At 41.9% G+C, this 69,299-nt stretch overlaps 1 protein-coding gene across 2 annotated transcripts; it reads left to right on the top strand.

The window, feature by feature from the left end:
- Positions 1 to 10,981: 10,981 nt before the first annotated feature.
- On the top strand, positions 10,982 to 44,036 carry LAMP2 (lysosomal associated membrane protein 2). Of its 2 annotated transcripts, none has more exons than XM_007116063.3 (9): positions 10,982 to 11,186; positions 22,084 to 22,202; positions 22,890 to 23,103; positions 27,156 to 27,314; positions 28,232 to 28,419; positions 29,219 to 29,341; positions 32,617 to 32,680; positions 33,097 to 33,261; positions 42,628 to 44,036. In XM_007116063.3, the coding sequence occupies exons 1-9, from the start codon at positions 11,123 to 11,125 to the stop codon at positions 42,765 to 42,767; spliced, it is 1,236 nt and encodes a 411-aa protein (XP_007116125.2). In that variant the 5' UTR covers positions 10,982 to 11,122; the 3' UTR covers positions 42,768 to 44,036. The 2 variants fall into 2 exon arrangements, with proteins under 2 accessions (XP_007116125.2, XP_007116126.2); XM_007116064.4 differs by lacking the exon at positions 42,628 to 44,036 and adding an exon at positions 35,636 to 35,829 and having other exon boundaries at positions 10,995 to 11,186.
- Positions 44,037 to 69,299: the final 25,263 nt, after the last annotated feature.

The raw sequence follows: 69,299 nt of genomic DNA, 5'->3' as shown, positions 1-69,299 counted from the left end.
GCACAGAGGTGATCTCCCTGTGCTATGCGGCAGCTTCCCACTAGCTATCTAATTTACATTTGGTAGTATCACAGGATATTGACTATAGTTTTGTGCTATACAGTAGGACCTTGTTGTTTATCCATCCTATATATACTAGTTTGCATCAGCTAATCCCAAACTCCCCATCCATCCCTCCCCCACACCCCTCTCCCTTGGCAGCCACGAGTCTGTTCTCTATGTCTATGAGTCTGTTTCGTTCCACAGTATAGATTTCGGGGTTAAATAATATTTAACAACTTGTCAAATCTCAAAAGAACCTTTTGAGCTTGTAAAATGTCACCTGCTTACTTTGGACTTTGAATTATTTGTGCTGGAGTAAAAAAATAACTTATTTCGAGGAGAGACACAAGGTGCCTCTTATTCAGCACTAAACATTCCAATAGTTTACAGACACAATTATTATTCAGACAAGGAAGGTTGATGACTGAAGCACCATGTTAAGCACTGCTGGCAGCGCTGGGGAAAAATATGCTAGTAGAAGGCATGCTCCTCAAGGAACTTAGTCTAGTTGGAAAGTCAAAATGAACCTTGGAGAAGCTAGAGTGAAAAGCTATACAAAACCTCATCGTAATGAAGTACCGAACTGTAGGACACATGTTAAATGCTAGTTTAGAAGCTCAGCAGAAAAGGAGAGTTTGAACTGCATCTTGAAAGCATTTCAGGATTTGAATTGTTGGTGGAACAAATGGACAGCTTCATGGATGAAGGATATTAGTTCTGATGACTTCAAGTGCAAGCAACAAAGTTCCCCAACTAACAGTGACTTAATTTAAGTTTATACGGACTTTTATTATCCCACTTAACAAGAAGTTGCAAGGTGGGCAGTCCCAGGGTTTGTGTAGCAACTCAACCATATCATCGACATTTTTGTCTTTTTGCTCTGGCATCCTCGGTGCAACAATGATGTCTCCCCTCATGGTTCCAAGATAGCTGCCACAGCACCAAACATCACATCCTAATTCTAGTACCTCAAGCAAGAGGTTGATGTAGTGTTTTTCCAATTCATCTCATTTTGTGAGAGGAAAAATCTCTCCCAGAAGCTCCTACAGAGTCCTCCTCATGTCTCATTAGCCAGAACTAGGTCACTTGGTCATTCCTATATCCATCACTAGCAAAGGCTTGCATGAGTGGTTTAGAGCAATTGTGACTCATCTCTTGGAGCTGTGCACATTTTCACCTGTAACATAATCAAGGTTCTGTCACTAAGGAAGTAGGGGGAATGACTCTTTGGTAAGCAACAAGTCATGTCTGCCACAGATGTAATGTCAACGAAAACTTATGCAGCAATAAGGAGACCAACAAAGCTAGAGCAGAGAATGCATAATGTGAAGATAAGATTGGCTTGGTAGAGAGGAACTAGATTGTGGAGGCCTTAAAAGCCAAGCAGAAAAATCTAGAGTTAATATAGTCAGAAAGAGAGAGCTAGTGAAGGGTTTTGAGTAGTAAGAGGATGTGGTAAGAGCAATATCTGAGAGAGATCAATGTGACATTGGTGTGTAAGAAGGATTAGAGTCAAGGAGAGCAGCTAGACAATGACGGCCTGGTCTAGGGTGGGAATAGAGTGCTAAGGATAGATTCAAGAGAAATAGTAAAAGAAACATCAACAGAATTTGGTGAGTGGCTAGTTTGGGGTATGGAGGAGCTGGATTAAAGATAATGTCAAGACATTAAAAACAAAGTCTAGAAATCTTTATGAGGACAAAGGAAATGGGAAGGGTCACCTGGCTTGGGGAACAAGAGAAATGATGAGTTTGGTTTAGGAGAAATTAAGTTTGAGGTGACAATGAGCTGTTTGAGTAGGTATGTCCAATGAGCAGGTAGATTTTCAGAGATTAGAAACAGCACCTGGTGCTAGAGACTTTGTACAACCAGGGTAATGGTTAGGAACATGGACACTGGAGCTAGACTGCCAGGGTTTGCACTTAATAGACATGTGACTATGGGCAGTGCTATGATTAAACGTTTGTGTCCCCCCTAAATTCATATGTTGAAGCCCTAATGCCCAATGTAATGATGTTTGGAGGTGGGGCCTATGGAAGGTAATTAGGTCATGAGGGTGGATTAGTGCCCTTATGAGAAGAAACATGAGAGAGATGATGTCTCCACTATGTGGGGACACAGAAAGAAGGTAGCTGTCTGTCAACCAGCTCTGGCTCTCACCAGACACTGAATCTGCCAGCACCTTGATCTTGGACTTCCCAGCCTCCAGAATTATGAGAAATAAATATTTGTTGCTTACGCCACCCAGTCTACGGTAATTTGTTATAGCAGCCCGAGCTGACAAAGACAGGCAGGTTATTTAACCTTTCTGTGCTTCTGTTTCCTCATCTGTAAAACAAGAGAGACAATAATACCTACTTTATAGAGTTGTTGTGAGAATTACATGTGAAGGGCTTACAACAATCCCTGGCATATAGGACACGTGTAGCTATTACTATTTTTTTGGTGTCACCAGCTTAGAGGTGGCCCTAGAGGCCTGCCATGGATGTGCTCTTCAAGTCTTCTCATTTTAGCTGCTCTTTTTAGAACAAAAGAAACCAGAATCCTTCATTATCAGACAGGCCTATCTTGGAAACCCAGAAAGAAGCTAGGATTTTAGACTGTTACAGCTGAAAGTGACCATGGGGATTTTCTAGTCCAAAGTTTCTTGTAGTTTTTTAGCCACAGAGCCCTTTGTTCAAGCAAAATTTCCCACAAAACCCCACGATCTAAAACAGAGAAAACTGGGGACTTCCCTGGTGGCGTGGTGGTTAAGAATCCACCTGCCAATGCAGGGGACACGGGTTCGAGCCCTGGTCCGGGAAGATCCCACACGCCAGAGCAACTAAGCCCGTGCGCCACAACTACTGAGCCCACGTGCCACAACTACTGAAGCCTGCATGCCTAGAGCCCGTGCTCCGCAACAAGAAAAGCCACCTCAATGAGAAGCCCGCGTACCACAACGAAGAGCGGCACCCGCTCACCTCAACTAGAGAAAGCCTGCCTGCAGCAACGAAGACCCAACGCAGCCAAAAATAAAAATAAATAAATAAGTAAAGATCTAGCAGTTATTAAAAAAAAATACATAAAAGAGAGAAAACTGGAGCCATTCTTGTTGGTGTGGAGTGAAAGTCAGGACGTCCTGCCCACCTGCTCTGAGATACCTCCTCTGAGCCCATGGACTCCCTGAAACACTGCTGTTGTCCAAACCCTTAGACAGTAGAGGAAATTGTGATTAAGTGGCTAAAGAGATTAAGTGACCTGAACAGGCCACGGAGCGAGTAGTGGCCAAACTGGGCTCAGAAACCAGCTTTCCTGGGTTTTATGCTGAGGAGCGTGAGCGAGTGTTAGGTGTGAGCCCTGTGCTGGATGCGGCAGCAAGGTTGGTGTCTGAATCCTGGTTTCACAGGTCTTCAGGTGGCTGTGTCTACCCTGGAAGCCACCCTGGCTCTCAGAAATCACTGTGTCTGGGGAGAAAGGGTGGGGAAATATGGATGCAAGGAAAGGGATGGAATCAAGTGAAGTGTACTTATTGTTCGTGCCTCCTATTATATCCCTAATGAAGGAGTTGGCCAGATGGACTGTCTTCCTCAAAGCTCATTGTAAAGCCAACAAGGACTTCCATGAACAGTCAGCCAGAAAAGTGAATAAATAACATCTGGAAGAGTGAAGTTGCTAGGAAACTTACACATTTCAATTCATAAGAGTGCTAAGGTCTCCATGTAATAAATTCCGGAACTGAACAGGGCCCTCAGTGTTTTCCTGGCCTTTCTCAATGACATGAAACTTTAATGAAGGGGGCCTTTTAGAGCACAGGGTCTGAGATAACTGAGAATAGAGCACTAGGCAAGAAATACAGAGGTAAGAGTTCTATTCCCAGCTCTGCTGCCTACTTGGCCAAGTAACTTGACCTCCCTGGGCAAAATGAAGGGGTTGAAGCAGACAAGAGCTCTTCTGATTTTAAATGTCTATCATTCCCTATCAGGAGCCTGCAGTAAGTGGCTGCCATCTTACTCCAAAGAGCTGGCAGCAGCCTTCTCAGTTACACTTGAAGCCTCAGGTTATTGTCACCATCAACAGTATCATAAAGGGGTGAGGTAAGAATCTCTGATTCTGAACCCTCTCCTCCAAACCCCAACTGCAAAGGAAGGGAATGATATGACATTATTGCCTAAGCAACACACAGTCTCACAGTTTTGTGGGTCCTAATGTCCTGGGATCCCTCTCCTTCATAATCTATTCAGTTGAAAGAGAATGTGGAGATTCCAGTGAAGAGCTAACGGAGGGGTGTGTGTGTGTGTGTGTGTGTGTGTGTGTGTGTGTTTGTCACCATCAACAGTATCATAAAGGGGTGAGGTAAGAATCTCTGATTCTGAACCCTCTCCTCCAAACCCCAACTGCAAAGGAAGGGAATGATATGACATTATTGCCTAAGCAACACACAGTCTCACAGTTTTGTGGGTCCTAATGTCCTGGGATCCCTCTCCTTCATAATCTATTCAGTTGAAAGAGAATGTGGAGATTCCAGTGAAGAGCTAACGGAGGGGTGTGTGTGTGTGTGTGTGTGTGTGTGTGTGTGTGTGTGTGAGAGAGAGAGAGAGAGAGAGAGAAAGAAAGAAAGTGCGACAAAGAGAGACATATAGACGAAGAGAAAGTTGTAGAAGCGGAAGTTAGCAGTTTGTCCTTGGTCAGCTGGCTGGTCTAGTGGAAAGAAGGCATGTATCTTGCCACTTTCCCTGATGTGACACAGATGGAAAAAACTTGGGAAGTATTCTGCTGGGGAGACCATTCCGCCAGCTCAGCACTTAGGCCATATGATCTCCAAAAGCGAGAACCTATTCTTAGACCTGCCATTCATTCGTGAATTTGATAAGCATTTACTGAGCGCTTACTATGAGCATAGATCGGTGAAAAAAATGGCCATGTCCCACTTGCTGTACAGCAGAAGTTATTGCAACATTGTAAATCAACTATATTTCAATAAAAAAAATTAATTAAACAAAAAATGGCCATGTCCTCTGCCCTAAAGAAGCTCACAGGCTCCGGTGGCGTCTGGGCCAGTGAACAGACAATTACAGTGTGCTGAACGCCATGATAAGGGAAGTCCAGAGCTTTAGGGGAGCACGTTGGTGAAACCCCCTTAACTCAGCCTTGACTGGTTAAAGAAGATTTCTTGGGAGAGCGTCATGTCACCTGAAGGAGAAGCAGAAGCCAGCCTGGTGTTGGAGGAGGTGGGAGGAGAAGGAATGTTCTAGGCAGAAGTAGGACCACAGGTTATTTTAATCTTCCTCTTGGTGTTTAGCAGTGTTTTATAAGCGTTCTTCATTGGACATGTATGCACTTATATAGAAAAAAATTAAAATATGAAGGATAGCAATTGCCCTTCCTTAATCAGTGAGCACCAGTGAGAAGTCATTAGTTCCATGACACACTGGCAGACAGAAGGGAACACTACAATTACTACGACTAATAACAGTAACAGGAATGTTTGTCAAGTGCTTACTACTTGTCAGCGTTTTTCATGTACCTCATTCAATCCTTGCCATAATCCTACGTCATAGGTTACTACTATTATTATCTCCATTTTATGGATGAGGAAACTGAGGCCCAGAGGTCACACAATTAGTAAGTAGTAGAGGCAGAAGTCAAACTGAGGCAGGACAATGCCAGAGCCCCGCTCTCAACTACTGCACTATACCACCCCTCTTTAAATGATTAAAGTGAAACACACACACACACACACACACACACACACACACACACACACACGAGACCAACTAGTGTTTAAAGTTGTCCCTCTTCTAAGAAGTAACTTCCTTCCATCAGCTGAGTATGTCCCTTCTCCTCCAAGTCGGGAGGGGGCGGTGTGGCGAGGAATAGCAGATGCACACAGAGCATGGAATGACCTTCCTAATGTTGCATGATAATTGGATGGTTGAATGGGTTCCAAAAATCCACTTCAGCATCACAACGGCTGGACCTCACTCTGCTTCGGCCACACCAGCGGTGCTTACCTTGTGGCAAGTTTCCACTTTTCAAAACAGTGACATAAGTCTAAGTAATTTATTAAAATTCCCTTATTATTAATGGTGTTGTTATGTGATGCAATTCCTATGTTAACCACAGGGTGATGCTGCAGACAGATCTAGGGATTTGTTTGGGGAAGAGGGGTTTAAGAATATTTGCGTTTTATAAATTATGGTACAGGGACTTCCCTGGTGGCACTGTGGTTAAGAATACGCCTGCCAATGCAGGGGACATGGGTTCGAGCCCCGGTCCGGGAAGATCCCACGTGCCGCGGAGCAACTAAGCCCGTGCGCCATAACTACTGAGTCTGCGCTCTAGAGCCCGCAAGCCACAACTACTGAGCCCGCGTGCCACAACTACTGAAGCCTAAGCACGTAGAGCCCGTGCACCACAACAAAGAGAAGCCACCGCAATGAGAAGCCCGCGCACCGCAATGAAGTGTAGCCCCCGCTCGCCGCAACTAGAGAAAGCCCGCGTGCAGCAACAAAAACCCAACACAGCCAAAATTAAATAAATAAATATAAATTATGGTACAGCTACACAATGAAAGCTATTTAGAAGAATGAGGCAAAGCTATACGACTTTTAAAGACCATCTTCAAGATATGCTACTAAGTGAGAAAAGCAAGTCACTAAACAATATGTAGAGCATGCTCGTATTTATCTAATTTAAAAAATGAAACTATATATGCAGGTACATGCATAATTTTTTCCCGAGAGTTGAGAAAAAGAGACTGTTACCAGTTATTACTTTGAGGAGTGGGACTGGAGTCCAGGAGCTAGCGGGAAGCAGCCGCCTAGCACAGGGAGATCGGCCCGGTGCTTTGTGACCACCTAGAGGGCTGGGAGAGGGAGGGTGGGAGGGAGACACAAGAGGGAGGAGATATGGGGATGTATATATATGTATAGCTGATTCGCTTTGTTATACAGCGGAAACTAACACACCATTGTAAAGCAATTATACTCCAATGAAGATGTTAAAAAAGTTTTTTTAGAAAGCGTGTTTCCTTTAGATCTCATACTTTAAAAAATTATTTGATTTTTTAAAATGATTTGCACTCACTAATTTAAAAACCATGATTACAAAAAAAATCTTATTGCTGTAAAAATTGAAATACTGTAGAAGTTAATGAAGGTGTCTTCTCCCCCACCTCTTAACCCCATTCCCCAGAGGACAGGTGACCTCGGTTTGGGGCCTCTTTACTCAGAGTGTGGTTTCCAGAATGGTAACATCAGGATCACCTGGGAAGTTGCCAGAAATGCAGATTTTCGTGCCCCACCCCAGACTGGCTCAAACTCCACAGCAGGGCCCAGTAATCTGTGTTTTCAGAAGCCTTTCTGGTGATTGTGATGCATGCTGCTAGTTGAGAATCATTAGCAGGTTAGACCAGATCTTCGGGGGACAGGTCGAGAAGAATCCTGCTGGGGGAAACAAATAACTCCAATGGCCTGTTTCCACTCACCCAGCGCACTCTAGCTCGAGGCTGGCAGCCCTTTGAGCCCACTGTGACCTTTCTGTTGGGGCTGAGTGATGAGTGTATAGTCACAGTTTGGAGGCTTACCCAGAAAAGGGGGCCATGCCAGAGGGGAAAGGAAAAAGGAGTGTAGGAGAAACTAAAAAAAAAAAGATGAGTAGGGAAAGGAAAAATGGCAGAGAAAGAATGCAAATAGAATAATTGCATGATGTGGGGAGAAAAAAATGTCGCCTGCCATTTCAGTAAACAAAGAACGTCGCCGGCCACCAAGCCAGCAGCCAGCCGCGGCAGCCACCCCCGACAGTGCGCCCCAGGGGCATGCAGGATGGAGGAAAACAGGATAGTGGCCCTAGATAGGGAAGATGCATATCTAAGGAATAATTGCAGTGAGCCCAGATTCTTGCATCTTCCCATACTGAGAAAAGCACTAAAATCATTAACTTGAGATGTCTGTTTCTTTTGTGATTAGCAGTAATTTTTGATGTCCGACAACATTTTTTTTTTTTCCCAGCAAAAAACTCCTCTATATCGCGGCTCCTCCCTTGCCTCTTCGGAACAGTTCCTCAGAGCTCTCTGAGAGGCTGTCTCGGGTGCGGGCTATAGTGCTCAGTAAACTCCCCGAATAAAACAGAACTCCCAACTTTTAGACAGTAGGTTTTTCTTCATTCAACAGATGGCACAAGTACCTCAGGGTCGCTCATTTATTGAACGAGCATTTGTCGTTTTTTCCATTCTAAATCTGTATCTTTTTGCTCATTTCCTCCCTCGGACCCACACATCTCATTGTTTTGTCATTTACCAACTCTGAGAGGGTCATTATTTCTGCCACCATTCACTGTGTTCACATTTAGGGCAGTGTTTGCCAGTGATTCCCTGCTCCCTGGCTAAAAAGTCATGTGCTCTCAGAGCTGCTCCAAAGAGTCAGAATCTACCTATGGTGGTGGGGGACTGAGGAGTTTTGCCCTGGGGGGAGGTACGAGGTCTGGTAGGAGAGGAAGTGCACGTAAAAGCGCTCTGTTTACAGCAGTATCAATAATCAAGTCCACAGATGTGAAGCTCAGATCCCAGGGGATCTCACAAAGTTCCTCAAACCATGGACCCTAGTCCCACATACGGATCTGCCTCTCCTGCAGAAGAGCTCCGGTCAAGTTCCTTCAACTGGGTGGGGGTGATGGGAGACAGTGCACAAAAAAGGGAGTAGTTCTCACAGTGTTGGAGGAGGGGACATTAAACAACTGCAAGTATGGACACTCAGACCAAACAAAGGTTTGAGAAATTTTTGGCTTGTTTCTTCGGACAAAATAACCCAACCTTTACTCACCACCTCCAAAACATTGTTCTGTCTCCTGAAGGAGGCTGTCCCAGTCAAGGAACCAGCATTTGTTTTTGTCAGGGGAAAAGGTGGTGATGGTGGTGGATTTAGCTTGTAAGGCCGCTGATATCTCTCTGTGTTCTATGTTTTCATTTGATGACATCTGCAAGAAGTTCAGGACAACGATTTGTTAAATGGGATGTTTGACTCATTGGGACACTTTGTTTTCTTATATTTTAAACAAGTGAGCATTTACTCTCATAGAATCCTAGAATTGTAAAGCTGGGGCTACCTTAGAGAGATCATGTCTGGCCCATTAATATTGCCTTGGGGAGTTTTGAGAAAAACACAATGCCCATGCCCCACTCCATATCAACTGAATCAGAATCTCAAGGGGTGGGACCAAGGGGCATCGCTAGTTTTTAAGCCCTACAAGTGATCCCAATGTGCAGCCAGGATTGAGAAACAGCTCTAGTCACACTATGTTATTTTTGGATAAAGATATAGAAGCTCAAAGAGATGAAGTGACTCGCCCAAGGTCATGCTGCCAGTAAGTGGTATCTCATACCCAACTCTTCTGACTGCCCATCCAGTGTTCTTTCCACCATGCTCTTTTGTCTCTTCTTCTGGAACTTAGAGTTTCACCGAACATTAAAGTTAGGCAGTTTACAGCTGAGGGAGAGGGGAGAGAGTCGCTTCATTAAGAATTGAGGGGGGGCAACTTCTGAGTGCTCAACTCAATTGTGGGTTCTTCAGGACATAGCTGCTGCCTAGCCTTATTGATGGTGGGGCAGTCAAATGACCTTGTTTTGCTAAAAGCAGTGCCTAATACTGTAGTGTATGCCAGTCCCTCTTAGAGGAAGTCACTTGCTCATGACTCAGTTTCACCCATGACAGAACACATTCATTGCTAAGCGTTCTCACTTTCAGGAATTAATCACATTAAAGCAAAGGACAGTGGCGGGTGGATCTTAATATTTGAGCAGGGGCGGGTGTTAGGGTGAGGACTCACAGGTCCCACTTAAGAACCAGTAAAAGCTATAAACTTCCCCAGAAAAATACACATACAGAAATCTTGCATGTAATTTTTGGGGATTCACAGACACCCCCCAACCCCAAGTTCATCCACTGGAACCAGATTAAGATCTCCTGGACTAGGTGATTTTGAAGGTCTATTTTAGTGTTGCTCAAAATGTAGTCTGGGGACCATAGGAATCAGAATTACTTGGGGTTCCTGTTAAAAAAATAAAAACAGATTCCTAGGACTGCCAAAGATCTACTGTTTCACAATCTCTGGGGAATGAGGTTGAGGAGTCAATATGTTATTAAAAATCCCCAGATAATTCTTTTGGAAACTAATATTTGAGAATCAGTGCTTTATCCCAACTTGAGATTTTTATAGTTTTTGAATGCTTTCGTTTGTTGAATATTTTAGGTTTCATCCGTCCAACTGTCAACTATACCAAATAGTATGTTTGGTATGAATTCTAATTAAAGAATATTTACATGTGTAGAGGCAGAGGAAAAACAACCTGAAGGATGGACAGATAGATAGATAATAGTGTCTCTCTGTGTAGTAGGAATATGGATGATCTTTGTTTTTTTCCCTTTGTCCTTCTATTTTATTTCTCTCTTCCTCATTTTCTTTCTTTCTATATTTAAATAAGACTCTTCCTCTTTCTGAGTTCAGTTTCCCAATCTGAAAAACAGGGTGTTGTAACTAGGTGAACTTCAAGGCCAAGCCCTGCTCTGGCGTTCAGTGACTGTATCACCCTCTAGCTCCCTTGTCCTTTTAATGACATGAAGTGCATGGGCAACAGTGTTTGGAGAATAATCATGTATTATTTTTGTAGGTATTACGTTGCGATGCCTAGCAACCATTTTTACTCCAGCAAAAGTATTCTCTCCTTCCTCAAGGAGTCGGAACTGAAATAATCTCTACTATCTAGCCCCCCCCCAAAAAAAAAGTTCGTTTCTCTTTAGCCTTAGAAAGGGCCGTCCGCGCCCATCTCCTAGGAGCGTAAGAATGAGTGTGAACCAAAAAGCCAGGGCGTGGTCACCCCGCCCACCGGGCTCTGCATCACCACCCCTCTGGCCGCCTTCAAACGCGGTGATTGGCTGAAGGCAAGAAAGAGTCCCGCCCCTGGTCTTATGACCGGCGCTGAAGCGCCGAGTCCTGGGTTTTGCAGCGTTGTGGTCGGTGGTCAGCGGCGCTCTTGCCCCGGTTCCGCGAGGCTTTTCTCTGCTGTCGCTGCACTTGTCGCCGCAGCAGCCTGCTCTGCGGGATCATGGTGTGCTTCCGCCTCGCCCCGGTTCCAGGCTCCGGGCTCCTTCTGCTCTGCCTCGTCCTGGGTGAGTTGTCGGGCCCTCCTGCTTAGTCCCTGAGCCTGGGCCCGGGGCGCCCAGTTCAGAGGCCACAACCTGAAAGACTGGTCCGGGGAGAGGGGGTTGAGAAGCTGAACGACTGACACTGGGCCTCGGCGCTTGGCCCGAGGTGACGAGCGATGACCTAGAGAAGGCCCGACCGAGGAATGGCAGGGGAGAAGGGCCCATAACGGGGCAAGTAACGGGGGGTGGACGCCGAGGGAGTAGGTAGGGAAGAGAGAGGAGTGGAGCACATCGGGTTAGAAAGAGTAACTTGGGGGAGATTCTAAGGAGTGATGAGCATAGGAGGGGCGGTACGTGCAGATTCTGGGGTGGCATAGACGTTTAGAGTCCTGGTCCTAGTATCAGGCAAGAGTTTTGAAGATGGTGGAAAACTGTGGGGCGGGAGAGAAAACTGAGGGAAGAGACTGCCTGCGTGGAGAAAAGCTTGGGGTAAGTGGGGGGAACAGATACAAGTAGATTCTGAGGGGCAGTGAGAGGCTTGGGTGGCGGGGGGTAGGAATTTGACGCTGTGGAGGAAGGGTGATTAAAGAGGTGAAGAATGATGATGGATTGGAGTTTGGTACTTGGAGTTTTGATGGGGAAGGGATCTGAGGTGGCTGGGGCAGTTTCCAGGGGAGAAAACTTGGACCCAACCTCTGGAGACTAAAAGGGATGAGTAGGAACTTTGGTGGGGAGTGAATATCTGACTTGGAGGTGCTGAGGACATCGTGGGGTTTTTTTTCTTCTTCTTTTTTTTTTTAACCAGTTTTGTTACTTCCTCCCAGCTAGACCCTGACAAAAATGTCCCCAGATGTTGAGGTTTTAGAGGGGTGGTATATCTGAGTCTTGTATACTGCCTCTTTGCCTTCAGAAGCTCCATTTCTTCTTCCCTCTCACACAACTGGCCTATTACCTCGTTTTCGGAGGAGGAGAGTAGGTAATTTCCTAAGGATTGGGTTGTTACCGGGTCGTAAGAATGACTGGCTGAATGTTGGCTGATGGTGCTATGTGCACCCCACCCCCAAGCATTGGGTCCCTGAGGCCTTTTAATGTCTGAAAAGTGAACTTTGACCAGAATATCTCTTCCTGAACTGATAAATCCTGTGCTTGTTGCTACCTCTGACTCTTGCTGTTTGTGACCTAATAAAAGAACAGAAGGAACGATCCAGATGGGAGTAGAGAGGAAGTAGATATATTAGGGGCCTGAGAAGGTAGTGAGAGGTGCACATTTTGTAATTCACATTTCAGTAGAATAAAATCAACACCCTGGAATGGTGGATTCTCAACGAGGGGACATTTGGCAATATCTGGAGACATTTTTGGTTGTCACAATTGGGGATTGCTTTTGGCATCTAGTGGGAAGAGGCCAGGGGTGCTTCTAAACATCCCACAATGCACAGGACAGCACTCCCCCACCCCCAACAAAGGATTATCCACCTCAAAACGTCAGTAGTGCCAAAAGATGAGAAATCTCGCTCCAGAGCCGTGGCGTTGGAAGGGGTCTTGATGATCTAATCTAGTGATTCTCAAGGATCTTTCCGGGGGAGGGGGTTCTGTCAGATCAAAACTATTTCTAGAATAATATTAAAGACATTTGTCTTTTTCACTTTCATCCTCTCATCAGTACAGTGGAGTTTTCCAGAGGCTATAGAATGAAGGTGTGATGACATCATCATTTTCATGGATCTGATGTGTTTTATTCACTTCTTAGTTTTAGTTTCTAGTACAGCAAATACCAATAGATGTAACTCACATAAACCAAAGCTCTTTGAGTTCTTCAGTGGATAGAGTAAAGGGGTCCTGATGCCAAAAGAGAGTCCAGCTGTGCACACAGTGCAGGAAACTCTTCTGTAGCCCTTCTTGAAAGTGGGCCACAGAGGCTTTGCTCAAACACAGTTCGAAGCCTTAACTCCCCTGTGAAGTACTCACTGAGGCCCAAGCGACCCTAAGAGAGGATTGTTTACAACGAAAAGCACCTTATCAGTGACTAGAACACATCTGACCAAGGCATCTGGTAATCAGTAGTTCACTGCCAATTGGATCTGCACAAACAACACTGTTATTGTTTAGAGAAAGTGAAAAAAAATAATCATTGTCTTGTTGGCTTTCATGTCATTAAATTTTTGTTTTTAATGAAAGCTTTTTTTGTTTTGTTTTTACAAAAGCAGTGCTTGCTCATTGCAGAAAATAAACAGGCAAAAAGAAGCACATAAAAGAACCCATCAGCTCATCTGCTAGTTTGCCATTTATTGATTGGGACTAACTAGATTCATTCTCTTGGAAGATTTCCAAGATTGATCCCCCCACTTTCAAGCTCAGAACAGGGTTTGGAGAAGTGAACGTTAATAATGTAGGCAGGTCAGATTTCTCAGAGGGGCCAGGATGAAATGGAAACTCCCTTTTCTCTACAGATGCTTGTGCACCCAGCTATTGGTTCACTGTGGAGCTCAAACTCCTTCCATGTGTTTTTTTTTTTTCCTTAAGAATTTAGCAATTCTTCAGTTGCTTGGTGGGTTTTGCATGTTACTTTTATATATCAAAATGGGTACCAAGAATAGTTTTTTGAAAAGTCAAGAAATATTTGTAAAGTACCTGCTATGAATTTCATGCTGTTCCTGACTACTGCAGAGGGTACCAACGAAGGAGGATCTGTTCCTGAATTTATGGTCTCATTAGCTTCCAGCTGGGCCGTTTTCACTTTGTAACTTTATAACACTATCCCAGCTGCAGCAGGTAGCTTTTAAAAATAGTTGCTCTGGAGTAAATATAGAAAAGAACTCTCAGAGCCTATGTATTGGTCTTTTTCACAGAGATTAAGTTATGCTGGTATTTATTTGAATGAATTATAACTGACTAGAGAACTTTATGAAGAAAAGCTGTATAGAGGCATTACAAAGAGAGTAGTAGGTGAAAAACTTTTCCTAGCATCACTGCTTATGTTCCCTTTGTGACATAGATTTCAGATTTCTGTGGTTATTGATTCCTGTAACTAGTCTGACATCTGGTTTTTATAGGGTTGAGGCTTTTCTGGGTGGGAAAAAACCTGATATAAGTGTCCTGAGTGTGTACTTCACTGGTAGGAGTCCCTCCTTTCCACAGTTGTTTAAGGAATGACTTTTGTGTACCACCTACTAGGTGAAAGGGATAGATAGAGCAATGGAGAAGACAGATCAGGTTCCTGCTCTCACGGAGCTTACATTTTAGTGGGGGAAGACAGCCCAACAGGTAAGTAATAGAATTTCAGTGCTAAGCACTGTGAAGAAAATGAGGCAGGTAATGAGGAAGAAGAGCAGGCGATAGGGAGTGGGTGGTGGGGTTGTGACCCTCCTTGACATTTTGTGGTCAGGAGGCCTTCACTGTTGGGTGACATTTGAGCAGAGACCTGAGTGTTGGAAGGAGGCCAGCCAGGTGACTTATTTGGAGGAATAGGAGTAAATCTCGTCTTTCCCAAACTCTTAGGTTATTAGGCTAGCCTATTTCCCACTCTTTTTTGCCCCAGTAATAGTGAAGTGTCTCCCCTGTGGTCGTAGTCCCTGAGAGTGGAGACTGTCTTCTGTACTGTTACTTCCCATTGCCTCCCTAGCACAGGGCCAGGTGGCACATGGTTACCTCTCAGTAAATTTTTGTTGAGGGTCTTTATTGGTGGGCACTGGGGATATGACGGTGAACTAGACCAACTCGGTCTCCTTTTTCTTCTGTGAACCTTAAATTAGGTCTTGCAAGATATTTTGTGTGTGTTTTCCGTTGGAGAACTTCAAGATCAGTGCTAAGCAGTACAGATAGCAACTTATTAAACTATAATCCCATACAATAAGGCTAGTATCTTACCTGTACCCCTTCACATACACCTACATAGTAGTGGAGGTTCACCTGGGGAGCTAGGAAGTCCTAGGTGAAAAGGAGAATAAGGTTTCCATAAAGAACCAATCTCTCTCTTTTGGAGGTGATCAAAAAGCAAGAAAGTAAGCACTGAAGATTTTTCTGTAGCCTTACCACTGATAACTTTGATTTCAATATTCTGCTGAAATTATTCTAGCTTTAATAAAGATACTTGGGGCTTCCCTGGTGGCGCAGTGGTTGAGAGCCCGCCTGCCGATGCAGGGGATACGGGTTCGTGCCCCGGTCCGGGAGGATCCCACATGCCGCGGAGCGGCTGGGCCCGTGAGTCATGGCCGCTGAGCCTGCGCGTCCGGAGCCTGTGCTCCGCAACAGGAGAGGCCACGGCAGTGAGAGGCCCGCGAAAAGATACTTGAAAGGACAGGCTTATTATTCATCCATTAGTCGTTGGTTAGCACATCTGATAGGATTTATAGATATTCACATATTCCCCATGAGTGCAGCTTTCTTCCCCTATATCATTGAGTGCAATTTGTGATCAAGGATTTTTTCACAGCATTATCGCTGACTTCAGTGCTCCATGGTGCAGGAAGACTGCTCTTCCTCCTGTAGTGACAAAAGCATTCCAATCATAATTTCAGATTAAAATGATCAGAGATCCCATCAGATCCAAAAGTGTACTTTATAAGTACTTGTTGGTATCCTGCTGTGCATTGCAAAAGAATTCTGGAGGTCTGCCAAACAGCACTCAGCAATAAGCCCTTTCCATTAGTTGAATGGTGTTGAGTCTTATTTCCTTACCCACTCTCTGACCTTAAAAAAAATTATTTCATAGCTTAAAATCTATTATTACTTTTATTTTTTAAGAGATCTATCAGAAATCCAGAGTATCAGAAACCGAAGCAGTTATTGTACTTATATTAGGAATTGAGGAACAGTCAATTTGACTTAACAGACCTATGAGTTGAAAAGAAAGAGTAAATAGATATTGTTGCCTATGTCCTGATTTTTTTTGGCTTGTTTTATTTTTTTGTTTTTAAGACCCTTTGCTCAACCTCATTCTGAATTGATGAGTTTGAGGACAAGAGTCCATAACTAAGTATGATGAAAGTAGACATACCTAAAATTTGAGAAGGATCCCTTTAGGTGCTGTGTTTACTAGAAGGGAAACTTTTAAGCTGGAATCTCTAACTTGCTTGGCAAAGTTCTCTTAGCTCTGAAGGGCTTTCATGCTTTCGAAGAATGTATTGGAGAAGTACACACTACAATTCTTAGCAAGGTTAACTTGCCCAGAGTTTCACAGCTAGTAAATTGGACTGCCTGATTTGAATTCTAGCTCTTCAATGCCAGTGATGGGACTCTTAACTGTCCCATTATATTGCCTCTTAGATCATTGTTTGTTTTTTATTGGTTTTGTTTTACCACTAGTATTATGTTCCCACCCCACCCCCATATTGTTTACAAATGTATATTTTTCAACTACACTTTGGGTCAAATAGACTTATAAAAACCTAGCCACTTTTTGCAGTGTGCCATGCTTGGAGAACAGAGTCTGTTCTGAGTTCTAAAAGAACCTATAAATGATCTCTTTGGAAACAAGATTAAGAGGATATTTGAATTTGAGAAAGTTGATTTTGCCTTTTTCGTCTCTTTGGAGAATAAACTGTCAGCTCTATAATTACACACCCTAGAATATATTCAGCTGTGGTTTTTTAATGTCAAAGCCTTTTAGGCAAAAATGGTTTGGCTATTCGAAAATCAAACACTTCAATAAGGATGGAAATGGCTTGCTGAAGATTTTTTTACCAAAGTGTAAATGTTTCAACTATAAACTTAACTTCTGGGAAAAGGATTATTCCTAGCTTGAAATCCACATCAAAATTTATTGCGAAAAATGGACATGGGGGTTGAGGGAGTATCCAGAAGCCTGATAGGTTGGGTTCATGATTTGGAAGAGCTAAAGGCTCTTCCTGTAATTAGATTAAGCTGTGTTCTGGGTCGTTATTGCATGGTATTTTCACCTTGATCTAATCAATCAGTATTTATTGAGAATCTAATATGTATTCAGCACTACTAGGAATGATAGGAGATAAAGGGAAGTAATAAACATGTTCTCCCCCACCCTGACACTTGTGATGGATGATATTCATGTAAAAGACACACTCCTAGGGGCTGTGGCATAGATAAGATCATCTGTTTAAGGGAGCATATTGAAATTCAAATGAGTGGCAGAGACCTTATCAAAAGGGAATCTTGAATCTACCCATGTATATCATTCATTCATGGACTTTGTTACTTTTTTATTAGTTAACAAATTACTCGCTATGTACTATAATTTACCATGGCACATCAGTTTGTTGCGAAGTAACAGTTGAAAACTGTTGTTTTGGAGCTTATGACAGTAGGGGAGACAGGATTTACAGGCATAAAATAAATGAATAATTCATGATAGTGTAAAATATACTCTAGTGTGGGGCTATGCCCTATGACTGCTCCTTGAGGGCTTTTGTAGTCAAGGAAATCTTTATGGAGAAAATGGCTGCTGAAAAGTGGACAGCATATCAGTCTGGGTTCTTAATTGTAAGCAACAGAAATAAAATCTCATTTTTTTTTAAGCAGAAAAGGAATTATTAAAAAGATATTGGGACATGCGCAAACCCTTTGACCCTGCAATTTCTTTCCTAGACACATACCCAATAGACACACATACACCTGTGTTCACCTGTGTTCACCGATGTGTCCATTTGTAATAGAACCAAACTGGAAACTATCCAAATGCCCATCAGCAGTAGCATAGACAAGTAGTGAAAGAAGGCTATACACAGAGAGAAATGACAAACTGCAGTTACACACAACAGCATGGGTGAATCTCACAGACATAATATTGAGTGAAAGAAGCCAGATACAAAAGAGAGCATAGTGAATGATTTCATTTACATCGAGTTGAAAAACAGGCAAAAGTAAACTATACTGTTAGAAGACAGGATGGCGGCTGCCCTTGGGAGGGAAATCGTAACTGGAAGGGGGAACGGGGACTTTGAGGAGTACTTGGAATGTTCCTGACACAATGTTTCCTGACACAAGCGGGTTCAGTTTGTGAAAATTCTTTGAGCTGTATACTTTGTGCATTTTAAATCCCTTCCGAATGTATGCTGTGTACTTTTCTGTATGTAACACATCAGTAAATTTTTACTTTATAAAAAAATGTTCATTAGGTAACTCAGAACTACCGGAGCTCTTGACTATATACCCCAAAGCCTAGTTCAGTACCCCAACTCATGCCACTGAACTGCACTGCCATCGCCAAGCATTAACCTGTAGCTTGCACTGCTGGCCACTGCCACTAGCTATTCTGGCCTTGTTGCCTGGGACCCTGATCCTGCTGTAGCTACTTCCATCTGAGTGTGATAGTTCCCTTCTTGGCTGCATTTCACCGCCCTCTTATTCAGAATCTGGGGTGGATGCCTTTGCTGGATGGAGCCTAGTGTAAGTAAGTGCCATCCTTACCACAAGGGAGGCTGGGAAAGCAAGTATCTAACATTTTCAGCTGTTGTAGTGGGTGGGGATATTTGCCAGAAATTGTAACAAAAGGGCAGGGTGGTGGGTGTTTCAGATTTTGGGACAGCAGAAAGAGTGAAATCCCTCCTGAGGTGAACAAGTAGATTTCAAATGTTAGGAGCAGTAGAAGCCTGGGAGGTTGACTAGAGCATGGTGAATGGGTCCAGTGGAACAAGTTCAGGCAAATTAAAGGGTGTGTTCTGGGAACATGGCTTGAGAGAAGTTGAAGGAATAGGGTGGGACAAGATTAAAGATTACTTTGAAAGTCAGGCAGAGGAATTTAAATTTAATGTGGGACTTTTGGAGCCAGTAAAAGGTTTTGATCAAGAAAGTATCCTGAGAGAAGAGGTATTTCATTTTTAATTTTAAAAAAGTTTTTATTTTATTTATTTTTGGCTGTGTTGGGTCTTCGTTGCTATGCACGGGCTTTCTCTAGTTGCGGTTCGTTGCGGTGCGCAGGCTTCTCATTGCAGTGGCCTCTCTTGTTGTGGAGCACAGGCTCCAGGCGCGCAGATCTCAGTAGTTGTGGTGTGGCTCGTGGGCTCTAGGGCACAGGCTCAGTAGTTGTGGCTCACGGGCTCTAGAGCGCAGGCTCAGTAGTTGTGGCACATGGGCTTAGTTGCTTCGCGGCATGTGGGATCTTCCTGGACCAGGGCTCGAACCCCTGTCCCCCCCTGCATTGGCAGGTGAATTCTTAACCACTGCGCCACCAGGGAAGCCCCAGGAAGAGGTATTTAAGGACCATTAATCTGACAGCAGTTCCAGGGGTAGCTAGGAGGTATCTGTAGTAAGTCAGGGGTGTGGTGGTGGAGTTGAAATAGAAATAAAAGGCAAAGGATTGGATTTCAGAGGGAATTTGAAGGGAAAAAAATCAATAGGACTTAACAAAGAGAATGAAGTAGAAGCTAATTCCCAAAACCTTTTGAGCCTGAGTGTCGGTACAAGGTCCTGCCTTTCCTTTCGAGCCAGTGAGGCTGAGAAGGCGGGCTCCGTTTGGAGGAAGTCGAAGAGTAGATTTTAATTGTGGAATTGTTGAGTTTGAGGTGATAGGCCTTGAGTAAAAGTGGCTCCTGTGCAGTTGGAGATGTAGACCGGGATGCCAAGGAAGCCCTGTGAAGGCGTGGCTCCTGTGCAGTTGGAGATGTAGACCGGGATGCCAAGGAAGCCCTGTGAAGGCATAGCTCTCACAGCGAGAAGGGCTATGAAGGCATGAGAACAGAATGTTTTGGACCCTCAGGGCATTTCTAAGTTCTCATTTATGGGTTGGCAGGTAGGCTGTTTTGATGTTAATGTAGTGGCAAGTGTGAGCCACAACCTGTGCCTTCTGTCCCATAGGTCAGAGTTCTCCACCCCAGCACACGTTGATACTAATCATTGTTTTACACTGGTTTGTTTGTTACTCTAATATCTTTGGAAAGAAAATGACTAATATGTGCCAGGCTTTTCTTGGTTGTTTCTGATAGTTTTGAATGCTTTGAATAGTCACAAGGAGGATATGTTAAAATGAGGGACTTTAAACAAGACCAAGAGAGACTGTGTATGGAAAGCAGGCCTCCAGGTGATTAGAAGAATTCTAAGCTGCAGTTCTCAACACCACTGCAGGGTAGCCTTGGATCAATGATGCCAGCTCCATTCCAGATTGTTCTGAGAAAAGAAGGCCTGTAAAACCTACTTGGGCCTCACAAGGTCTTATTGGAGCCTTAGCCGATACATTTAGGCATTGTCAGCAACCACAAGCTTTAGCATATCAGATTCAGGCTTGGCGAGGCAGCCCGGTCTCCAGAGCAGGCAGAGCATGACGAGAGCTTTGTGTACAGCTTGAAAGCTGTTGCTGAGGCACGCCTTCTTGTTATTCCTCTTAGGACTTTATTCTCTGTAGTCTATAGCGTGTCCCCACTTGTAGGTGACGCTGGTGTGCTCAGGTATCATTCAAGGCTGTGCAGCTATCTTAACCGGAAACAGCTCACCCCTTGGGTATGTGTGTTTGTGAAGAAAATCCTTAGATGATGGCCCATCATTTCTGCTGCTGGTAAGTTTGCTGTCGTATCGTATTTTGAGTCCTTGGACTCTTCAATGTAATAGGTAGTGTCCCCATGTTTAACCTAGTGTAGAAGATCAGAGTCAAGTTAGCTGAAAAGTCCCAAGGCTTTTCTGTCCCTGAAAGGTTTCTCTGCTAAAAGAGAGGTAGCAGGTTGAGAATGTAGGAAGGGACTTTAACTCCATGTCAAAAGATTTTTTAAAAAAATAAATTTATTTATTTATTAGTTTTAGCTGTGTTGAGTCTTCATTGCTGCACACGGGCCTTCTCTAGTTGCGGCGACAGGTGGCTACTCTTCGTTGTGGTGCACGGGCTTCTTATTGCGGTGGCTTCTCTTGTTGTGGAGCACGGGCTCAGTAGTTGTGGTTCGCGGGCGCTAGAGCGCAGGCTCAGTAGTTGTGGCGCACAGGCATAGTTGTTCTGCGGCATGTGGGATCTTCCTGGACCAGGGCTCAAACCCGTGTCCCCTGCATTGGCAGGTGAATTTCTGAACCACTGTGCCACCAGGGAAGTCCCATGTCAAAAGATTAATTAGGCTTTCTAGCATTTTTTTTGTTTGTTTGTTTTGCGGTACGCGGGCCTCTCACTGCTGTGGCCTCTCCCGTTGCTGAGCACAGGCTGCGGACGCGCAGGCTCAGCAGACATGGCTCACGGGCCCAGTCGCTCCGCGGCACATGGGATCCTCCCAGACCGGGACACAAACCCGTATCCCCTGCATCGGCAGGCGGACTCCCAACCACTGTGCCACCAGGGAAGCCCTAATTAGGCTTTCTAATCAATTGGATTTTATTATGAAACAAAAATGATGAATGCTGCATTTATAAAAATTAACTTTTTGCTTATGGATCTAACAACCTTTGCAGTACTGTTCCTTTGGTCATGTGGTACACACTCAGCCCTGGCCCACATCATCATTTTTTCACATTGGAATAAAATAGTTTGCCAAGACTTCTAAGTGTCATAGGTCACATAGCTTGTGACAGGATTTAAAGCAGCAAGACCACAGAAATCAGATCTATCATTATTTATGTAGAGAAAGTTCCACCAGCTGGTTTGAGAAAAGCAGGAGTTGAACACCCCTCCCACGCTTCCCCTTCACCTCATTTACCTTAAAAAACAAAAGTCCTAACAGGTAAACTATAATTCCCCAAAACAAAACTAGCAAGGCACAGAGTGTGGAAACGATTATTAGGAGGTAAAAGGCAAATGTCACCAGTCTGTGCCATTACCTAAGCATCCTATGTTGAGTAAACTTTTTGGGGAAGGGGTATTGCTAACTTTATCAACAGGATTTCAATAAAAAGATAATCGCCAAGTTACCATATATATTAAAAATACTTTGTTTCATTTTAGAGCTGGTTGAACTTCAGTGCTGGATAGAGCTTGTTTTTATTTTATGTATGTTTTTGTAGTCCAATTTAAAAATCTTACTCTTTTTAATAAATCTAGGAGCTGTCTCGTCTTATGCATTGGAACTTAATTTGATGGATTCAGAAAACGCCACTTGCCTTTATGCAAAATGGCAGATGAATTTCACAATACGCTATGAGACCACAGATAAACATAATGTAAGTATTTTTATTTTTCTTTGAGTTTTATAGTAGGAATTTACTTCTACTCTTTTTTTAGCCTTTGTATTCATTTATACAAATAAGATTTCATATGTTAACTGACTTAACGTGTAAATTCTGTGGAGCTATTTTAGCATGTACACTTGAAGGTATTCTGTTTAGTGTTGGAATGAATATTTTTTATTTTATTTATTTATTTAGGAATGAATATTTTAATTCATCAGTTCTTCAGAGGTTTTTTTGGAGTTGGTTAAGGGCAAATAATCTGAAGACTGTATGGTGTTTCAGGTCTAACTACTTCTATAGTGTTTGTAACATGTACTAACATCAAAGCTTGTCCTTTTTTTAATAGCTTGCTATTAAAGTCTCCTTTGGGGGCGGGTATCCTCTCAATCCTTTTTGCCTTCTTATTTCTTTTGGTTAAGGTCCTGCCTGCTTACAATCTGATTTTTTAAAAAAATCAACTTAATAACAGAGGTTCAGGCTGGTTTTCCTTTTCCTTAGACTTGCATGGATTTGTCCAGAGGGACTGGTGTGTACCCGACGAATATGAGACTGGTCAGCACAGACGGGCCAGGCTGGCCGCGGGGCGCGTGAGGTCAACTGCAGTGGCACCCCGCTTGGAAATGCTTGTGCTCATTGCTGCCTGTTTGGGCCTAACTCCCAGATTTTTTTTTCTTTTAGAAAACTGTAGCCATTTCAGACCTTGGTGCTACAACGTACAATGGAAGCTCTTGTGGGGATGACCAGAATGGTCCCAAAATCGCAGTGCAGTTTGGATCTGGCTTTTTCTGGATTGTGAATTTTACAGAGGAGACGTCTTCTTATTCAATCGACAGCATCTCATTTTCCTACAACACTAATGATAACACAACATTTCCTGATGCGAAAGAAAAAGGTAACCTTAAGAATTGGATTGTGTTGTGTTCTCTTACTCTTTATTAATAATAAAAAGAAATGTAAATAATTTAAAAGCCATCCTTATGCAAGTCTGTCTTCCTGTTTGGAATGGAAACACCATGTCTTTGTTTTCCCTTGCATGGCATAGTGTTTGACACAGTAAGGATATTTGCTGTCATTGCTTGGTACTTTACTATGTACCATGTATCAATAGTATCCTAAGTGTGTTGCCAGCAGCATCTCACTTAATCTTTAACAGCAACCCTGGGAAGTAGATGTTATCTCAATTTTACAGGTAAAGGGAATGAGGCTTGATGAGATTAGATGTCTTTCCCAAAGGTCACACAAGCTAGTAAGTACGTGAGCTGGTGTTTGAACCAAAGTGTGTTGAGCTTACAGAGTCCATGCACTTAACTACTATTATTTATTTCATTCAACAGTGGGCACTCAACAAGTGTTGAATGAATGAGAAAATCCTTTACTAATAACTATTTTAAATGTGTACAAGTTTAGTAACCTGAGACCAGCAGAAATACTTCATCTTCAAATCTTTTTTACCATTTAGGTAGGATTTTGACTGAAAAGTAAAAAAGATAAGGAAAAAAAGTTTTAAAAAAAGTAAGATGACTGAAATCAACATTTGCTGCTATTTTGAGAGAATTTTAGGTCAAAATGAACTTGGGAAGGCATTGGGAATTAGGCCATTGTTGTGACTACTAGAACTGAAATGTGTGTTAAAATATTTTGAAGGCATGGATAATGGAGATTTCAATCCCGTTAGGGATATAATTCTCTCCTTTCTCCCCCCTCCACTGAGATTGGGATATTAACACGGTGTTTGTAGTAGCTTAGCATTTCTCACAGATAGTATTTCATCCTGACCCCAGAAGCACAGGTAGATGGGCTTTCGTTTCCTGGACTTGGGGATGAGTGATTCATTTGGATTTATGGGATATCAAAAGATCATATTTTAAAGATCCAGAAGTGAATGAGCTCATGTAAAACTTGGGGGAGGTATCACTAACTGAGACTTGGAAATTAAATCCTAGTTTTCTTTTTACTGATGTCTTCGTTTGAGAGGATAACTAAAGCAAGTTTATTATTGGATATCTTGCTATTTAGCTTTCTACCATATATTGTCTTTCAGAACTAGTATTAGGATTTGCCCCTAACTTTAACCGAGCTTAAAAACTAGTTGGAAAGACAAAGTGAAGTTGTTTACCCAAGTTATATGGATAAATTGGAAAGCATTGAGATCCTTGTGAATTTGTTATTGTTTGTGTTTTGGGCATGGAGGGTTCATAAATCTTTTCTGACAATGTGAGGAAAGCTCTAGACCCTCTCAAAGTACAGAGTAAACTTTGCATATGGTACATAGTCCCTGAGCCCATCAATGGATGCCTGTGGACAGGATGTCCTGATGAGGAGCAGAGGTCAGCGTGCATTGAAGGAGTGAGAAAGCTTGGTGTAGAGAAGGAGGACCTGAGCTGAAACTCGGCCTAATGGTAGATTTTGAATAAGCGGAGAATTTTGAGCAGAATATTTCCAGCAGGGGGAAGCATAGTATGCACAGCAGTAATTGGAGAGCTGCCTGATTAAAATAGAGGCTGTGTGTGTAGTAGAAGGAAAATCAAGTTGGCTAGGTGCAGTGAGTCTAAATTATAGGGGGCCTTGGAAGCCAAGGAAAGGCATTTATAGCTTGATGGGGTAGGCACTGGGGAACCATTTTAGGTTTTTAAGCAGGAGAATGATGTAACAAAAGCAGAGACAGTAGTTTATAAAGAATGTTCTGCAGGATTAATTGGAAGTGAGGAGACTACAGGCAGAGATGCCAGTTTAAGAGGCTGTTATAGGAATCAAGTGATGATGTAATGAGTAGCCAGACCAAGGGGGGGTGGCAGTAAAAGCAGATGGGGTTTAATCTGACAGATTTGATGGAAAAACTGTGGACTCTGAAAGGTTAATGCCAGTCTCTCCCCCCTTTACTTATTTATTTATTTTTATTTTATTTTTTTTGGCCGGGCCGTGCAGCTTGTGGGATCTTAGTTCCCTGACCAGGGATTGAACCCGTGCCCTCGGCAGTGAAAGCATGGTGTCGAAACCACTGGCCCACCAGGGAATTCCCTCATCCCTTTTATTTTAAACAAGGGAAAATGCAATTTTTATTGCTAGCTTCTCTGTAATATTTGAAACTATTTGAGATTTTAAATGGCTTCCTTAAATGGACTGTTGATGATGGTTTTTTCTTTTTTTAAAATTTATTTATTTATTATTTATTTTTGGCTGCATTGGGTCTTTGTTGCTGCTTGCAGCTTTCTCTAGTTGCGGCGAGTGGGGGCTACTCTTCATTGCAGCGCGCAGGCTTCTCGTTGCGGTGGCGGAGCTCGGGCTCTGGGCGTGCGTGCTTCAGTAGTTGTGGCACATGGGCTCAGTAGTTGTGGCTCGCGGACTCTAGAGCGCAGCCTCAGTAGTTGTGGCGCACAGGCTTAGTTGCTCCGCGGCATGTGAGATCTTCCCGGACCAGGGCTTGAACCCGTGTTCCCTGCATTGGCAGGTGGATTCTTAACCCCTGCACCACCAGGGAAGCTCCACGTGTTTGTATTTGACTAATATATATGTCAATATATGTTCATAAACAATACATCATTTTAAAAATGACATAGTTTTAGTTTTTATTCTTTAAAATTTATTTATTTTTTGTTTATTTTTGGCTGCGTTGGGTCTTCATTGATGTGCACGGGCTTTCCCTAGTTGCCGCGAGCAGGGGGTTACTCCCCGTTGCGGTGCGCGGGCTCCTCATGGAGGTGGCCCCCCTTGTTGCAGAGCACGGGCTCCAGGCGTGCGGCCTGTAGAGCGCAAGCTTGGCAGTTGTGGCGCACGGGCCTAGTTGCCCCGCAGCATGTGGGATCCTCCCGGACCAGGGATCGAACCCATGTCCCCTGCATTGGCAGGCAGATTCTCAACCGCTGCGGCATCAGGGAAGCCCTAAAAATGACATAGTTTTATAGTGTAACTCCAGCATGTCTACAGCTTGTTTTTGCACTCGTTTGTTTTTGAGGTCTATCTACATACAGCTAGTTCATACATCTATTCACTGATGTTAACAGTGGGAAACAGTTTTGGAGAAAAATGTTCTGGTTCATTGGTTTAAAAATTTTGTTTCCTTTGGCCGTTAGGGGGTGCCAAGGCAGCATAAGTCCTGCCTTGCTATGTGATGGAGAGGCACAGAAGGCAGCCTATATTAAGGGCCTTGAATACCTTCCTTCCTTGCTTCTCCCAGCTAAGCCATTTGGGTGGATAAGTGTGATCATGGTCTTATAATAACTCTGTACGGAAACGTGGTAACTTATTGATTTTATATTCTGAAATTTTCCTGAAATGGAATAGTCTTTAAATCCTATCCAGGAAAAGGTTTCAAAAACTTATTTTAGTTACTATAAGTTACTTTGGGATAGTAGCACAAAAATAATCGTTGATTATTCCATCTCTCTTTGTTTCGTCACTAAGTCCTGTTGGTTCTACCTTAGCTATGTGTCTTCAATTTGGCCTCTTTACTCTCTTCTTACTGCCCCTCACTGTCTTGCTTTAGGCAACTCCTCCTCGCCTTTCCCCTTAACCAGCTCATTGGCCTTCTAACTAGTTTCCCTCTTAAATGACTTTCCTTAAAAGTTTTCTGCTCTGCCTAACCGCTACAGTTTTGCTATGTTCCTTCAAATAAATGATACATTTGTTATTCCCAGCTTTGAAAACTGAAGCTGACCTTCTATTGCTAACAAAATAAAGCCCAACCTGTCCTTAGATCATAGAAGATGCTTCAAAGCGTGACCACCTGCAATTTATCTTTCCTTCCTAATCCCCATCACGTCTTTCCTCTTACTCCTTGTGTTTCAGCCACAGTGAATTTGTCAGTTCCTGAACAGGCCTTGTCTTTTGTCACTTCAGGAATGGGGCGGGGCAGGCAGACAGAAGAGATGAAAGTCTAATGTATAGTTATATGATCACTTTCCTCCTACCTTCTTGGAAATAGCTCTTGTTAATCTTCTTTTACAGGACTTTTTACTGTTTCTGACCGTGTGGCATTCAGCGTTCCATTGAATGACATCTTTAGATGCAATAGTTTATCAACCTTAGGAAAGAATGATGTTGTCCAGCACTATTGGGATGTTCGTGTACAAGCTTTTGTCCAAAATGGCACAGTGAGCACAAAAGGTGAGCACTTAAAATACATATATTTCTATACTTGGGTCCTAACTTAAGATTAGAGTATACCAGCTAGCTTTAGTTGAAGTTGTTATCTTAAAGCATTTATATGTTAAGACTTACACCTTACACTGCACTGTAAAGTTTCAATAAATAACAGCAATTCTTATTCTTGTGGAACTTGCACTTTTAAGTTTCTGATGTACATGTTGTGGAATGGTCTTTTAAAATGTGCTACCTGTAGCGTTTTCAGTGGATAAAACCTAATCTTTGTTTGAACAAATCCTCAGGTAGCATTTGATCCCCAGCTCTTCAGCTTTTGAAGATCCAAGACAAAGGCTGAGAAGTGGGATTTCTGTGTTCTAATCTTGACTTTTATAAATTGATTTTGTAACTTTTATATGAATAATTTCTCGTGCACCAGTTCTGGAAAACTACCAACACTTCCTAAGAAGAGGTTGAAATAAAAGGTCCATTTGTATTTAAATCCTTCAATGATTTTTAAACTTTTTTCAGTTAAAAACAGTATTTTTCCTTATAGTGGTTATATGTGGAAAAGAAGAGGGCAGGCCTAGGTAGGGGCAAACTGTTTTCAAACTTAAACCTCTGATTTTCACCTCAGAGGCAGATGAAGTTTTGGCGGAACAAAGGGGCTTAAGGGTATGAAAAGATGAGTGTGTGGCCACGCGTGAGTAGATAATGCATTTGTATGTGTCTGGAGCCCGTCTGCCACGTCATAACTCTGGTTAATACTGTCTGCATATGAAGCAGCAGTTTGAGGACCTCTGACTCATTTAGTTTAAAATAATACTATCAAGATATTCTCTACCCTAAATATAACCCTTTTGGACTTTTATTGTGAGAAATATTTCACTCTTCCCTGGCCTTATGAATTAAAAATTTATTTTGTCCTTTGTTTGTTTCAGAGTTTTTGTGTGATAAAGATAAAACTTTAACCACAGCGGTGCCCATCGTTCCCACCACTGTGCCATCTCCTACTACAACACCCCCTAAAAAGGAAAAGCCAGAGGTTGGATCCTATTCAGTTGTAAATGGCAATGGGACATGTCTTCTGGCTACCATGGGGCTGCAGCTGAACATTACTCAGGATAAGGTATAGTTGCCTGTTTTTATCGATACATTCTTTCTGAATCTCCTTTCAAATGTAGTGGGTCCAGCCTTCAGCCCAGGAGTAGTGTTATTAGAATGATGCAGTTTTAAATAGAGATTTGTGTTGACTTGTAGAGTTTTGATTAATTTGAGTTATTATAACCGTGAAGAGTTAATGTCACTGTCAAGGTGTTGTATTGGCCAGCAGGAAACCTAGTAGTTTAAAGGACTCTTTGGGGTGTATATTCTTTTTGCCATCAGTAGATCAGAATATGAGCAGTTGATCTTTATTTCAGTTAGTTTAAAATATAACTCCTTCACACTTTTACCTGAACCACACTAGGTGTGGAACAGTGCAGCTGTTTCTCCAGCTATTTGATGACTTGAATGGTATAGGTAGATAGGTAGATATAGATAGGGGTGTACCGATGGCACTTCTGGTTGCAGTCCTCCACTGGGGCTACAGAGGGCGTGCCAGCAAACCAATCCCATTTTCAGAGTCCTGGGACTTTACACAAGCTACACGGATGGCTCTTGCGCTCCATTAAAGAATGTGTTTTCATTTGGCTCATTATTTGAGGAAGCTTTCCTCTTGTCTTCCTTTTTTTTTTTTTAAGTCTTCTGAGTCATAGCTTGAGGACCTGGGCCAGCTTTGAAAGTAAGGTATCATACACTTCAGTATCCATATCTAGGAGACAAAAGGATTTTTTGTCCTCCACGAACTTGGTCTTATTAGAGTATAAGGTTTTGCTGTAGATTTTTATGGTTCATCTGTACCTCTCTCCCCTCTTCTTCCCCTGAAGGTTGCTTCGGTTATTAACATCAATCCCAACACAACCAACTTCACTGGCAGCTGCCATCCTCAAACTGCTCTACTTAGGCTGAGCAGCAGCAGCATCAAGTATCTGGACTTTGTCTTTGCTGTGGTGAGTGACAGGTTTATCAGAATAGGGGAGCACATCTGAAAGTCTAAAAAGGGGTGTGTGTGTGTGTGTGTATTTGTTGAGAGGGATAATTACCTCTACTTTCCATTTCAACACTATTTAATTATAAAGTGTAGTCCATTGATCCCTGTTAATTCCTCAGGGTCACTTCGATGCTCTGTGGGCTGGACTCGAATTCTGCTATTCTGTTTTTATGTAGACCTTAGGGTAGGAGTAAGAATTAACCCATATTAAAAAAAAGTCTAATCTGTCCATATAGATATATGTTATAATAAAGTCTATTTATAAAAGACAAAGTAAGTTCCGTAATATTTTTCTCTATTATTGGTTAGAAAATTCTCATGTTTGTCTGTTATAATATTTTAGGCTTTTTCAAGGCTATACTATTTGTAATAGCATCAGTAATAATGATAGCTAACACTTACTGAGTACTCACTACGTACAAGGCTCTGTGCAAGTACTTTACGTGCATTACGTCAGGATAGTTTATAATGGCAGCATTCAGGTTTTTGTTGTTCATGATCACATCAAGGGCTGAACCCTAAGCAGAAGTTTCCATGCATGTTCTGCTTCTAGGTAGCATAAATTGATCATTGGGGACCTTTATTTCCACCTTCTCAGAGCAGTTGTTATCCCCATAATTTTTCAAAGGGTGTGTGTGTGTGTGTGTACACATGTTATAGCAAATTGGAATGCGGAAGAGGGGCTATCAATGAGGGGAAATGTTGAACCACCAAAGTTATTGTATAAGGGGCTAAAAAACAGTTCTGCTTTTAAATCAGATTACTCTTATCTAGGGATGGGGAAATAGTCTCAACATCTGATATATGAAAAGTTAGGTATGTCTTTGTTTCATGTCTGAACTTGGTATTTTGAGTCTCAAGCCTCTTTTCTCTATGGAATATATGCCGAGTAATTGAGGATTCTATTTTAGAAAGGTTTATAAAAACCTTCCCTTTTCCAGCATTCAAATAATTACTCCGTTGTAGTACACATATGACCAGTGAATTACTATTAAGAATGTCTAGTTAAGCTTGTCATCTTCAGTGTGATAAGAGCAGGCTTCCCAAGTTACCTCATAGAGATTATATTATAGTCAATAAGAATGAAGAAAGTAATATTTTAGATTCACTCCCTTTTGAGTGATTGAGCTTGATCTTTCTAGCTGAGGTAAGATTCTAAAAGGAACATGGTTTCTTCTGACTCTCATGGGGAAACATGTAATATTTAATGATTACAATATTTAATTGCCCAGCAGACTATTCTAAAATGTAATGCAAAATAGTGACATTTTAACCATGCTATAGGCACTTTGAAAAATCAAGAAACATCTGCAGTGTCACCAGAGTTCAGTGGGGCCCATCTCACCTTCAATCCTATCATGACACTTGCTTCTAAGGATAATTTATTGAATTCGGTGTATGTGTAGGATGTTATGGTGGGATACAAAGAGGAAGGCCTGTATTCTTCAGATGCCCATGGATTAGTGGTAAAGATAGCAATGTACTAATAATTACCGTTTTTATGGAAGGCCTTGAATGTCATGCTGGCTTTTGGAATTGATTCTTTGGGCAAGTAGAGTGCTGTGGGATGAGTGCTAAACCAGAGGAAGATACAAAGTGCTATAAGGGTGTAGAAGAATGAGCCATTAATTCTAGCTAGAGGAGAGTCAGGAGGGTTTAACAGAAGAGATGGCATTTAAGCTGGACCTTCAAGGATGGGTCAGATTTGTACACATGGGGGAGAAGTGGGGGAGTAAGTGAAAAAGTACAAGCTACCCCTGGATAAAGGAACACAATCAAGATCAGGTGGAGAATGAGACATGTAGCATGTTTAGTGAAAGATAAGTTTGGAAGAGTAGTTGGGACTAGTTGTGGAGGGCCGTGAATGCCAAGCCAAGGAGAGATGCGATAGGGTTGTCTGGTCCTCTTTATGCTTCCTCCTGAAATTCTCTTAGTCTGCCCCCTGGTTTTCATTCCCTACTGATTCAGGCCTGCATTACCTCTTACCTGGATGTTTCAGACAGCCTCCTAACTAGTCCCATCTCTTCCTCCCCTCCCCTAATGTACTTCGGCATCAGCTTGATCTTCCTGAAGCTCAGCTCTTCCTCAGAAACCTGCAGTGGTTCTGTTTTGCCGACAAGAAAACATCTAATTCCATGCCAGGGTAGTTCAAGCCTCCCCTCCCTGCCATGCAATGTAACCTGCATATCCAGCTTTATGATTCCTTCTTTCTCTTTATATGAACCTCATGCTTCCCTTACGCTGTTCCCTGTGCACATCCCGTGTGGTAGGAAGGCGTATGAGTAACCAGTACCCAGGCTCTGCAGCCAGACTTCCTGGTGTCAAATCCCAGCTCACTGACTACTGTGTAGCCTTGTGGAAGTTACTCAACACCCTCCATAATTCAGTTACAAAATGGGGTGTTGTAATTCTTCCATTCCTTGAAGCCTCATATGTAAAGTTTTAAGAACAGCGCTTGTCACTTCGTAAGTTCTCAAATGCTTGTGTGCTTGTGATTATGCTCATTTTCTGACTACCTTTCCTCATGCAGCTGGTTTCTCAAATACTCGTTTCTGCTTGTTTCCTAATTGAATCCTACCCAATTCAAATGGCCCATCCCTAAGCTTGTGTTACCTTTGCCTCCTCCCTTAGTTGGAAGTAACTTCTCGCCTTTTAATTTTCATAACCTATCACTTTTTTGTAATATGGTTATTTATTTATATCTATCTTCTCTTACCTGGCAGATTGCAAACGCGGTGGGGGCAGGAACCATATCTGGTCCATTTTGCTGGCTCCCTGGAACACTTAGATATGTTACCTTGTACATACTAAAAGCACTGAAATAATTAGAATGGCTAATCAGATGAGTGCTTCAGAAAGAAAATAGCAGCGAAGGCAAGGTTAGAGCTGGAGAGGCTGAAAGGCAGGGAGCCCTGTTAAGAGGCTGTTGTGATCCAGGCTAGAGGTGATGAGGGCTCAGAAAGTGATAGAAGGAATGGAATGGAGGGAGTGAATTGCTGAGTGTCTAAGAACCATATGAGCACACCTCTGGTCCAAAAGTTGGAAACAAAATGAAGAGGAAAAGGGTTTCTGTCACATTTTGAGTCCCTTTACTTAGTTGCAGTTTATTCTACTGGTTCAGGTCTAATCCATGGTTTTATCTTCTGGGTCATAGTATTAGATTGCTTTCTTTCTGTAGACATTAACTGTACCTGTAGACAGTTGTGATGCATTGATTAACTCTTTTTCACACAGAAAAATGAAAACCGATTCTATCTAAAGGAGGTGAATGTCAGCATGTATTTGGTTAACGGCTCTGGTAAGCAAAACATCGGCCTTGGGGAAAAGAGTATGGATTACACTGAAAGAATAGAAACTCTAATTATCTTGTTACCAAATAGTGCCTTATTTAATGGACCAGAAGATTCTATGTCAAAATTGTACTTTGACCATAACTTAAAATCAGTAACTTAGAACTAGAGTGTTCTATCTTTTGCAGTATCCCATATTTTCAAAGCATGGTAGATAATAGTTAAGAATGTGAGTGAGTTTTAGACTATAGAAACATCTATAGAAAGATACGGAACCTAGTGATCTTAAGAATGGCTTTTTGTGGGCAGACCCTGTACCCTAAGCCCCCATATTTCACAGAAAAATCCTGAGGACTGTCCCATTTTTTTGTTGTTGTTGTTGATGGGATAAGAAGTTACTAACATGTTTTTTTTCCCCTTAAAGTTTTTAGCATTGCAAATAACAATCTCAGCTACTGGGACGCCCCCCTGGGAAGTTCTTATATGTGCAACAAAGAGCAGACTGTTTCAGTGTCTGGAGCATTTCAGATAAATACCTTTGATCTGAGGGTTCAGCCTTTCAATGTGATGGAAGGAAAGTATTCTACAGGTAAGAATCAAGCAAGTTTTATTAATAATTTATGTTCTTAGGTTGACTGCTGGGTGGCTTTTCCTATGAGTCATGGGAATTTCAGCACTGAAATAGAGGAATATGAATTCACCTCTTGACTCTGTTGTAGAGTTCTCATAGCCTTGAGCAAGTTGTGTAACTATATTTAGCTTATCATTTTGCTCAAATTAGATTTGTTTTGTGATCTCAAAAACATTTGCAACAAAGTTCTTAAAGCTAAAACTGATAGGAGCTTTAAGTGAGCTTTATTTAAGGTGTAGACATTTCTCCATGGGTTGTAGTTTGTGGGAAGGGTGGCACTTGGGAGCAGCAGTTTTTGAGCATCTTGCCTCTGCCTTCTTGGGGCCATCTTCTTGCTGGAAGCATTTTCATACCAGAATTAAAGCAGTTTGGTCTCATTTTGTTAAGACAAAAGATTGCAGTAGGAAAGCCTCAGATACCATGACCTATGTTTTGGCCAGCCGGAAAGATCTGGAGAGTTTTACTGAAAGATCTAGAGAGTTTTAAAAGCATGTGCCAGTGTGAATGAGGCTTTTTGAAAGTCTACTCAGGGCTAATGGTGGTATTTATCAGATTTTTAGTGAAAGCTTTGTGAAGGGCTTATTACAGTGTGTTTATATGAATATGAAAGATGCATTTGGCATTACAAGATTAAAGTTTGCTTGAAGAGGAAAAAGTACATAAAATTCCTTAATTGACTCATCCTTTAAAACCAGTTACTTAAAATTGACTGTTTGTGGATCACAGTTCTACCCAGCAGAGCCATCCCAGTCATCCACATCCTTTTTAACAATTAATTCTATGGTTTAGAAGGAAATGTGGAAGCTGTGTTTAAAGTGAATGTGCTGTGAGCTGCTCAGCAGTTTTGCAGTAGTGCTGAACACCTAGCCTGACTTGGTTAGGCCAGAATAAATTGGGCCCTTCACCCTACCGTTCTTGTGATTAGAAGGGTTAATCACAATTTAAAAATACATTCAAGAATTCATTTCCCCCTTTGTCAGTTTTGCTTACATACTTCAATTATTTTGATCCTTTAATAGTTTTACTTTTGAGTCTTTGTCGAGCTCCCCTACATTATTACCTTAATTTTAGGTCCAGATTTGTGTTTAGAACTTAAAATCATTTGCAGTGTAAAATCCGCTCAAGCCTGTTTATCTAGTCAGCTGTAATAGACATGAGCTGTGTTTTTTCTCTAATTTGAAACTTTGGTTTTTATGTACATAGAATTAAAAATGTCACCCAAAGGAGTATACAACATTTAGTACTGATAATGAATGCGTAATCTATTTGTGGAGCTAGGTTCTTGACTGTGGGTACCTATAAATACAACACAGTGGTAATACTTCACTGTTTAGGAGGAGGAAATAGACTTTCAGTAAGGTAAGAGTGTTGATTGGATTTTACTGGATCAGACTACTCTCTAGAAATGGGGAAAATAGCCCCTGTGGGCTGCCAGCCCTGACCAGATTGATAAATGTGGTAAACACACTCAAATTAGTAAGAGGTCCCAGTTTCTTGACTTTTGCAGCCACTAAAAGCATATACTTGAAGTCGGGAATCTGTAAACTTTTTCTGTAAAGCCTCATACAGTAAGTGTTAGGTTTGGAGGCCATGTGGTCTCTGTCACAACTATTCAGCTCTGCTGTTGTAGCATGAAAACAGCCACAGGCAATAAACAAATGAGTGAGGCTGTGTTCCAATAAAGCTTTACTTGTGGATACTGGAACTTGAATTTCATATAATTCTCATGAGTCACAAAATCATCTTCTTTTGTTTTGTTTCCAATCATTTAGAGATGTTCAAAAAGCATTTTTATCCCTGGGGCAGATTTGGCTCACGGGCTATAGTTTGCCCCATCTTTGCTCTAAAGGATTCCAGAGCCAGCATGGCTGTTCTAATCCCACAGTTAAACCTTCCTGATCTGCTCTGAGTTTCCCAAAAGACATTCACTCTACCACTAAGAGTCTAATCCTGCTGTGTAGCTATCTGGCTAGATTAGCTCTCTTCATTTCTGATAAAGTAATACTCCTATTTTGGAAAGCACTTGGAATATAAACAAAGAAATATAGATACATGTATGTGTTTTACTCATAGATATAAATGAGTATATATTCATATATATCTATCTCTATATACACACGTACATGAATGAAAGGACAAATAAGGTTTAGTATTTTAATTCTAGGACACTCCATAATTTTATGTAGCTTTATCATTAAAATATACCTGTCTTAGTTACTTAAAGTTGATCTTATAAGAGCATTTCTGAATTTTGAATCAACATCTTTTACTTTTGGACATCATTTTTTTTTATTATACTCATTATTTGTTACACACTTTTTCTCACCTACAGCCCAAGAGTGTTCGCTGGATGATGACATCATTCTAATACCAATTATAGTTGGTGCTGGTCTTTCAGGCTTGATTATCGTTATAGTGATTGCTTACCTAATTGGCAGAAGAAAAAGTTATGCTGGATATCAGACTCTGTAACACTAATCCACATGTGACTCTGTTACAAAACAATAAAGCAAGTACAAGATCCAAGATCCAACATGCAATACTGTTCGCTTTAAGGTATATACAGTTGCAGTTCTGATCTTAACAACAGGTGGTACAGAGGATTTTGAACTTAAATAGATAAAAATATCCCTAAAACTATAAACTATAAATTAGTCACATGATTTTGGTTTTCCCAACTAAGGAATTTAAAAGTTATTTCTACAGCAAAAACGTGCAAAATCACGTGGATTATAGATTCTATTTTATTGTCTTGAATTAGTATTGCATTGTTCTCACTTTAAACATTTTGGCTAGAAATATACAGCTTAGGAAAGGGTTAACCGCACCTCCACATGTAGTCGAATTGAGACAACACATTCTAAGGTGGATTTGTACTTGCTCCTTTGCATTTTTTTGGTGATTTTGTTTGCAGGTTAACTTAGCTGCTTTGGCATTGCTGTGTATTTGACTATGAGAGATATGCCAATAGATTTGAACAGGGTCTAGTATTATTATGTTCTTAGCAATGCATGCTTTTCTAATGCCTTTTGAATACATTTGTATTTAATGTGGCTGTAGTGACAAAAGATACAAAAGCTTTAAAAATTTTAGAATAGGTGTTAATCTTATTGTTTAATCTTTTTAAGAAAAAAACTGGATATTTCCGTCTTTTAAATTGTAAGACACAAGACTATTCCAACTGGGCATTTCAATCCATTTTCTAGACGTTTTAGAGATAATTGCTAGGCAGTGCCAATTTGGGGTGTTAGTCCTTTGTACCCGTAAATTGGCTTCTACATGCAGTGCTAAAATTAATGTAGATTTCTCTTTAGCTTTCTAGTATCCTTGTTGGTGATGGTTTGTTTCATTCTCTTTTCTTTTCCTTAAAGAAGAAATGCCAGTATGTCCTAAAACCTAGATAAAGAACTTGCACCTAACCCAAAAGTCTTGGCCTTCTCTTTGTTCATGAAAAAGCTGTTCTTTGTTTCCAGCTTGTGTTGATTGCTACAACATTTACTAATTTGGCTTTCACATTTAAATAGTTCTGTGCTAATCAAAACTTACATTATTATTGTTCATTATGGTAGCATCATCATTAATTCATGTACTTTGTGTTCAATTCTGTGCTCTGGGGAGTTGCACCAATTGTCCATTTAACCTGCACCACCTAACGTTTATATGAGAAAGCAAAACATTGCTGCTTGATAGTTAGCACATCAAGTATTTCTTGCTGCTTCTAGGTCTTTCTTTCTTTTTCTTTTTTTTTTTTTTTTTTTTTTTTTTTTTTTGGTATTGAGATGGCTGAGCAAATATTTAAAAATTGTTAACATGCAGCAATATATGGCAGGTTCCGTGTTTTGGGGGATGGGAGATTATGTGTGCCTCCCATTCACTAGAAAATGAGATATCTGGGTTCCAAAATGTTTGCGTTGAATAAATTTGGTAGTCTAGTGACACACACACAGAGGCAATTGCATGTTAGCATGTGTATGTCTATAACTACCTTTCGAGTTACATTGGCATGATAAGTATTTTCTCCCACCTAAATTTGCTCTGTTTAGAGTAGCCTGAAAATCTTAACTGGCTCAGAATAAGATTCCTGACTAAGCCCCTCTAAAAGCTACATTGAGCTGCATTGCCAGCTTAAGGCACTTTTTAAAGGCTAAATATAAATCTGACTTTTAAAAAATATTTTTTATTTAAATAGTGTTTTAGTGTAAGATTGTTAACATTGTAAGAATGGATAATGCTTGCAAGAATGTGAGCCTTAGATATTTCTCATGAGTCAAAACAAAGCAGCTTTTTTAAAAAATAAAAATTGGAAGCACAAGTGGGTGGCACACTGGCTTAATGCTGTTAGTGTTTCTAAAAGTTTCTACCTTTAGATTATATATCTGATTTATATTAAAATACCTCTAATTAGTACTGTTTTATAGAAAATCTGACTTAATTGAATATTTTTGTATTTTACATGGGCCAGTTTATATGCTATCATTTACACTATCATTTCCTATAGCCATGTGTTCTTTGTACCTTTTGTAGTTTTGCTTTCACGGATTTACACCTTGATGATATAACACTCTATTTGGTTTCTGGGTATTTTTCATGGGTTAGCATTTGTATAAAGAAACTGGTCCATGTAAATACTTTCCATGTTTTTTCCTCAGATGTTTAAACCACTAGTTGATGTATGGTATTTCTCTTCAGATATTTGCCTGTCCATTTGCTCAACATATTGCTTCTAAAACAAACAATAAAGATTCTTTTATTTCTTAAGGAAATTTGCTCACATTTCTTTCCCATTGGCTAAAGTCTAGATTTTGTATACTACATAATGGCAATTTCTTCCAAAAGGAAAAACTTAAGAAATGCTTAGAAGTAGAATTAATTATTTCCAGAATGTTCTGTGTATTACTGTCTGGAAGAGTGGTCCCATACATAGGTCCCTACTGATGTTAGGGTGGCTACAGAGTAAGAATCAGGTCTGGGATGAGACGTGTGTGTGTGTGTGTGTGTGTGTGTGTATGTGTGTGTGTGTAAGCTCCCCAGCTGAACTTGATGTTCAGGCAATTAGGAAAGCAGTGATCTAGAATTATTTATTTCATAGTAAAAGTGACAGAATATCTCTGTACACTTTTCTCAGGTCCTAAATTGAGGCTGATATTTAGTATCTGTACATTTCAGCCACACAAACTGACCTATTGATCCGAGCCAAAATAGGATCGTGTGTAATCTTTCTCTCAGATCACCTTAAAATGCTTGAACCTTCCAATTTCCAGATAGCTTCCCAGTCCACCTTAGTATATCACACACAGAAATTTAGCAGCCTGGCTAGTCGCTTTCCTCTGGATTACCCAGTTAAGCCACATGACTGCCAGTTAGTCATCAGAGCTCCCAGCTCTACTAGCTATACCATGTGACTTTGGTCAAGCTACTCAACTGGAGTCTCTCTCGTTTTTTCATCTGGGGACTGAGGGCTGTTAAGTCCTGTTACTCTTGTTTCTTTGAGTGATAGTTTTTCATTTCAATGAAGAAAAATATACATTTGAGTATTTTTAGAAGGAACCTGATAAGAAGCTACTTGTTAGGCATCAAGAACATATTTACATACAGTGTAAAACACACCATCTGAAGTTTCTTGCGTTTTTTTAGGAGGAATTATTATGAGACTCAGATATTTTTAGGATTATAGCCTTTTATCTCTGTTTATTTAGATAGATAATGTTACACTGTCTTGGGCTCAGCTCTCTCCTGCCTATCTCCTGATCTTTTACCCTGGTACATAACTTTCTGCATCAATAATTACCATATCTTATTTTTGAAACTAGTATAGCGTAGCTTCAAGTATCTTTTCAGATTCATGTAATATATTTCAAACAGTTTGACTATAGATCTAAAAGTTATATAATAAATAAGATGTCACATAAGGATGTGCTTCTCAATGCTGATTCTTCCAAAGAGAATTTTTGACACATTGGTTTTGAAGAGGTGTTTGTTTTATACTTTATTATAAATGTACATCTTGGCTTTTCAGCCCTCACACTGAAAACTGTATTTGAAAAATTTCTGAACTAACAGAAAATTGAAGATTAACAGCATCTTAAAAATCTACATGAACCTTTCCATTGAGATTTCAACGGTCAATGAAACTTTATCTTTAAAAATCTTCATTGCTTCCGTGACTATTAAACTCTTCCACAAATACACTTTTCCTTTCCCCAGAAAGGTCTCAAGTGTACATTAGGCAAATAGATCAGGTCAAAATGACTTATAGAATGAGGTTTTCTTTTCTTGGATGTGATTTTATTAAAATTACTGTTTTACCAAAATTTCTTTCCATTACCTAAAGAATTTTTAAAGGCCAAATTCGTAAAAATCAATAATTATTATAAATTAATACTTCACATACTGAGAGCATTTTAAGTAAATGACAGCATCTAGAAAGATCTTTGTATTAGCAGAATTGCCTTTTTGATCTACTCCGGGAATATTTGTCTTGCACGAAAGCCTTAACAAAGCCTTATTGGCAGTATTTATGAAAGTCGTTTCAGTGCTAGGTCAAATACCCAATTTGGGAAAGAGGACTGTGAATTCATTGCCAGAATAAGAAATTAATCTAATGAATTTTTTAAAAACCAAGTTATATTAAATCCAAGACATAATACTTTATGGTCATGTCACCTAATAGTTTATATGTTGGGTGGTAATTTGGGAAATTGAAGGGGAGGAGCTAACTGGGTGCTCTTAACACCATATATTCACAAGTCACATCTGGCAACCTCAGCTATCTGGATTTTTAACAAAACCAAGAAGCAAGTAAAAATCATTGAGCTGGCAGCCAAAATTGATGTCATAAAGTCCATAAACTCTAGGATTGCATCTTGTTCCCAGTTATTGCCCCAGAGACTAGCAAAAGGCTGGCACATTTCTTACATGCAAACACAATCAGATGTGCCTTGCAGCTATTCATTTTTAGTTTCGGCACAGTTCTAATAAGTTTAATTATCTGATTTATCAATCCCTGGTAAATTGCAAGCTAGGAGGAGAGAACTAGGGCAATAAGAGGCAAGGAAATGGAAAATAGAAGTGGTGGTTCAACACGCTAGCCACCTCCTCTCTCTGCAAACATATCTCCATCTGCACTATCCCTTTCTTCTCCAGTCTCAGTAGGTTTTCTTCTGGTCAGTGCTTCTGGAATCCCATTTCCCCTGCCTCCCAGGAGACTTTGTACCAGCGTCTTCAACCTGTAAAATGCTCATGGCTCTTTCCCTCATCCTGTAACCACAAGTCTCTTCCACCCTGAAGGTATCCTTTCTTGACCCTGTGTCCCCCTTCTAACTACCTACCTTTCTTCTAAACGTCTCATAACGAGTACTGTGTGTTCCCCATCCCAAGTTCTTGATCTCCTAACCAGTCAGTCACTTCCCATTCACTCCTAAACCTGCAACAATTTGACTCCTAGGCCCCACCCTCCGTATTGCTACATCCAGTGGACATTTCTCAGGCGTCTCTAATATTTTACACTGTTCTCCCATGATAATTGAAACTGCTTCCTTCCTTGGCTTCTGTGGCACCATTTTCTACCTGCCTTTCCTACTTTTTCTTTATTCTTCAAATATTGGTGTTCCCAAGGGTTTTGTCTCTGATCCTCTTATTACTCTTATCTGCCCTTGCTGAGAAATATCTTTGTCCCTGGTTTGAACTATCACGTCAACCACTTGGTTAGGACATCGGTATCTTAAACTCAGCAGATCCAAAACGGAATGTCTCCCTCTTCCACACATCCCTCTCCACCCTGCCCCGACACGCAAATTTTAAAAATTAAATTAAAAAAAAACCCCACAAAAATAACTACAAATAAAACTGAAATGCATATATTCCCCCTGTATTCCCTATCACAATGAATGGCACCAGTGTCTACATTATCATGGGATTGGAAGCCATTCTACAATATTGTCTCCTCCTGCATCTGTTTGGTCAATTCTGTCTTCTAATTGGATCTCTAGTCCATCCCTTCTGCATCTGCACTTCATTTACCGAGTTCAGGACCATATTATTGGTCATCTGGCTTCTAGCAGTAGAGTTGCTTCCTAACTTAATACCTCCAGTCTTCCATCTGCCATAACTTCTGAAACAAATAGACTGCTTAAAGTTCTGCAGCAATTTTTTTTTTGGGGGGGGGGTATCAGTATAAGGCCAGACTACCTAGAGCATATGGTGCCGTTGTGAGATGATCCTAGTATCCTTTTCCACCTCTTTTCCAAGAGTACCTCTTTTTTTTTTTTTTTTTTTTTTTTTGTGGTACGCGGGCCTCTCACTGTTGTGGCCTCTCCCGTTGCGGAGCACAGGCTCCGGATGCGCAGGCTCAGGGGCCATGGCTCACGGGCCCAGCCGCTCCACGGCATGTGGGATCTTCCCGGACCGGGGCACGAACCCGTGTCCCCTGCATTGGCAGGCGGACTCTCAACCACTGTGCCACCAGGGAAGCCCTCCAAGAGTACCTCTTAATCCATTGTTCTAGCTATGCCAACCTGCTTGCATTTCACCCGAAGTGCTATGTTTTCTTACCCTCCATAGTTTTGTCTGTGCTGCTTTCTATACCTGGAACGCTCTTCACCCATTGCCTGCATGGTTAATTCCTACTCATTCTTAAAAATTCAGCTCTGGTGTCACCTCTTTCAAACTGTGTCTTGTGTAACAAGGCTGAGTTGAGTGTGCCTCTGAAATATTTCGATGACACTGTGTGTTCCCTGCCCCTATTACAGCACATTTTGAAATTACAACCACTGATTTTCTTATCTGACTCCTACACCAGACTGAAATCTTGAGGCAAACAGTTATGCAATCAGGGCCAGTTTATACCTTTTCTTACTACTAAATGGCCCCATATTCCTATGCATTGAGTTCTTACATCTGCTTTATATAGTTGTTCATTTGGTTCATTTCATTAATACTTCCCAATCTGCAGTGTTCCAGGCCCTGTGCTTCTTCAACATCATAACAATTTGCCTCTGAAAGCTCACAGCCTGATCATCAAGGAAAGGCTAATTATATTTATCCATTATCTTCCATTTGAAAAATCTGTGAAGTATGTGATCATTTTATATATCTTTCATCCAAAATGACTGCATTTTTTTGGGTACTTAAAAGTATATGATTTGGTTATTTGGAAAATCACTTTTGTGGAACATCTCATTTGCTGGTAATGAATTCCAATGACTTGTTGCCTTGGTGTAAAAAACAAATATGTGTGTTGGGAAGTACTGTCATTTTAACTTAAAATGTACAGATCTGAAATTTTGTCACTGTTTCTGTTCTCAATTGTCCTTTCTCCACATCTAGCTCAAGACTGCAGTGCAGATGACGACAACTTCCTTGTGCCCATAGCGGTGGGAGCAGCCTTGGCAGGAGTGCTTATTCTAGTGTTGCTGGCTTACTTTATTGGTCTCAAGCGCCATCATGCTGGATATGAGCAATTTTAGAACCTGCAGTCTGATTGATTATATAAAAATACATGCACATAACAAGATTTTCTTCCCTTTCAGTTTTGAAATACTTTGTTCTTTAAGATTGATATATTGAAACTTTAATTCTTAAATCAGTCCCAGCATTTTGAGATAATTCTTTATTAATAAAAACTGTTAATAGAACAGCATAAAAATTTTTTTTAAATGTTGTATTTACTGGTCCTGAAGACAAACTTGTTGAAAAGAACATCGGTGTGCGGTGTTTTAAGGTCTATCTTAAGAAGCCTTGGCCAAATTTTGATTCTAACCCAAGATGCCTTAAACTCATTAACATGGCCATTATGAAGATAAACTATGTAGTTGTCTCCTAGTGGAATTAATAAATATTGTTTCACTACCGGTGTTCTGTTTCAGTGTATAAGAATTATCCTGATTTAAGCTCATCACAGTGCCTTTGCATATAGTTCATTAAATAAATGTTGATGTGGCATAAATGCCCATCAGATGCTTAAACTTGGTTTTCAGTTGAATGTCCTCAGGACCATCAGCCATTTTTTAGGTTATGTGACTTTCTTTGAAGATGAAGTCAGTATCTTTGGCTTGTGATTTTCCCCTAGGTAAAAAACAGACCCAAGAGGCTGCAACAGAGCTTCAACTGGCTTCAGAATTAGAGTTTTCAAAAAACTGTTTCTTTTTCAGCAATAATAGACGGAAAGGATTCAAGCATATTTAACCACTTGCCTTTTTAAAAATGTTTTTCTCTTCCTTGGATGCCTGATTAGCATTGCAAGATAGAAATATTCTATGAACTAATTAGGAGAGATTGTGTTGTGTTTCTCTACCTCATCTTGTTGGTCTCTAGAGCATTAAAATCTATTTAGTGTTGTCATCAGACTGGTACTTATGAGCTGTAAGCAGCAGCAATCTCAGAAGGGAGGCAGCGAAGCAAAGCAGCAACTCGGCTTCTGCCTTTTCCAAGACGGCCCCTGTGGGGCAGAGCATAGATGGGGTGTGGACAGAAGCTGTTGGCATGAAAATGAGCTAGATAATCAGCCCCTGTTGAAGCGCGCTCCACGTTAGAAGTGCAGCACAGATATTGAATGTATAGACAAGTAAATAAGAAGGAAGCTTAATCAGTAGACTCGAGAATTTCACATGGAAGTGATTATTTTATTAATTCATTCTATGTATATATTGACTTGTTCAGAATTTTTGTAGTTCACCGATTACAGCATTTTGGTACCCAGCTAGCAGTCTCTGAAGGCTTTCAGTAAAATATAGTAAATCTTTTTAATAAAAGCTAATGTCATTACTAAAATCTGTTCTATATACTCAGAACCTCAGCAGCATTTTTTTATGAATGACAAAAGTGCAAGAGGAGGAAAAGATAAAATTAGAGGAAAAATGCAAGTTATTACTCAATCATAAATCACACCAAGTATCACATTTTGTTAATTGCATTAGACTTATACTGGAAAGGACCTTAAAGTTTCCTTACTATAACCCCATAATTTTTTCAGAAAGAGGAATGACTTCACTGAGGCTACATATCTAGCGGGCAACAAAACCATTATTAGCATTTTGATTAAAAATTGTCCCAATGAAGTCTAGTCACTCAATAGTAAGACTAGTTTAAACTTGAAACTGTGGGATCAGAACTGGGCACTTCGAGTTTCTGTACTAACTAATTTCAATAAATGACACATGATACCAACTTTGTTTGCTTAAGTATTTTTAAAAGTACTGAATATTGGCTTTTTCAATGGCTCCTATTTTGACCTCTGTTTGCTACTTCAAAGCCTAAACCTCCTTGGATGGGATCACAAACATGGGGGGAAAAAGAGAAGGGAATGAACACTTGTTGACCTCCTGATGTGTATCATATACTTTAGAAATATCATTTAATCCTCAGATACCTTATAATATAGGTATTCTTATCCTCATTTTACAGATGAGGAAAGTGAGGCCCAGTTTAAATTACTTGACCAAGGTCCTTTAGCTAGTAATTGAAGGAATCAAGATTCAAACTCAGTTCTGTCTCAGTCCAGAGCTCAGAATCTACATTACATGTGCACACTGCCTTCCTGGTGGTCCAGTGGAGTGGACTGCAATGTCCATTGGACTGTGCTATTATTCTTCCAGGCCACTGCTCAGCTAAAAATAATTACATATAACCTGATAGCTACCTAATGCTTGTATGAAAAAAATTATACTGCATTTTCTTGATCATGAGTCCTTTTTAACTTAGATGTAATTACTCATACAGAATTCTTATTTATATTTTCACGACAGCTGTGGCAGGGGAGAAAGGGAGTGGGGAAATACGCAGGTAGTGGTTTTAAGTGAAGATTCCCGCAGTGCTGCTCTTTCCCCGCAGTGCCATTAGACAATTCAACATAAAATCTTCCCATATTAGGCAAGCACAATTCTTGGTTTTGGACCCTTTCCCGTTCTTCCCTTAACTTCTGCTTTTTGTACTGAGGAACTAGGTGTGATGTGAGATGAAGTGACAGTGAGAGACACAGGAGGATCAGTTGCTTGGAAATACTTGGGTGGACATAGTGAAAATAAGAAAGTAAGGGTAATGCTGTAAAAGACTCACCTATGTACTCTTTCAAAATGTTTGTTTCTTGTTTTGTTTCTGCTTAATTGCATTCCTTACTAATTTCCTTTCCTTGCTTTCTGTCTGTTCTTTTCTAACAGCTGAAGAATGTTCTGCTGACTCTGACCTCAACTTTCTTATTCCTGTTGCAGTGGGTGTGGCCTTGGGCTTCCTTATAATTGTTGTCTTTATCTCTTATATGATTGGAAGAAGGAAAAGTCGTACTGGTTATCAGTCTGTGTAATCAATTCAGTGTAGTGCTTTTGGGGGTTTTTTTTGCCATCAGAAGTTACGTTTTCCATTGGCTAAAGAGCCAGGAAATGCTGTGCAATTGCTTGTCTGAGATATGCAGATTAACCTCAGTGAGTTGCTAGCTAACTTGGGCATGAGTAGCACTATTAGGACCAATTTCTTCTTTTTTTTTCCTATTTTTTTCTTCCTTTGTAAAAGTGTAATTGAAGGAAAAATTGTGGCTTAGACTATTTTTTTTTTTTTTTAGTGAATAATGATTCTAAGCCTCTGGATCCAATTATGAAAGCATTTCTACTAAAGTATAATTTTATATGTTGCAGTTACTTGTATTTTGCCTCTTTGACATTATTTGCAAAATCAAAGCTGTTAGAGAATTTAACTTGCTTCAGGAAATAAATTCAAGAACATAGTGAATTCGTTTTCATTGGTGGCAAACATAAAATTTGGTTTGTAATAAGACTTAGATTCCCCACCGCCTAGACAAGATTATTTAAATTCTGATTTAATTTTCCTGCTAGTTAAAAAGAAAGAAAGAAAGGAATGTCTTCATAATATTGTATTTAATAGCAAAAGTCTGGCTGTTTTCTTTATTACTGTTAGTGGCTACTATATATTTTAACAAGGATGTCGCAACTAAGACTCGGTGCAGCCAAAATAAATAAATAAATATTTTTTAAAAACCCCAAACAAACAGGGATGTCTTTTTTTTTTTCCTACTGGAGTTTGGAATATATTGATTACCTCAGACTTGCCATTCATGCTGAAGGATGAGTAAGATCTATGGTGGTTTTTTTTTTAAGGTGTTGATATAGAAAGGGTTATTTTTTTTAGAGTTATGATTTAGAATTTTTTTTCCCTTAGAGCCTTAACTTGTTCACAAAGTTAATTCATCCTCCACTAAAAAAACAAAACAAAGCTTCTCTATTTTGTGTGCCTCCTATACTCTTTCATCCCCTGTATGAATAAGTTCTAATTGATCATTTTAATGTATTGGTTTCTTTTCTCTCACAGCAGCATGTGCTAACTCTAGAGGCTAGTGGGCCCTGAAGTATCATCAGTCAGATGGCTGCCTGGCCAGAGCTGGACCAGGATTATTCTGTAAATCTGTTGATTTTGATACAGACTTATATCCCTGTAGGGACCTCTAATGGCTCTGGCTACTGGAGTAAGGTACTAGAGGCCACTCCTCCCAGTGTCTGCTTGATTGGCTAGGCTGTTGAATTGTCCTTTGATTTGGAAGCACACTATTGTATTTCTCTAGTGTCCAAATGGCTGCTTTGCACTCCTGTTATTAGCATAAGGCAGATGTTTATTTTATCAAGCTATTTTATCTCTATATAACTAAAAAAGAAAAGTTTTCCAAAGATCTGCCTTCACTTTAAAAATGTTCCTTGGATTGGGACTTCCCTGGTGGCGCAGTGGTTAAGAATCCGCCTGCCAATGCAGGGGACATGGGTTCGAGCCCTGGTCCGGGAAGATCCCACATGCTGCGGAGCAACTAAGCCCGTGGGCCACCCTGGTCCGGGAAGATCCCCCATGCTGCGGAGCAACTAAGCCCGTGGGCCACAACTACTGAGCCTGCGCTCTAGAGCCCACGAGCCACAACTACTGAAACCCATGTGCTTAGAGCCTGTGCTCCACAACAAGAGAAGCCACCGCACCTCAAGAAGAGTAGCCCCCGCTCGCCGCAACTAGAGAAAACCTGTGCACAGCAACAAAGACCCAACACAGCCAAAACTAAATAAATTTTAAAATGTTCCTTGGATTAAAAAATTAAGCCTAAAACTTAAATCAAGTCAGTTATTACATCCAAGGATTAGGTCCCCATCTACCTCTTAGCACAATGCAGATGCTCACCACTGTATTGCTGCCATTAACTGATGCCAGAACTCTTTGCCGATAAATGAAATTGGAAAATTTTGTTTTTTTTAAAAAAGAAAATTCATCAACATCTTTCTTTACTATCTTTATATATAGTGCATCTCAAAAGCATATATTCCAAACTGGAGTAGAAACAGATTGCTCAACTACATTTCCCTTAGAACTCTCTGGTTCTGATTTGTAGACTCAAGCTCTCGTCTCTTTGCTAAGTATATAAAGAATGTTTCCTTTTAAAATGTTCTCCTTTGAAAACAATTTTTTATTTGGTCAAAATGATGGCATCATAAAGAACAGTGGCTTCGTTTCAAAAAATATTTTTGAGATGATTGTCTTAAAAGCCAGATTATTTAAATCAGCCTGTGACCTTGCTAGGTATACGGATTGGAAAATTCAGATACATTCAAAATTATGGGTTCATTTAAAAGTTTTCTACTTTTGGGGTAGGAGACTAGCCTCACTAATTCTTCATTGGGTATCATGGTTTTATCTTAGATAATTAGCAAACATGTTTTAATTCTTTGAGAATTAAGATTAATTGAAATATATTAACAGAGGGTTCAAACAATAACTGCTTCAACTCCAATAAAATACAGGAAGCCCAAAATCTATGAACTGAGTGTTCAATAAGCTTTGCTCACTGCGTTCATTTTTATGTCAGTACAATAGGGGGGTCAAATAGTAGGACTTTGAACTCATAAAGAATTGTTTTTACCTAAGCTTCTTTGGAAGAACTGATGCCTGCTGCTACCTAAAGTTTTGTATATATCAATATAGTATACTAATTAATACCTACAAAATAAATACTGTGGTACTCCTGTTTGATCTGATGTGTGTGAATTTTAGATTGATGGATTAAAATATAATAAAGATCATACAATCTATATCACTATGGATAACTTCATTTTTATTCCATGTTCTCAGTCTTAAGAGCTTGGATTGATTTATAAAATCTAAGTTCCTCAAATTATTGTCTTTTGAATTTTCAATAGGACTCATATGATCTCATAGGTCTGCAAAAATTAACCAAGTGCCGTCATTAAGAAGGCATTAGAATCTTTAATGCAGACATTTCAAATACGGGGGCCTATGTGGTCATGAAAATTACAAGAAAGTATTGAAAATAAAATATGGAAATCAAATGTAAGAGCTTCATAATAAGTGTACTTTCAGCATATGTATGTCTGCATTGATAAAATGTACTCACTGTTGAAGTTCATTCCATTCTGAGCAAGATACACCTCAGGGATATGACAGGGGCTGAGAAGGAGCTATCCATTTTCTGAAAATTCCTTATAACCCAGCCTAATGCTCAAATGTTATATGATTGGATTAAATGACATACATTCCTTTTTACATAAGAGACATTTTTGGTGGGAGAAGGAATTGAACTTTGGATCTCTCCATAGTTCCTGAGGAACAGGGTTTCATTTTCTGATAAATGTTTAATGGCTTCTAATTCAGTCAAAAAATGGCCTTACCTTGCGTTTGTGGGACTGGGGAGGGGGTTCTCGATAGAACCTGTCTTGTCTCAGCTTCGCTGAATATATTTCACAACTCTGCACCTCATAGAGCCTCTGAAAGAAGCATTTTAAGATTATTGATAGCAAGTAGAGTGGTTCTATGTATGTTGCCATGTATCTAAAAAGTCAACTTGGAGGTCCATCTTTTTAAATTCAGTGTGTACACGGTAATGCTAGAACTGCCTAATTCTAAGGAAACGTTTTGCTTTGTCTTTGCTTTTATTGTCTATGTATTTTGATGGCAGTTGTAAATTTGAGTCCCTCTGTTTCAAGAGATAATGAACAGGAGAAATCTTGGTATACAATACATTTTTAGTAGGAAAATGCAGCTATAGTTTTATTTGTTTATTTTATAAATTTTTTATTATTATCTTTGGCTGCGTTGGGTCTTCGTTGCTGCGCGCGGACTTTCTCTGGTTGCGGCGAGCGGGGCCTACTCTTTGTTGTGGTGCGCGGGCTTCTCATTGCGGTGGCTTCTCTTGTTGCGGAGCACGGGCTCTAGGCACGCAGCCTTCAGTAGTTGTGGCTCGCGGGCTCAAGAGCGCAGTCTCAGTAGTTGTGGCGCACGGGCTTAGTTGCTCCGCGGCATCTTCCCGGACCAGGGCTCGAACCCGTGTCCCCTGCATTGGCAGGCGGATTCTTAACCACTGCGCCACCAGGGAAGCCCTATAGTTTTATTGAGCAGTTACAGTGCTGTGCACTTTACACACATTTCGTTTGATCCTCATAGCAACTCTCTGAGGTTGGGCAGTATCATTTCCAGTTTACAGAGGAGGTAACCGAGGCTTGAGTTGGTTACTTAACAAAAGTCCCACAAAGAGTAAGTGACAAAACTGACATTTGAGCCCAGCTCCGTCTGCCTTCAAAGACCATGCTCTTAACCCACTACGCATCCTGGCTGCTAAGAAACAAAAGATTTTTTAAAAACCGTGTACCTTACATTAAACGGTTACAGAAATCTGACTTCTGTACTCTTCTGTCCTACATGTAGTTAGTTACCCTGTAAATGTTCTTCCGTATTCTTAAAATAACTTTAGTTTTGTCCAGCCCACTTGAAGCAAGGACGGATGCGGTGGCAGCATGCCTTTTGAAAGATCAAACCAAGGCCAGTTTGTGCTGTACCTCATTAGTAATGTTAAGCCCTGAATGTCACTTTCTTTTTCAGAGTAGCTTCATCTAGTTATTCTGATCACGTATCATTATCATTTTGCCCTCAAACTGTTCTGCACCATGAATCATTTTGACTGTGCATTAGTGTGTTTAAGAGACTAAATGGAACTGTCTCTCTCCTCACTTTACCTAAATTAATGCCATCTCTACCCCCCAGCCGTCCCCCAGCCTTAAGTGCAGTGTAGCCATGACACTCGGCAATCCTTGCTAGGTGGTTGTGAGCCCCAGTACGCAGTTCCTACTCGTAGATCTAGAGCCTTTTTGAGAGGATTTCAAGAAATCCTTATCCACATACTTAAAGTTTCCAACTATAATCTGCAGCACTTCCCCCTCCCACCTCATTTACTCTCCTGTACTCGCTTCTCTCCAGCCATAATGGCCCTCTTGCTACTCCTCAAAGACCCTAAGGGTGCCCTCACTTCAAGGCCCTTGCACTTGCTCTGCCTTCTACCTGGAAAGATACTCCCGCAGCTATCCTCATGGCTCACCCTCTAATCCCATGCAGGTCTCTTCAAATGTCACCTAGTCAGGGCAGCATTCCCTGTGCACTCTGTCTAATAGAGCACTCCCTGCCCCCACCACTTCCCATCCCCCTTACTCTGTTTCACTTCTGTTACTTACCACCTATTACCATCTGACATACTATATACTTTACTTGTTAATCTGTATTTCATGTTTGTCTCCCACTAGAAGGTAAACTTCATGAGAGCAAGAATCTTTGCTGTGTTTACTAGTCCGTCCCAGTCCCTAGAACAGTGCCTGGCACATAGTTCACACTGAAGAAATATTTGCTGATGGATGAGTGGTCATCTTGTGTAATAGCTAAACACTTATTAAGCACTTTCTACCTTATTTCATCAAATCTAAGATGCCATCAGTTGTAAGATAAATACTGCCAATTAAACTGTGAGAGACCTACTGGTTTCAAAAATGTGAAAAAAGTACATTTTTTTTTTTCGTTTTTGGCCATACCGCGCAGCATCTCAGTTCTCCAGCCAGGGATTGAACCCGGGCCACGGCAGTGAAAGCCCGGAATCCTAACCACTAGGCCACCAGGGAACTCCCAAAAATGTACGTCTTAGAGTTGATATGTACCAGGCACTGTGGAGAGTGCTGGTTGTGGATTATAACACCATTAATCCATTGAATGCATCTGGGATTCAGACCCAAGTGGTCAGAGCCAATGCCTTTAAGCACGCTACCATTACAACCACCCTTTAGTATGACATACTGCTTCTTGTGTCATTTTCAATTCCAAAAACAGAAGTCTGTATCTGTGGTGGCTATGATTTTCAGTTTTAAAGCAGACAGAATTTTTAATATTCACATTTCCTTCTTTTAAATGCTACATAGCTTAGGATGGCAGGTATATCAGAAAAGAATTTGAATCCTGGCTCTTAACACGCAGCACAAGTTACTTAACCTCTCTAAGCCTAGGTTTCTACATCTGTAAGATGAAGGTGGTACTACTACCTATCTTGTAGGGTTTTAAAGGGAATTAAATAAGATAATGCCACCAAATATACATAGTAAGCAATAAGCGTGAGCTTTTTTTTTTATTACGTAGATTGGAATCTTCTTCCTAAAGATGATAGGTGTCAAATGTTTAGATAAGATCATGGAAGGAGGAAGTGAAGAGAAAGAATAGGGCTGAGATTAAAGCCTTAAGGAACAGAAATCTACTCAAACTAGGTTAGAAAAAAAAAAGAGGAATGGGACTTCCCTGGTGGCACAGTGGTTAAGAATCCGCCTGCCAATGCAGGGAACACGGGTTTGATCCCTGGTCCGGGAAGATCCCACATGCCACAGAGCAACTAAGCCTGTGCGCCACAACTACTGAGCCCACACTCTAGAGCCTGCAAGCCGCAACTACTGAGCCCACGTGCCACAACTACTGAAGCTTGCGCGCCCAGAGCCCGAGCTCTGCAACAAGAGAAGCCACCGCAATGAGAAGCCTATGCACCGCAACGAAGAGTAGCCCCCGCTCGCCACAATTAGAGAAAGCCCGCGCGCAGCAACGAAGACCCAATGCAGCCAAAAATAAATAAATAAAATAAATTTATATTTAAAAAAGGAATGAATTATGAAGTGATTGGATAAGCCTCACAGAATCCAACTGAAGGAAGTACATCTGGGACTCAAAGGAGTAGAATTAAATTATAAAGCTTCAACTGAGAATAAACAGGTGATAACTACCAAGAAAGTTTAGAAAAAAATAAATGAGTGATAACTTGTACTGCATTTATTAAGATGTGCTATAAAGCTAGGATCAAATGTTAGATGGATATAATAATAGACCAACAATTTAATGGACAACACACACACACTGTGTGTGTATTTGGTATTTGATAAAGATGTTCTTTTCAGATCAATGGGGAAAGAATGGAACATGGAAAAATGATGCTGAGATACTAGGTTGATTATTTAGGGGAAAAAATACATTGAGACCTACCTCATAAGTACCAAAATTAATTCAAGGATGATTAAGAAGTTAAATCTTTAAAAACTGTAAAAGATACAGAATCAAATATAGATGGTTGTATCTCATCTCAGAATAAAGGCCTTCCTAATAAAAGAAAAAGAAGAAATGACAGGGAAAAGATTTCAATATGTAAGAATTTAATACTTCTGACTATCAAAATGCCACCACACACAAATTTAAAGATAAACTACAAACAAGGGAAAATACTTGCATCTTAAGTATGACAAAGGGTTAGGTTAATATCCTTACTATCAAATAAATACAAAACAAGATGAATATTCCATGAGTACACCGGAATAAGGACATGAATAGCTAAGTCATGACAGAAGAAATACAAATGGATAAGCAATTTGAAAAAATACTCCATCTTTCTAATAAGCAAAGAAATATAAATCAAAACAAGATATCTTTCAAATTGGTTAAAGATATTTTAAATGATTATATTTACTCTTGGGCACAGTACAGAAAACGCTGCACACTAACCTAGTGTTGAGAGTGAAATGAAAATTTGGAAACAATCTAAATGCCCAATGAGATAGAACAGCTTAAGTAAATTGAAACACTGACATGACAGCACGTTACACGGCCATTTAAAGTCACATTCTCAAATAATTCAAATATGAGACAATGTTCGTGTCTCACTGTTAAGTGAGAAACAAATGTAGGAAAGAAGTATGTACCATATTTCTGTTTTGGTAAATAAATCTATGTCTAGGTATCTATATCTATAACTGCTCCTCTGCCATCCAAGAAGTGCTTCTCCCAATCCCTATACTTTCCCCCATGCGGGGTGCGGAGCCCACCACAGAAAGGATCCAGATTTGAGCCACTACTTTCACAGTTGAGGAGGCTACAAAAAAGTATGTACTATATTGTGTCTTGGTATATATGTATGTGGGTATATATATGCATATGTGTGTGTGTATAAAGTAAATACATTAAAATATAAACAGCTGTCGCCTCCAGGTTTGGGGATTGTGCGTGGTTTTAATTGCTTTTCCTACTTCTTGTTTTGGTGAATCTAGTTTACTTTGACAGTCAGAAAGGCCCTCAGGAAAATGATTTCCCAAGAGAGTGGGTTTTAATCTCCTTGGTTCTCTCTTGCATCCTGCTTATGAATAAGAGTTGGCTCTGTGAGAAGACAAAGCCTCCACTCCTACCAGATATCAGGGCTCTGCCCTCATTTGAAACTTGTTTTTATCAAAGAAAACTTTTTATTTGACACTGCTCATTAGTCTGGTTGGCTGCTCTTTGCCATGAATCAGGCACAGCTCTCTCACCCACAGAGGGATGCAGAGGCACACCTATTATCGATCGGTCTTTTGTTGCCTCCTGTGACACCTGAGAGGTGCTTCTCCCCATCCCTAAACTTTACACTTGCTGCCTGCAGAGACCCCCGCAGGAAGGGTCGGCTTGGAGCCCACTGCTTCGGCAGCTGAGTGAGACGAATGGGAGTGGAAGTGTTGACGGCAAGGGGCTCGGTGGAGGTGGGGCAGAGAACGTGGCGGCCACCGCACGCTGTCTCAGCCTTCTGCATCTCTGTCTCTGCAGCTTTCACCAGGCTGACACCCCTAGGAGCCATGTCCACACCCCTTCCAGCACCTTCTTTTCTAGCACCAACACTCCACAGCGACCAAGCCTGACTCTTTTGCCATCTCCACTCACTTCCCTCTCCACCAGACTGCCGCTATGATTCAGAGTCCTTCCATTATCGTCAATTATATCCATCAAGGTACTGACAGACCCTGTTAACTGCTATTAATTGGTAAGGGTACAAGGTTGAGGCTCTGTGATACAGTAGAAAGGGCATGGAGTTTGGTGCCAGGCAGACTGGGGTTAGAACCCAGGCTTCACCGACTCCCAGCTGAATGACTTTGGGTAACTTATAGAGTTGCCACATTTGTAAAAATGGGAGTAAAATATCCTCCTTGAAGAGCTATTGATAGAGGTATCTATTATACCTGTACTTTCCGGAGCTGTGATGGTCACCAATGGGATAATGGCCATACAGTGTCACATAGTACGTACTCAGTGGTATGAGAAGGCACACAGTGGGTATCCTTTATACCCATTACCCCATCATCACAGAGAAGAACCCTAACGGTGGGGGAAGGGAGCCAATACTTTTGGGGGATCAGAGAAATTCACTAGTTTGTTTTCGGTCACACAGCTAGTGAATGGTAGAGAAGATGTATTAAGCCAGTCTCTCTGGCTCCAAAGCTCAGGCTCTTAAACAACTTGCTGCTGGGGCTTCCCTGGTGGCGCAGTGGTTGAGAATCCGCCTGCCGATGCAGGGGACACAGGTTCATGCCCCGGTCCAGGAAGATCCCACATGCCGCGGAGTGGCTGGGCCCGTGAGCCATGGCCACGGAGCCTGTGCGTCTGGAGCCTGTGCTCCGCAACGGGAGAGGCCACAACAGTGAGAGGCCTGCGTACCACAAAAAAACCCAAAAAACAAAAAACTTGCTGCCTTTACCTGCATGTGCCCAGCCTAGAACAACGGGATGACTGACAGCCAACCTCAATGATTCTGGCCAAAGATTCATGCAGGTTGCTATGAAAAAAGTCAGCCCTGAAATATTAGGTGATCACACTGAGCTACGGAAGAGTTGTGCCTGGGCTGTCTGCTTTCATACAGATCTACAGACGTTCCAATGGACATCAGAGTGTGTTGTGAAGCCCTAAATGAACCAACCATAACGAGATCCAGGGTGATTTGTTCACACTACACTAGGGGTTACAAATGTTCTCAAACTTTAGTAAGCACCAGAAACACCTGTTAGGCCTCGCCTCCCACAACTTTCCAAGTCAGGAGGTCTGAGGTGGAGCTTGAGAATTTGCATTTGTAATAAGTTTCCAGGTGATCCTGATGTTGCTGGCTCAGAAACCATGCATTGAGAACTGCCGGATTAAAATGTACTGTAGGGGCTTCCCTGGTGGCGCAGTGGTTGGGGGTCCGCCTGCCGATGCAGGTTTCATGTAGACCTAAAAAGGCATGCCAATGAATAGCAGAGTCCATTTGAAACCATAAATTGAAGCAAATGTAGTGAGATCTAAAATGATCTGCTGGTACACCAAAATGGATTATGCTGGAAAATTCCCAAGTCGCATCTTCCCAGAATTCTACAGAGCTATCAGCATACACAAGTGTATCACAAAGCCATTCTCCAACCCAGAAAGCCTAGCTTTGGGTTGATGTCCCTGATGGTCCCCTTCCTCCCCAGCGCCCTCCCGAGTTACCCAGGCCTCCTGGTAATCAGGACTCCAGGGAAGAGAGAATGCTGGTGGGTCAGGTTCACGTCTGTTCTCTGCCCCTTCCCTGTCTCTACACCAAGCAGGTAGCCAGACTCTACCCCCCTTTGCCTCAGGGAACATTTGTCTTGTTAGCTGACTGTCTAAGCCTGGCTGTTCTCCAGAATCCTGAGCACCTGGATGGGGTTATGCATAGGAGGGAGGGGGCAGTGCCTCGCAGGGCAGAAATGCAGGAGGGAAATTTCTGCTCAAGGGACCTCTGGGATACAGGGCCTCAGGGAAATGGCTTCTCGGTGCATGTAGGGAGGCTGGACACCAGGCATTAGGGCTCCCAGCCTGGGCAGAAGCCCCCTCCTCACCTCACCTCTCGTGCCCCACGGGCCCAGGAGTAGCAGAGATGCCCACCTTCAAGGAACCGTGGGGACTGGACAGTGAGGGGAGCAGGGACAATCACAATGGATTGAAGACCCTGTAGAAGGCCCTCCCCCTCCCCTTCTTGAGTAACTCACAGGAAGAGGAGGGGCCCTTCAATAGTGAATGAGATTGGATTTTCCGTCACCTCAGTGGGATGGAGGGAAAAAATGCAGATTCAAACTGCCACTTCTGAGCAAACCTGCCCCAAGGTACACACTACACAGAAGACACAGCAAATAAGTGCACACTCTTTATTACTAGTTAGAATCAGAAAACCTCTGACAAAGGTTGAGCTTGGTGAATGGGGATCTCCTGGGGGAACTCGAGGACACCTTTTGCTCAGACTGGAGGCTGATCTGACTTCCCACCCCCTGGGCTCAACCCTGGCTCCCCCTGGCTTGCAGCAGCTGCCTCAGGGGAGCAGAGAGCCTGCAGAGAACACACCAAGTGGCAGAGAAAGGCCCAGGGGCATTGTCAAGACTTAGGGTGCTTGTCCCAGTCCAGTTCTATTTTTAATCCAGTAGGTACTCCCAAGGGACCCACCATCCATAGCATAATGCCTGTCCTTGGAATCCATTTTATTCTTCATCTACTCTTGACTGGAAAGGGGCTCGGGATGGGGGCAGCCTGAAGCTGAGGGTTCGAGTGTGTAGCCAACACTCTCCCAAAGCATTGTCTTTCTTAAAGACAACGCAGTGGTCTTTCAGACAACTGGGAAAATAGCTGTCCCTCTCAAGGGGGGAAATCCGCAGGAGTATGAGAAAAGTCCTGCCTATACTTTTGTGAGGCTACATTCCCAATATATGCCCCTGCTCATTCATTTCCACTGGGATTAATGTGATGAGCAGTTCAGTCATTCAAGTCCTTCCATGAAAGTCTCTTTGACATTGCCCCCAGAATCGTAGAAATGGATCTTGACTTTATTTCAATTGTGTTTACCCAAAAGCCATACTATGTGTAAGGCAAAGAAGTCACTCCTGATATAATTTGTATGCCAGATTAGGCTCTCTCCTGTCATCTAACCAAACTTATCCAATTGAGTTAAAATGTGTGTACCAGATAATAACATAACAATAGTAGTTCCTAGCACATAACAATCAATCACTATTTGTTCAATGAATTAATGAATGCAATTTGAAAAACTTTCTGTAACCCCTACAGTTTAATACTACCCTCCCACCCCACTCTTTGAAACTCTGCTATGTCTATCTCTTGTCCCCAACAGAAGCATTAAGTTTAACAAAATTTGTCTGCCCTCCCTTGTTGCAAGATGTGTGCCAGAATGTTTCCTTTTCTCTGATACTCTTTACCTCCAGCCAGTTGAGATCTCACTGAGGTGAAGGTTGCTGAGAGCCAGAAGGGTATTTCCTAAGGATTCACACACTGGGAGCTGGACCTCCTTCAGCTTCACACGAAGTTCCTGGAGTTTAGAGACACAAAGAACAGGCCCAAACCAATGAATGTTATAAAAGCAAATCAAGAAACAAATAGGAACACTGCTGCAGAATACAGCATAACAATAGCATTCTCAAGGAAAAGCAGTGTTCCTAGAATAAAGTGTATCTTATGTTCTACGGGCATGGTTATTCTCAGCCAAAGACCTGGTATTATGGGAGAGAGGAGGTTAAAAGAATACAGAAAGGAGAAAAAGAGAATGTTTAATCACATCAGCCTCTCGAGGGTGTCAACCAATCGGTAGCAGCCATCCAAAGTCCACCAACCTGTGAACTTAAATGCAATTGGAGAAATTTTCCTTTAAAGGATTAATTAACATATTCAATAGAATCTCATCTTCCTTTAAAACAATACACATTATATACACACATATACATATACATGTATAATATGAAAGTGGGAGAAAGAGATCCATATGTAGAAACAGATATATTATGTGTTAAAAATGGTTATTGCTTGATGGTAGGATAATGAAAATTTTTGTTTGATGGGTTTTCAAATTTTTTATGGTGTAAATAAAAGAGTTAGTTTTTGATCAGAAGAGGGCCTCCAGAAATTGATTTCTCTTTAGACTATGTGTCCATTCTTTTTTCTACATCCCATCCCTGAATTTAATGAGGAGCTTGTTTGGGGCAAGACTTTCCACCTCACTTAGTATCTAGATTTTCTGGCATTTATTGCAAGGCAAGTATCAGGAAAAATTAATCCCACTCTATACCTTAGGCAGTCCCAATCCCTCCTCCTGAGGTCTGGGGCAGGTTTCTCCTCTTGCTGGGGTTTAAAGGCTTTCTTAACTCTGATGGCCTGGGCGTCTGTTCCTGAGGTTGTTGCTTCATTGGATCTTCTTGGCTCCAGCTGTGCTCCGAGGGATTTACGAAGTGGGGGCCTCACAGGACCTTCCTCTTGGCCTTGGATCCTCGGGTCCCACTGCAGGGCTACCTCCTCCTGGGACACGACTGCAGGCTGCATGCCAGGTTGGTAGATCCCCCCAGCAGGCATCCGGAGTGGGAATGCTGCTGCTGCGGCTGCTGCTTCTGCTTCTGAGACTACCCTAGGTGCGGGAGGCGATGGGCGTGGGAATGGCATGTGGAACGGCATGGGAGGAGGGGGTTGAACAACCTGGGGCCAGGAACTCGGGGGTGGCGGCACGTAAAGCACACCGCCTGCCGAGGCATTCTGGGCCTCCTCCATCTGCCCGCGCTGCGAAGTCGCGACCAGCAACGTGTTTCGCTCCTCTGGGGTCAGGGGCCACACGTCAGCCTGGAGCTGCTGGGCTTCAGACCGCGACACGAACTCCTGGGACTGCTTCTCGGCCTGGAGCAGCTGCTTACGCAGGGCCTCGTGCTCTTTCAGCACCTGCTGCAGGTAGCTGCGGGTGCAACGCAACTGCCTGACAATCTCCTCGCGCTCCTCGCGCAGGCGCTGCAGCTGCAAGGTCAGAGCCCAGGTGGCCATCTCCCGCTGCCCTACCTGCTCCTGCAGCCGCTGGACCTGGCGGACCTGCTGCTCCTGACGCCTCGTGGCCACACGCACGCTCAAGGCCAGCGCGCTCCAGGCGCAGGCCCTCTTGATGGCCAATGGCACCTGCGGGTTGGCCAGGATGGACTGCAGCTCGTCCTCGATCTCGTTCTAGGCCCGTGAGCGGAAGGTCAAGTAGAAGTCTGGGCCGCCTCCGTTACTGAGCACCTCTTCGTTGATGAACATAACTACGTCGTTGTGGCGGAAACCGCTGCTGGGGTCTGTGAAGTCCATGGCCATGGCCACTGCGGCCTCGTCGGCAGAGCCACTGCCTCTGTGGTGAGCGGTGGCCGCCAACCGATCCGCCTCTCCGCTCCTCACGCAGTCCTCCTTCAGCCCTAGATCAGTCCTGGCCTCCTCCTCAGCCTCCTTCCCCTCTCACCCGTGCGTTCTCCTAACAAAGAGTGAAGAGACCCACTAGCCACACCAAACCCCCTCAGGGCGACGAGCTAGCACGTCTGAGATGTGGGCTCCGACTCACGCCGCAAAGCATGCTGGGAACCACCATACTCTACCCAGCGCCCCCTGTTGGGCGGACAAGTTAGGTGACTGCTCCAGGGTCCACCTGGGACGCGCTCTCCTTGGCACAGCGCCTCCTACAGGGCAGACTGGCTGGTGACTGTGCTCCCGGGGGCCACAGTGCGCCTCACAATGATTCTCGTTTCCAAGAGCTTCTGAAGGACGGCACCTGGATACGGCGCAACAAATTTCAAACCCAGGAGTCGGGTGAGTGGGCGTGGTGGTGGGGGGGTCTTTTGGTTCAGCTCCCTCTCGCTTAACTGTCAGCTGCTATCTCAAACTTTCTATACGGTCTCAAGCTGTCTGCTCTCTTCCCTCATCCTAAAGCAGACAACCTTGGAGTTCGTCTCATCAAGAAAATCAAGTGGCTGAGCCATGAAGCCCCTCGGTTTTCCTTGCTAAACCCTACCTTCATGCTCTAGGTCCCAGTCCCTCCTATTCCATTTCCTCAGGGACTTCACTACATCTTATCTCCCCTGTATTTCCTGCATCTCCGCCGCCCCTCCCCCCTCCTGTGCTACTGGATATTTTTCTCCCAGAGGGTAAACCTGTCCAAGTTCCCTCTGTACTTGGAATAATTTCCTCCCTCTAACCCAAGTCCTGGCCTTTCTCTCTTCTCATTAGAGAATAGTCTACACTATGTCCACTTCACTGTGCTCCCTTCATCCTTCAACCTGCTGCACTTTGGTTTTCATCCCCCAAAACTTTAGTGAAAATTCTCTGATAAGGTCACCAGCAGTCCCTACCTCAGTACAAAAGCGAGTGGATACTTTGAAAGTTAGTTTTCACGTGATTTTTCAGTAGGGTTTGATTCTCTTGCCCATTCCGTCCTTGACACTCAATACTGTCTTGGTTTCTGTGACATCAAATTCTTCTGATGTTCCTCCTATTCCTCTGGCTTATCTCTCTGTTTCTTTGAACTATTTATTCTTCTTCTGCCCACAGCTCCAAAGTTAGTATTTTCCCAGTTTTGTCTTCAGACCCCTCCTCTTTTCATTCTATATGTTCTCCTTGGATGAGCTTATTCACTCCTATAATTTTATTTTACTTTTATTCCTCTGGGCTTCAATTCCATCAGCTGTAAAATGGGAATATAGGACCTACCTTATAGGGTTGTGAAGATTAAATATAGTAATCTATATAAAGTGTTTAGAATATGTTAATTCTTATTGCAATGATTAGATAGTTGCTGCTAATAGAAGTCATAATAGTGGTGGTGTGGGGTCATAGTTCTAACAGTCTGTGCCCAATCACAGCCCCAGATCCTGTCTGGTTATATTATACACACACACACACACACACACACACACACACACACACACATATATATGTAGAGAGAGAGTTAATTTACAAAACTATATTAGTTTCAGGTGTACAACATAGTGATTCAAAATTTCTATAGATTATACTCCATTTATAGTTATAAAATATTGGTTATGTTCCCTGTGCTGTACAATATATCTTTGTAGCTTATTTTATACATAGTAATTTGTACCTCTTGATCGCCTACTCGTATCTTGCCTTTCCCCCTTCCCTCTCCCCACTGGTAAACACTAGTTTGTGGTCTATATCTGTGAGTTTGTTTCTTTTTTGTTATATTTACTAGTTTGTCTTATTTTTTACATTCCACATATAAGTGATAATATACAGTATTTTCCTTTCTCTGTCTGACTTATTTCACTAAGTGTGATACCCTCCAGGTCCACCTATGTTGTTGCAGCTGACAAAATTTCATTCTTTTTTATGAGTGAGTCATATTCCTCTGTGTGTGTGTGTGTGTGTGTGTGTGTGTGTATCTCAGATCTTCTTTATTTTTTAAGATTTTGTTTGTTTGTTTGATGTGGACCATTTTTAAAGTCTTTACTGAATTAGTTACAATATTGCTTCTGTTTTATGTTTTGGTTTTTTGGCCCCGAGGCATGTGGGATATTAGCTCCCTGACCAGGGATCTAACCTGCACCCCCTGCGTTGGAAGGCGAAGTCTTAACCACTGGACCGCCAGGGAAGTCCATCTCAGATCTTCTTTATCCATTTGTCTGTTGATGGACACTTATATTGCTTCCATATCTTGGCTATTGTAAATAATTGTAAATAATGCTGCTGTGAACATTGAGGTGCATGTATCTTTTCAAATTAGTGTTTTCATTTTCTTCAGCTATATACCAAGGAGTGGAATTGCTGGATCATATGGCAGTTCCATTTTTAGTTGAGAAACCTCTATACTGTTTTCCACAGTGGCTGCACCAATTTATATTCCCACCAACAGTGTACAAGGGTTCCTTTTTCTCCACATCCTCACCAACACTTGTTATTTGTGGCCTTTTTGATGGTAGCCATTCTGACAGGTGTGAGGTGATATCTCATTGTTGTTTTGATTTGCATTTCTCTGATGATGAGTGCTGTTGAGCATCTTTTCATGTGCCTGTTTGCCATCTGTATGTCTCCCTGGAAAAATGTCTATTCAGGTCTTCTGCCCATTTTTGAATCAAGTTGTTTGTTTTTTTGATGTTGAGTTGTATGAGCTATTTATATATTTTGGATATTAACCCCTTATCAGTCATATCATTTGCAAATATTTTCTCCCATTCAGTAGTTGTCTTTTCATTTTGTTAATGGTTTCCTTTGCTGCGCAAAAGCTTTCAAGTTTAATTAGGTCCTTTTGTTTTTTTTTTTTGCACGGTACGCGGGCCTCTCACCGCTGTGGCCTCTCCCACTGCGGAGCACAGGCTCCGGACGCGCAGGCCCAGCGGCCATGGCTCACGGGCCCAGCCGCTCCGCGGCACGTGGGACCCTCCCGGACCAGGACACGAACCCGCGTCCCCTGCATCGGCAGGCGGACTCTCAACCACTGCACCACCAGGGAAGCTCAGGTCCCATTTATTTATTTTGCTTTTTGTTCTTTTGCATTAGGAGACAGATCCAAAATAATGCTATGATTTATGTCAAAGAGTGTTCCACGTATGTTTTCTTCTAGGAGTTTTAGGGTTTTAGGTCTTGCATTTAGGTCTTTAATCCATTTTGAGTTTATTTTTATATATAGTGTGAGAAAATGTTCTAATCTCATTGTTTTACATGTAGCTGTCTAGTTTTCCCAGCACCACTTACTGAAGAGACTGTCTTTTCTCCATTGTATATTCTTGCCTCCTTTGTTGTAGATTAATTGGCCATAAGTGTGTGGGTTTATTTCTGAGCTCTCTATTCTGTTCCATTGATCTAGGTATCTGTTTTTGTGCCAGTACCATGCTGTTTTGATTACTGTAGCTTTGTAGTATAGTCTGAAGTCAGGGAGCATGATACCTCCAGTTCTGTTCTTCTTTCTCAAGGTTGCTTTGGCTATTTGAGGTCTTTTGTGTTTCCATACAAATTTTGAAATTCTTTGTTCTTTTTCTATGAAAAATGCCCTTGCTATTTTGATAGGGATTACATTGAATCTGTAGATTGTCTTGGGTAGTATGGTTATTTTAACAATATTAATTCTCCCAATCCAAGAACACAGTATCTTTCCATCTGTTTGTGTCATCTTCAATTTTTTTCATCAGTGTCTTATAGTTTTCTGAGTACAGGTCTTTTACCTCCTTAGGTAGGTTTATTCCTAGGTATTTTATTCTTTTTGATGCAGTTGTAAATGGGATTGTTTCCTTAATTTCTCTCTCTGATAGTTTGTTGCTAGTGTATAGAGATGAAACAGATTTATGTATATTAGTTTTGTATCCTGCAACTTTACTGAATTCATTGATTAGCTCTAGTAATTTTTTGGTGGCATCTTTAGGATTTTATACGTGTAGTATCATGTCATCTGCAAACAGTGATGTTGTCTCAGAGGTCTCTTAAACTCTCCTCATTTCCTTTTATTCTTTTTTTTTCTTTTTTCTGTTCATCTTCAGTGATTTCCACTACTCTGTCTTCCAGCTCGCTGATCTGTTCCTCTGTATCATTTAGTCTACTGTTGATTCCTTCTAGTGTATTTTTCATTTCAGTTATTGTATTCTTCATCTCTGTTTGGTTGTTCTTTATATTTTCTAACTCTTCGTTAAAAACTTCTAACTTCTCAATCTGTGCATCCATTCTTCTGAGTTCTTTGATCATCTTTATGATCATTACCTTGAACTCTTTCTGAGGTAGATTGGCTACCTCCACTTCACTTAGTTCTTCTTCTGGGGTTTTATCTTGTTCCTTCATTTGGGACATGTTCCTCTGTTGCCTTATTTTGCCTAACTTGCTGTTTTTATTTCTATGTGCCTGTTACATTGGTTATGTTTCCTTACCTTGGAGAAGTGGCCTTTTATAGGAGATGTCTTATGCATCCCAGCAGCACACTTCCTTCTGGTCACTAGAGTTATATGTTCTAGGGGCGCCCCCGTTGCTTGGGTCCTTCTGTTGTGGCTACTGTGGGTGGTCCAGTAGGCTTGGCTGGCCCCTGATCCAGTTGGTCGCCAGACCCTGCCTTTTGTAGAGGCTGCTGGCCATTGCTTGGTGGGGCTAGGTCACAAGGTGGCTGGCTGCAGAACCCTGGGGGCCCCTGGCGCTAGTGCTGGCTCACTGGTGGGTGGAGTTGGGATCCAGGAGGTCCTGGGGCTGGTGCCCACCCACCAGTGCATGAAGCAAGGTCATGGAGCTAGTGCCAGCCCATTGGTGGGTAAAGCCAGATCCTGGAATCTGGCTGCAGGGCCTCAGGTCCCAGAGCTGGTTCCTGACAGAGCTGCCAGCAGGGCCCAGGGTGCCCTGAAGCTTGTATTGACATGCTTGTGGGTGGGACCAGGGCCCAGCTGGTCCCAGGGCTGGTGTTGTCCTGCTGGTGGTTGGTCTGGGTCTGCAGGCTGCAGGGCTGTAGTTTTCCTGGGGCTAGTGTCCACCTGCTGGAGGGTGAGGCTTGTCTTGAGGCTAGAGGAAGTTTGCTGGTGGGCAGGGCCAGGGCCCAGCTAGTCCTAGGGCTGGAGCTGGCCTGCTGGTGAGTGACTTGGGTATACAGGTTGTAGGGCTGTGGTTTTAGTGGGGCTGGTGTCCTCTTGCTGGTGCGTGAGGCTGTTCCCTGGGCTAGAGCAGGCTTGCTGGTGGGCGGGGCCTGGGATTCTGAGGCTGGTGTCTGCCCACTGTTGGGTGGAGCTGGGTCCCAGGGTCTCTGGCCAGAAGAACCTGGTGGTCCCAGATCTGCTGCATGCACTGGTGTGTGGGGCCTGCTTCTGGGCCCTCTAGTGGGCAGGGCCTTGTCTAGGGGTGGTTGTGGGCTTAGGGGGTCTTAAGGCAACCTGTCTTCTAGTTGGTAGGGCTGTGTCCCCTCCCAGTTAGTTGCTTGGCCTGAGGTGTCCCAGTACTGGGCCTACAGGCTGGTGGGCCTGGGCGGGACTGGGTCCTGAGGCTAATAAGCTAGAGGGAGGATTCCAAAATGGTGCTTGCCAGCACCAGTGTCCACATGGTAGAAAGAGCTCTCAGAAATGGCTGCCACCAGTGTCTATGTCCCCAGGGTTAACTGTAGTTGCCTCTTGCCTCTCCAGGAGATTCTTCAGATCAGCAGGTAGGTCTGACCCAGGCTCCTTTCAAATTACTGCTTCTGCCCTGGGTCCTGGATCATGTGAGATTTCGTGTGCACCCTTTAAGAGTGGAGTCTCTATTTCCCACAGCCCTCTGGCTCTCCTGAAAGTAAGCCCCACTGGGCTTCAAAGCCAAATGTTCTGGGGGCTCATCTTCCTGGTGCAGGACCCCTGGGCTGGGGAGCCCAATTTTGGGCTCAGACCTCTCGCTCCTTGGGGAGAACCTCTACAGTTGTAATTATTCTCCCTTTTGTGTGTCGCCCACCCGGGGGTATGGGACTTGATTATATTGTGACTCTGCCCCTCCTACCCATCTTGTTGTGGTTTCTTATTTATATCTTTAGTTGTAGAAGATGTTTTCTTGTAGGTTCTGGTCTTTTTCATTGATAAGTGTTCTGTAAATCATTGTAATTTTGATGTGCCCGTGAGAGGAGGTGAGTTGGCCCGATCCCACTCCCGTAATTTTATTTTATTTTATTTTATTATTTTCGGCTGCGTTGGGTCTTCATTGCTGTGCACGGGCTTTCTCTAGTTGCAGCGAGCGGGGGCTACTCCTCATTGCAGTATGCGGGCTTCTCATTGCGGTGGCTTCTTTTGTTGTGGACCACAGGCTCTAGGTGCACAGGCTTCCATGGTTGTGGCACATGGGCTCAGTAGTTGTGGCTCGCGGGCTTAATTGCTCCGTGGCATGTGGGATCTTCCTGGACCAGGGATCAAACCCATGTCCCCTGCATTGGCAGGTGGATTCTTAACAATTGTGCCACCAGGGAAGTCCTCCACTCCTGTAATTTTAAATACTACCTCTATCACAAGTCTAAGTATTTCCAACTTAGACATCTCTCGTAAACATCAGATACATACATTTTTATTCCTTTCATATGTAGCTATTGAACACCGAGTAGAGTCACTTGACAAAAAGCAGTGAAAAAAATATTTAAAAGTATCCCGTTGGTGAAATATTAAATGAAAAAAAGTAAATAAATAAGCAAAGTAATTATAAATTGTGATATGTGCTATCAAGTTAATATATAAGTTGATGTGGGAGGTAGGGACTACACAGGGGTTTAAGGTTGTCCCCTATAAATAAGGAATTTAGGGAAGGTCTCTATGAGAAAGTGACATTTGAACTGAGACCCAGAACTCCAGAGGCAAAAGGCTTGGTGTAGAAAAGCTTCAAATCTTCAAGGAATAGGAAAGATTCCAGTGTGGCGAGAGCATGATAAGTTGGGAAGGGAGTGAACGACATGATGTTGCAAACATAGACAAAAGCATCATCTTGCATGACCTCAGAAGCAATTATTAAGAAGACTGAATTTTATTCTAGGTATGAGGAGGCAGCACTGTAGTGTTTCTAGGGGCAGTGTCCTCAGTTCTGAAAAGTTTTACTCCAGATGTTGCATAGACTAGACTATAAGGCATCAAGTGTATAAACAGGGGTAACAATTTGGAAGCTGTTGCAGTTGACCAAGCAAGAAATGACCATGGGGACTTCCCTGGCGGTGCAGTGGTTAAGAATCTGCCTGCCAAAGCAGGGGACACGGGTTCGAGCCCTGGTCCGGGAAGATCCCACATGCCGCAGAGCAACTGAGCCTGTGCGCCACAACTACTGAGCCTGCGCTCTAGAGCCCGAGAGCCACAACTACTGAAGCTGCGCGCCTAGAGCCTGTGCTCACAAGAGAAGCCACCACAATGAGAAGCCTGTGCACCGCAATGAAGAGTAGCCCCTGCTCGCCACAATTAGAGAAAGCCCGCGCGCAGCAACGAAGACCCAATGCAGCCAAAAATAAATAAATAAAATAAATTTATTTTTTAAAAAGGAATGAATTTTGAAGTGATTGGATAAGCCTCACAGAATCCAACTGAAGGAAGTACATCTGGGACTCAAAGGAGTAGAATTAAATTATAAAGCTTCAACTGAGAATAAACAGGTGATAACTACCAAGAAAGTTTAGAAAAAAATAAATGAGTGATAACTTGTACTGCATTTATTAAGATGTGCTATAAAGCTAGGATCAAATGTTAGATGGATATAATAATAGACCAACAATTTAGCAACGATGACCCAACGCAGCCAGAAAGAAAGAAAGAATGAATGAATCATGATTTGCCTTAGTCTAAAGTGGTGTTAGTGGACATGGACACAGGGAGATAGATTGAGAATACATTTTGAAAGTAAAATTGACAGGTATTACAGATTGTTTGGATGGGGTTTGTAAAGATTGAGAGAAAGAAAGGAGACAAGGATGACCCCTAGTTTTTAGGCTTGAGCAATTGGGCAGATGGTGGTATCATTTCTGAGACAAAGAAGACTGGGGGAAGAAAGGAAAAGCAAGAGTACTGTTTCAGAGATGTGGTTTGTGATATCTTTTAGTGACCAGAGTAGAGATATCAAGCAGGCCTTCTGGGATATACAGGTCTGGAGCACAGGGGAGAAATCGATGGTGTTTAACAACCATGGACTTGAATGAGATCCCCTAGGGAGAGGGGAGAGTAGGAAACAGAGGACTGAGTCTCAGTGCACTCTGATTTATAGACACATAGTTATAGTATAGTCAGTTATTAAAAGCACAAAAATGATTCTGTGCTAATTCCTGTTTAACCTTTAAAACCAGATAATTATGATGTATGCCATTTCAGCCATAGAAAAATATGAAAAGCTCCCCAGATCATTTTGTATAGCCTTTATAGTATCCAATGAGAAAAATATATTACCAAAAAGAATGCTATTGACCCGTCTCATTTATAAATATAGCTGCAAAGAGATTGTACCAACATTTATATGTTACTTTTGGTTAATATGTGAGAGCAATTCCTTGTTGTGAGATTCTTATATTACATATGAAGGAGTATAATAACTTTTAAAAAATTAATTAATTTATTTAGTTTTGGCTGCATTGGTTGGGTCTTTGTTGCTGCGTGTGGGCTTTCTCTAGTTGCAGCGAGCGGGGGCTACTCTTCGTTGTGGTGCACGGGCTTCTCATTGTGGTGGCTTCTCTTGTTACGGAGCATGGGCTCTAGGTGCGCGGGCTTCAGTAGTTGTGGCTCGCGGGCTCTAGAACGCAGGCTCAGTAGTTGTGGTGCACGGGCTTAGTTGCTCCACGGCATGTGGGATCTTCCTGGACCAGGGCTCGAACCCGTGTCCCCTATCATTGGCAGGCGGATTCTTAACCACTGCGCCACCAGGGAAGTCCTATAATAACTCTTAAAGGTATAAAGTTAAAGATGCATATTGTAAGTTAAAGAGGTATATTCCACACCATAAAAAAGATGGACAGCTCCCCAGTTCATTTTGTGAAGCTAATAAATTTAATAGCCAATCAGAAAAATAGTGTACTAATTAATACTGCATAAATACACTGATCCATCTGCAAAAACTCTACATAAAATATCTGAAAAGGGACAGTATCACCATTCATATGACAGATGTTGCTGTTAATAACAGCAAATCCTACTTTCTTCCTTGCTAACAGAACCTCTACATTGCTTAGTCAGTGGTATGTGAAGCCCTGGGCAGAATCTCATGATTGGTTTAGGGGTGGGCATGTAACCCTGTGCTGGTCAGTGAGATGTATCAGGGAATTTGCTGGGGATTTCAGGGAAAGATTTTCCTTTGTGATTAGAGAGAGGACCAATGAAGTGAAAACCTTCCACCATGAGCCTTCATCCTTGGGATGCCCGTATAAGGATGTGTTGTTTAGAGCTCAAGGTAACAGCAGTTACCTTGAGACCATGAATGACAGACATGTGTTGTGACCATCATGTAGGGTGAACCAAATTTGGTTCAGATGTCAAGACTGATGACATCACATACACAGTAAGAAAGTATGAAAATTTTTATTACTTATAATTTCTAGGCCATGGGCTAAATCAGGCCTTTTTTTTTTTTTTTTTTTTTTTTTTTTGTGGTATGCAGGCCTTCCTCTGCTGTGGCCTCTCCCGTTGCGGGGCACAGGC

This window comes from Physeter macrocephalus, chromosome 21 (assembly GCF_002837175.3).
Source record: "Physeter macrocephalus isolate SW-GA chromosome 21, ASM283717v5, whole genome shotgun sequence".
Classification (NCBI taxonomy): Eukaryota; Metazoa; Chordata; class Mammalia; order Artiodactyla; family Physeteridae; genus Physeter; species Physeter macrocephalus.
This window is presented reverse-complemented; position numbering and strand designations above follow the sequence as displayed.

Excerpts from the sequence above, each read along its gene's own strand:
- LAMP2 (XM_007116063.3), top strand. The coding sequence starts at position 11,123 with ATGGTGTGCTTCCGCCTCGCCCCGGTTCCAGGCTCCGGGCTCCTTCTG. Across the intron at positions 11,187-22,083 it reads TCTGCTCTGCCTCGTCCTGG|GAGCTGTCTCGTCTTATGCA; the intron begins GTGAGTTGTCGG and ends TAATAAATCTAG. Across the intron at positions 32,681-33,096 it reads GTATTTGGTTAACGGCTCTG|TTTTTAGCATTGCAAATAAC; the intron begins GTAAGCAAAACA and ends TTCCCCTTAAAG.